This window comes from Rhipicephalus microplus, chromosome 6 (assembly GCF_043290135.1).
Source record: "Rhipicephalus microplus isolate Deutch F79 chromosome 6, USDA_Rmic, whole genome shotgun sequence".
NCBI classification, from domain to species: domain Eukaryota; kingdom Metazoa; phylum Arthropoda; class Arachnida; order Ixodida; family Ixodidae; genus Rhipicephalus; species Rhipicephalus microplus.
The window spans coordinates 127731476-127803564 of record NC_134705.1 but is presented as its reverse complement, the minus strand read 5'-3'; positions in this window follow the sequence as shown (position 1 = coordinate 127803564).

The window sequence follows — 72089 nt, the reverse complement described above, 5'->3', positions numbered from 1 at the left end:
TGCTGCCATCGGTGAGTTCACCTTGCAGAACTAAATTTCACCGGTACTTTAATTCACGCAGTTCTATAACGTGTGCAAGCTTTTAAGCCCATCAGATGTAATGTTTCTCTATGGTAAGTTGAAGCATGAAAAATATACTACTACCGTTATATACATACATATATTATGGAGCAAATACATAAAAAGCTTTTTGTGATTTGATACAAGTGAGCTCTTGTTTGATTATAAGGTTGGGCCTGTCGATTGACCACGTTTGATAGTTGGAAAGTTAATGTGAATTTATTTTTCAGGAGCCAGGTTGCACTTGAAAAATTTATGTTATTTTGGAAAATTAGTTCTATAGTTGATTACCACTGTTGTAGTACTATACTTCAGTAGGACATATATATTGCGGTACGTAAATTTTACATGGGGCTTCAGTTTATTTCAAAGTGATTATAGCAAATTTTGGTCACTTTAACGAAGTGATAGCTTCCTCAAATAAGCATTAGAAGTGAGTGCTTTTAATGATTGTTTTAAATATCTCGTTTTTGCCTCTTCACAGATCGCAGAGATTGGTTTGTTAAGGTCCTGTGATGCATTGGTTGCACATTCTGGCACATCAATCCTCATCATTACTTGGAGCACCTGTACAAAAATAGGAAGGACACGTTCTCCCTATCTGTGCAAGCCTATGTCACTGCTGGGACTGTTATCATTCAGTGGATGTGGCGTGGAAGCATGCATGGCAGCCTCATCTGGAAGGACTGCAATCTGCTTGGGAGCTTCGAGGGCACAAAACTGCCTAACGGCTGGTTGCAAGGTTAGTTTTTCTTTAATACATACGATTACGCGAACACCACTTACTGTGCACAAATTGAAAACCCAAGCATGGTTGCTTTCAGTGGATCCCTGTAATATTCTTACACGTAATTCTTATTCAACATTTATAGAACTAAATTGCAAAATAATTGAGAATGTTGAAAGCTGAAAGCCTGCAGCTTATGAATGAAACTCCAATAATCTAAGACTCAAAAGCTTGTGCTTTGAAACGAGCACAAATACTTTGATTTCTTATTGAGCTCTCGAGCTTGTGACTCCCTCTGTGGATCAAGTGCTCTGGAAGGAAATAGCAAGTGGGTGAAAATTGCCTGGCTGTTCACAACTTGCAAGGAGAAAGACCTATTGAAGAAGCCTCAGATGACATAGGGCCAGTAACTGCATCTCTTACCTAATGTAGCTTTTTCTCTCTCAGTGCTGTTGCTTGTGTTTCAGCCGAACATGTTCACCACGATTGCATAGTGATATATATTTTTCTACGAAGTGTACCTGACCTGAGTATGCATTGTTGATCTCTAAAGGTGACGTTCAGTGTGTTTCAAAGCCATGGCTTCTCATTTCTCTGTCTGTGGCTAGCCTATTTCAGCAGCAGAGCGATGCAGCTAGCACACATGCAATCCAAGTCATGGAGCGCTCCTTTGGTGTTCTGTGCAGGACACAGCATATCCATCCGGCAAGACACTGGTATCAACAATAATGGTGAGTGTTGATGGCACCTGTGGGAGCCTGTTGTGTTTGTTGCGTATGATTATTTCCCCTGATGAAGTGCATTTTTGAAAGGTTTTCTTCATTTAGAATAATAGATGTCAGTAACAAGCACACTCATAATCCACAAGTTCTTTGTGTCTTCTAGACTGCCCATTAGCTCCTATATGCGGTATGGTGAGCTGGCTATGTTAGACAGCCTTAAAGTTATCAACATTGGCTATTGTGTTGTAATGCAGTCTAACTTGTGTTTCTTAGTGAACTTATTTGTGGTCTACTTCTCGCACCTAGTGTAAAGTCGAAATAAAAGAAACTCTATTGGCTTTTTATGCCTGTCAGAAGTTTCATACATTCATCTATAACATTGTTGTATCATATTAAATATATTTTCAGCCTTCACTGTTTGTGTGTGTGTGTGTTGAGGCTTGTCATTGGCTTCTGAAAATACAATATCTGTAAATATGAGCACATATTTGACAACTATTCACTCTTGCATGTAGCATGGTTGTAACAATGATCTGTACTTTTCTAAGTTCCAGCATTAACAAGGGGTTCAGTGCTCCACGGTCATGTACAGTGTATCAAGAACAGAGCACAGAAGACCAACAAGTATAAAGGGAGTGCCAGTGACTCCTGCTCAAAGTTTACAACAGCAGAAAAAGCACATTGTGATGTCAGGAGCAGCTGCTGCTTAACTTCTTAGCAGTGCATTATTTAGCAGTTCCTTTGCTTGCATTCGAAATTATTTAAATTTTACATAGAAGATACCAACTATGACACTAATTTAAAGGCTGCTGTAGTGTTAGTGGGCAAATATTTTTGAGCTGAAGTTTTTAACTTGTGTGTTAAATGCCTGCGTGCCTCTACATTTGCATGCCAGAAATCACAGCATCCATGGTCGCCAATGGTAACTGTGTTTGCATTCTTTGTAGTACAAGAAGTAAAGCCATGGATGCAGTAATTATGTACTTAGTCGATGTATTCCTTCAGTGCACACTCATTTGTATAGCACCAATGATGCCATGAGTGTATAAGCTCTGGGAAGTGAATCTATGTGGATTATTTTATTTGGAAAGAAGAGGATCATCACTACTCCTAGTATATTTTAACAGTAGATTTTAGTGCTTGGGTATTATCCCAGTGCCTGTCCGTTCTTCAACAGTCTACTTATCTACTGTGTAACTTTTTAAATGTATACTTTGCTCGGATAGGTTTGTTCATAATGTAATGCAAGCGACTTATCATCTATGCAGCTCTACTCAGACAAGAAATAAAAGTGTTTATTTTTGTATGTAGCTATAGCATGCATTCACTTGTGTTTTTCTAGGTGCCTGTACAATTGTTTAGCCCTACAAAAGTGCTGGTAAACTCTAATATTAAATCTGGCATCTTAAAATAGTTTGTTAGTGGAAGTAAGAATGTGTACAACCAATATTACCATCCTCAGGAGAACTGTGAAAACTCTGTAGAAATTTATTTACAGTTTTTGAACGTTGTGAAGGCAATTGTTGTTATGTTCTTTTATTGTGGTTCCTGTTTCATGCAAATGACACATAATTACTTTGCAGTGGCATAGTATTAGTTGTTATTTTACACATATGTGCTGAGCAACATCGCAGTTGAGGCCAGCAGCAAGACATACATGCAGTGCACTGGAGCATAACCTCACATAGTGTACAGTCTTTGCCCACCAGTAAACTCAATATTTTTCAAGCAGACTAATAGACAGCTGTATGGGAACTGTGTTGGTGTGCAAACTTTGAAGTCTTCTTGAGGAGTGTTTTTCATAATTTTTGTCCAAGTGAAGTAGCTACCCAAGGCCACAACTGGTGGGAATGTAGTGGTTTTCTCTCTTCAAAAGCACTCCTACCAGCTACCTCGATGTTAGCATGGGGTGAATTCATGAACTGGAAAAATATTTGGTCTTTGTTTTCTTGGCCGAAAGAGTCACTTCCACCGTTGAGCCACCACGACGCGCCAGAATAGAAACATTTAGCTAAATAAAGTTAATTCTACTTTTGAGAAGTGTTTTGGTGAAACGAAATGGCACCTATAGCTGTCAATATAAACACTGTTTGCACCAAGGAGCTTAGTAGCTTATAATTGTATTATTCATGTATTGTCTATAATTCACTCGCGCTGTGCCAACTTTCAGCCCAAGTGTCCTAACATGCTTTGATAGTGGGTTGTGAATGAGCCAAGCTATGTAAATAAACAGAGTGATATTGCAGACATGTACAAAATATTGATGCACAGCCCTTTTCTTTAGCAAGACATTGTCAAGGGCTTTATTCTTGTGTTTTTTATAAAAACTGCTTGTCACTGGGCAGCAGCGGAAAACTATGCATCAAGCTTTTGCGAGATGGTTCGAGAAACACCGTGTTCAGACATAACAGTGCCGGTGGATTTCTCTCGTAAGTTGCTTTCTGTAGTATATTCAAAATGAGGGTATTACAATTGTTGTTTTATAGCCATTCATTTTATTATTTACACATGAGTGTATGTATTTATGTATGAGTGTACATATGTATATGTGTGTGTGCGTATATGTATGTATGTATGTATGTATGTATTTATTTATCTTTTAAATGAGAATCCATTTATCATTGGTGAGTAAGTTTGGTAATGATTTGGCTGAATTTGTTTCTAGGTATTTCTCTTTTGAGCCATTATACATTTCAATGTGTTTTGTACTGCATAAAAATAAATGTGACCTTACACAGAATATGTGTGTTCAAAAAGTTGTTTGATTTACCAACCTACAGTCATGGGCAAGAAATTGGGTAAAATGGAACGAACCTGCCAAGATTAGTTTACAGCATAGCTACTCTACATGGAATATCTCGTACACGTTGCGTTGGTTGAATATGTCGATTTCAACCTTTCAATTTTAATCAGAATAAGCAAGCTATCACCTGTGGTTGTATATGTGTGTGATACTTATGCATACTGTGATACCGGTTCGCAATGACAATTAAGGTCAAAAACCTAGTCAAGCTGAATACACCGGTTTTGTCCACGCACCTTTCATCTGCACTGGAACTGTTGTTATTAAAAAATAAACTTCAGCATTTAGAAATTTATTCTAGTAACCAAAAGCAGGTTATCTCTTTATCACACAAATCAAATTGCCATTGTTCTGTTCTATTCTGGACAATAGGGGACCCTCTCAGCAGAACTCGATTAACTGCTATAGTTCATTTTAACCATTGACAGTGACATTATACACTGAAGCGTGCAGCATGACAAATAGCGGGAGAGAAGACACAAACTAATCACTCTGTTTGCATCAGCTCTAAGTGTCCGTGCTCTTTGGTCTTGCTGCATGTCATGATTCCCACCAAATTAGCACGAAAGCGTGTCCCTACAAAGGCAGTCAACTTGGCTGCAAGCAGTTAGCTCACTGCATGTGGAGATTTTCTTCAAAACACCGTGAAGACTGATTGCTGGTCGAATATCCAAACACGTGAAAAGTGATATACCAGGTATGTTATTGGTATTTCAGTACTGGACACTTTTGCGATAAGAGAGGATGGAGGAGAAAATTATGAACCCTGAATTGTTTAGTTTTTGAAGAAGCACAGTACAGCGCTTTTGGAACAAAAGGGGAGTGAAAGAAGCAAGTGCGAAAGCCTACTTCTCAAAAAATTAGTACCCGCCACCACGCATAAAGTCAGGCCGGGCAACCTCTTGAAAAAAAAGTACTCAGTGATTCTGCGAATCGAACCAAGCACCTCCTAGATTGTAGTTGAGCGCTGTAACCGCTCGTCCACTGCAGCAGTGCTTGTATTCACCCTATTGCTGATATATCGTCATTCCTTCGAATGAAGCCAAATGCAAAAACGTTCGATTAAACTTTGTCAAAAATAGAAAAAATAGTTAGAATGCGTTTGCTTAAGGTTACTAGAAGATAGAAACCGCCACGTATGAATGTATAACCGTGCGCTATTTATTCTTGTACATTACTATCATGACGTTGGGATAGCCGGCGCTAACGTAGGCTATCTTCTCATAGTTTGCCAAATATAAATAAGAAAATAAAAATATATATCGGCCTGTGACAACGCTAATCAACTATAATGAGTTCACTGTCACTAGTGTCACTTTCACTAGATGAATGCTCAGTTTGGTTCTATTATCGTTATTTAGGAAAGTTTTGGCTCATTAACTCAACTCTCCTAATTAGCAATGATTCTCACATCTAAGGACAGTCACACTTCATCTCGCTTTCTGAGTGGCTGTCACTCCCATATAACGCGTACTCCACTTTTTTATGCTCTCCGAGCATCTGACGCTGCTTTGCGGAGACTTTCCCTGACGTCTGCTGGGCCGGAAAATTGTCTTTATTATCTATCAATTTCAAGCTTTCGCGAAGCCGAAACGAGAGTCTCTCTCTCTCTCTCTCTTTTCATCCTTTTCGCACGTGTGATAACGTCTCTTTACCTCAAGACTCGTATACACGTCCCTTGCTTTGTTTGCGCACTCAAACAACGCTGGACGAAATATTTGCACCGTGTTTTGTGAGAAGCATTAGCACTGAGACACCTCCCGACGAGTCTCCCTCATTTTACGTAGACATATACCTAAGCGTAAGCGTATGCACGTTCTCGTATTCCGACTTTATAAACATGCTGCGGTGCATGGAACCAGGGAAATCGCGCTCACAATTTCATTTGATTACTGCTGCTATCTATTTCCGCACAATTCGTCTGCAGGCACCAAAGTCACTCACGTGTCTTGTAATAAGAATATTGTAACAAAGGCTACCTTTGACTATAGGTACAAAACACCCTTACGTTCACCATTATACCGTGCTAGATTGCACCGAATTAGTTAAGTAGCAGCGCAGCTTCATTGAAATGTAAGGTAACTGGTCGCGTTAAATAGGGGAAGGCATTCGAGGCACATTTTAAAACATTGCATGCATCAATTTATGTGTGGTTTCATTTATGTGATGCACCTGGAGTGTTGTTTACTTGTACTTGGCGAGATAGTGCATGGATTGCTCGGTGGCTTAAGGCCATCGAGCAATTATTTTTTTTCAGCTACAGTCGTTGATTAAAGGTGAGTGCTAGGCTTTGCACAGCCCACCAAAACGTCTATTACAACGTACGCGGCATCCCGTAAGCGCTGTAGCAGACGCTCGCGGAACTGAAACTTAGATTCAGCAAATCATTGGCTATCATCGTATACTCTCGATGCTAGACGCTTTGCGTGCTACCTCGATATTATCGGCACACACTTCTTTCTTTCCTTGTCGTTTCATCGGCTATCGTGTGTCCTCCTTGCCCTCTTAAGTGCCGAATAAGTTAAATTCATACCCGCGCTATAGTAATCCCTCCAGATAAGAGATTTTTTGGCTAAGAAAATGCGTAGCCAAAGAGAAAGCTTTGTGAATTCGGCCCCTGTTCTTTTTGCACCAACACAAAAACACGTAAATCGTAATTTATTCATATCCTATAGATCAGAACGAATTGAAGTCACGGCTGACGCGAAAACGCTAGGCGTAATCTTTGATCGGTTCTTACTTTAGGACAAACACATCAAACGCGTTGCAACACGTACGGTGAAAGCATGCGGGGCACTGTGCCAGCTTCGGGATGTTCTTCCATCAAAATACAGCGATTGTTTTATAATACATTATTTATCTATCATGTTAATTATTGTAATTTAGTATGGGGAACGGCGTCAAAGAAAAATTGCGAGACAACACTTGTACTACAAGAAAAGCAGTGCGGTATGTTGCGTGTGTTCCTTATTGACAGCCATACATGTCTATTATTTCCTCAGTTTATTCTTCTCCCACTTCGTTACCATTATGAGCTAAACCTTCCCATAAAGTATAAAAAAGCGTGAAACAAGGCCACACTGAGTTTATTCATCTTTGTAATTCAAGCAAACAACATCAACTCAATTATGACATTCGAGAGCGTGATACTTGGGCTGTCCCTTTTTCGCGCACCAATCATAGAAAAGACCGGGTACCGTACCTCATATAATTAGTGCTTAACGATCTTGAGGAAAAAACAATTATCTAAACATTTCTTCACTTGCAATGCTAAAGCAATATTTTCTTAGCCTTGTGGCTACATGTGAGCTATTTCGTTCTACTTATGTGCTTGCTTTTTCTTGCTTGTTTCTTAGGTATGGTACATTTCTTTTTGGTTGTGTGTGTGACAGTCATCTTACAATCTCCCATGCACCTCGAAATCTGTATGGTTTCAACATGCTACATATTTTGTATGAGTGTGTTCGGAGAAGTTGTGAAATGTTTGATAAAAACATGTTTTCTGTGTAAAAAAAAAGAAAGTTTAGTTGTGCTGTAAATTTGCAACACACATGCCCGTGTTCTGCTTCTTTGTTTTTCTTTTTCTTGATAGGTAATGTTTACACCGATGCATTGCAGGTTTCTTGTGTGCGTGTGTTCTCTGCTGCCAAATTCTGTAGGGGCAGAAGCTTTTATCCAGCCACTATAATAACGGCTTTTTGCCTTTTGCCCCTGTCCTAAACTTTGTTTCAAATGAATGCTGAAATAAAGAATCTGAATTTGAATGTTATGCGAAGCATACGGAGTGAAGGTGACTGCATTGTAACTCATTTATTGAGCCAAAGGTTATGAGATCACGTGGAGTATATGTACAAATGTTGTACGCACAGACATAAGCTGAATAGTCGCATATGGTTTTTATAACCACTTGTTTACAGTTGCGTAAAGATGGCAACAGCAAGATGGGTATTAGCATCACCAGAAGCGGTGCGCTGATGGGTGTGTTCCAATACTCACCGTAGACGGCTAAATAGACAGATAAATGAACGGCGGCCATCTTAAGTTTCATTCCAATTCTCACGTAGCCGGCAAAATAGACGGCTCTGAGAAGACCACATCGTAGACAAATACTATGCAGGCTACTTTGCTGTCCAAACAAAATGGTGGCTCAGTGAATCACTCAGATAAATCAAATCTCGCCGGAATGATTGTCTGCACACAAACAGACGCTTTCCCAGACGCTCAATATGAGTAACGTTTATTTGTTTTTGATTTCAACACGACATAAGCCAGAAAATACAAATGTTACGTTTGTTTATTTTGGCTTTCTCTTCTCGACAAGAGGGGGCACCTCGTAGCGTAAAAGCCGTCCAAACGTGTTCCGATTCACGGACAGCATGGGCTCGGTGCTGTCTGCTAAGCAGTCTGCGTAGACTGTCTACGAGCTGTTTAAGAATTGGAACACAGCCGATGTGTGGTGTGTGTGCTCATAACAATGATAGCCCTGGACACTGCTGCTTAAATCAGCTTCAGTGGATAGTGCTTAACTTTTATTGGTGCTAACCCGAAATAACGACTTGTAAGAGTACATATGTCATGTTCTTAGGAAAGGACAGCCAGCACCGAAGCCACAAGTATTGTTTCAAGAGCATTAGGGTCTACATGAAAATTAGTTGAGAGACCTGGCATGATCATGCGGCAGAATACTTGATTGTCATGCCATATTCATGGGATCGATTCCTACTAATACTCTGGTATTTATTCTTTGTAATTTTCGGGTCAACGCTGCCTGTGCGTACTTTTTTATAAACACTCTTATGTTAAAATTTACAATGTTTATTTTCGCTGTTCCTGGGTGGGTATAAACTCCAAGTCGCCGTTGGCACATACCCACTGGTGTTACACTAATAAGGCCGCATTGGGGGATAGTTGGTACGTCTCATGCCAACGATACGCTGCAGGGTAAAGAAAAAAACAAAAACCAGAGGCGACAGAGAGTGACGTGGGACATACCATTGTTATACGGGTATGTGACACACATGTTTGGGGGCAAAGGCATGACGACGTACCCAATGGGATGGTGACATTTTTTATGTAATGAACAGTGAGCAATATTTATCAAATCATCTGACCCACTTATACTAATTTTGGTCTACAACTAGTTCCGGGGGTGATTCCAAGAACACCCAGGTGTAGGTGGCTAGATAGCTATGTGTAGACTATAGTGAACTAGAATATAGTACAGACACTAAGAGCACAACCTGCAGTATACATAGATGAATGCTTACCCTTTAAAAACAAAAGTCCACAACTTATCAAGCCAAGATATTTACAGAATTACGAGTCCCACCGTATAACGCTTATATATTGTTTATAGTTTGTACAACCGAGTATATAGTTTATATTTTGTTATTCTTTGTCCTGACCATAAATCTGGATAGACAGGCATAATGTAACAGCTGCGCTGTACACGTATTCCATGAAGCCGCCACTTTTCTCGGCCCCGAAGTGCTTACCAACTTGAAGCGCAGATTTACTTCTAACTCGTCGGTCGTGTTTGCACTGTTTAGCGGCCGACAATGGCCGATCCGGCATGCATTATAAAGAGCTGCCGCAGGGAGGAAAGATGAAAATGACAGGTGTTTGTCGATGCGTGAAGTGGCCGCCAATATTCTTCTGGCATGTCCAAACCTTACTCCAAGTTGTCAGACGAAGCGCGTTCAGTTTTAAACCTTTCCTGCTTCGTTTCACGTTTACGTTTTTCGCCTTGAAGGACGCCAATGAAACAAGCCATGCTGCTCTGTTGTTACCCATTTCAACACTATGTGCGCACCGCTGTCGGGCCTGGATTTTGTGAGCTTTTGCTTATGGGGAAAGAAAAGAGTGCTTGAATGCGAGCTTGGAATATGTCGATGAAAGGAACAGGAAGCATAGTAAACACCTTCGGGCGACACTCATTCTGCCTTCTGCGAACGGTTTCACGTGAATACAGTGACGCGAACACAAAACACCTGTGCTCGAAGGGTATTGTGTAAAGCGCTGAAAGCGGTTCTACATAAGGAGATCAGATGCTGGGTTTTCCCACTTTTATTTTAAAATGCGGCAGGTTGTTGGGCGAAAGCTCCAGATGCCCCATCAACGCCAAATTTCACCGTGGGTGTCATGCGTAGACCGGGGTCAGAAATACGTGATGCAAGAAGTCATTATCACGAGATGACGTCATTACAAAAGGTCACGATTACGTTACAAATCGCCAAATTTTGGGACGTCACTCTGAAGTCACAGTGGCATGGAGTAATAAGATGATGTTATCGCGCGGCATCAAGGCTTCCTAAAAGGTGGTTGGTTCGATCACGGAGTCAGTGTAAAACCAGCTTGGAAGCCTTTGATCTTGGAGGCACTGCAAGACCAGATTAGCTGCAGAAGGCTTTCGAAGCGCAGCGCGGCAGCATCAATACGTCGGCTTGATAAAAAAAGAGGATGGCTTTCGACTTATAGTCGTCCTAGTTGAATTCACAAGGAACCCTATGGGTTCTTGTTCTTTGAACTATACCAAGCAGACTAATGAACAGCCTGACAACAGGAAGACACGCATACACACAAAGCCCAAATTGGTCACAGAAAATCAACATCAGAGAATTAAAAATTCAATACGACAATAACAACAACATCAATGATACTTAACAAACAAGAACAAGAATCACCTAATATAATCTAAGAAAAACCAGCTCTACATCAAAACCATTCCTTTATTATGAATTTCAGAATCTTTACCCAGCTAACCATAAGCCTCGAGACCTAGAAAACTTGATAATGAATACCGTACACTGATCAACAACATGCCTCCTACACACGGAAAAGCAAGAAGGAAGGCAACGAGAATAATAAGAATTTAAATATAAAAGGTTTATTATACTTTATTCCAGTTTTTTTATGCCAGCTGTGCTGCTGGCTCAATCTGCTCCCTGCGGTGGTGTCTGGTGGTACTCTCAGACCAATAGTTTCTCACATAGTCGCTGTCTTTTATTTGCTTTTAGCACCTTTTTCACAGTCTTTCCATTTTCCACCTTCCTTGAAACCTGCGACACATTAGTGGTGCAGGTTGGCACCCTATTCATTTTCACATCCTGTACTGTCCTTCAATATTGCCTTTCTGTTGTCACTTGGGCATTTGTCAATAAATATAAGTGCTCCTTTTCTCCTTTTCGCCATACGTGGGGATGAGCGCTAATTGAACAACAATTTCAAGTGTCGCTTCAATAGTGGGCCCCGTCCTCGGCTGTAGACCTAAGGATCGCTGGTTCGGTTCTTACCGAAGAAGTCACAACTCTATGGAGACCAGAAACTTGGAGCACTTCCATGTTATCTGGGATGCCAGTACGCGTTTGAGGGCAGAATACGGCCAAAATTTTCGGAGCTCCCTGCTGTGGCGTGTCTCACAGATGTATATTTTCACATAGAACTATTCCCTCTAAATGCGTATTCTCGGTCAAAATCATGAGTTCCTGGCTTGCCTTATTTCCGTGATATGTTTTGTGGACGAAGGAACTTTCTTTGAAATTGGAACCTTCACCAAGAAGACAAGAGGTGTTGGCAAAAAAAGCCCACTTCTTCCAATTGTTCGTATCTCCTAGACCCCTGAGTTCGCGTCTAAATTTTGTTCGATACATGTGGTATAATGCTCGAAAGACCGCTTTACAGACCTTCAAATGTTAATCACAATTGGAACAGTGGCATTTTGCGCAACTGACACTCCGTGTGCAGCTAAGGCGCTTTGATCTGCCTCCATCCAGGCGCATTTAGACCGCTTAAATATGAACATCCCTGGCGCACCCTTGACTAGGACCGGAGCTTGGAGTCACAAGCCTTCTTCCTTCAAAACTCCTAAATGTTATGCGTATATACAGGGGCACACATCCAAACGCATACATACACGTAACTAAAGTGCACTTATGCCTCCCTCCCTCGTCTCTACACCATAAAAACGTTTCTGGCTGCGTTAGGGTGTGCCTATGGCACACACATTGTTATCTGCAATCTCTACTCGTACTAAAGTGAAGAAGCAATATCAAGCCGCAGACCTAATTTGCAAAACTTTCATCAATTCTAAACCAGTGTTTGAAAAACTACGACTCAGTTTTCCTGACTTGCTTTGGAGAACTAATTATTTGGATAACCAAGAAACCATCACGCAAGAGGAAGTTCTATCGCCTTATCAAAACTGCCGGCAATCCGAACGAGAGCGCACAGCCAATATTTTTTTCCGATTTCTTGCTCTTTTCTGCTTTTTAGGATTTTTAAGATTTTTAGGATTAACAAAACTGAAAGTTTCACGATGAAAAAAAAAACAAGCTGCAATGTCTGCAGTGTTTAGGTGTACCTCTACATACCTCTACGCTGATATACTGTAATGTTTTGTCCAAGTGAAGTTCCTGTGGCCGTTTTTTGCTGAGGGAATCGACTATAATTGTTGTGTACGAACTTTCGGGTTACTTTCGGGTACGAACTTTCGGGGTGGAGGCCCGAGCTTCCATTCATCTGCTCGCGCATCTGCAATGCAACCAACTAGCCATTACAAACAGTGGAACAATTATGGAGATAGTACAGAACACTGTACGATGTCAGTTATTCCGGCATATGCCACAATCATTTCTGTATTGCGGATACTGTCACTGGCGGAGTAAGATTTCATTAGTGTTAACGTTAGCTCAGTAGAAGAGTCTGGCATTGGGCCTGTTGATACATATATCTTGAAACATCGGTGTCTCCAGCCTTTAAAGACACGTGCACAAAAAGAGAAGGTTTACAACCACACACGCTGGGAACTAACAGTATATTGACTCACTGTTGACTGATTTCAGCCTCCGTATAATAATACATAGTGGCTAAAAAATTAATACTGCCGGCAAGATTTTTGAAAGTTTAGGCTCGTATATCGTTTGGTGTTGCCGTAAGCATGACTTGCGTTGCAGTTATTGTTGGTTAAAGCGTGCCTATAGTTTTCAGTTATTTTGGGCAATGCCTACCAGCGTAACTATCAGTTCGTGATATCACAACTGCTGCAAAGTTCATCCGACATGAAAACTATTTGCGCACCTCACTTGTTCTTGAGAATAGGCTTCGTGACTGCGCTGAGCAGTTTTAGATCGAAATAGGACCAGGCTACACTAACCACCAGTTTCGGTTTCAAGCAACACGCGTGATCATGGTGGTTACCGGTTACCCCAAGATCTGGTTGAACGATGTGAAGTGGATGTGGATGGTCACATTTATTGCCTTTTGCGAGCTTTTACATATAAACTTGACTGAACTGTAAAGAAGTCATCTTTTACTTATTTGTGTATTTCAAGTTTTGCTCGCTTGAAATCAGGCGAAGCGCATAACTGGTTGTACTTGTTCGTAGCGCTTGCCTCCGCTCACCCATGTCATTCGCTCAGCAATATCACAAGTTGGACCACGCTCAGTCATCGCACTCAGTTGGGGAGCCAAGAACAAGGCAATGAAAATAAGTGCTTCGCAAATACTCCGTCACCTTGCAATTTCCGCGCCATTCCTTCTGTGCGGTAAAACTTCACTGCGTATTCGCATCGGCGCAGTTTCGGAAGGCTGCCGAGAGAATCTGACTTCTTGGTGTTCCCGAAGAGCCTGTTATTAACAAAAAGAGCTCTACATACTAAATCAAGGGGTACTACACCAGTGATGAGGTCGGCAAGCTGTTGAGAACAGGTAGCGCTAAGGTGAGAACACGCGGCTTACACGTCGCCCTGCTGCTTTCAAAGCAAAATTCTAAAGAAGCTTAAGGCGCCTAAGTAATTAGTCTACCACCACCGACACGTGACGCGGCCAGCAGTCCGGTGACTTACATATTTTCCAGGAGTAAGCTGGAGGACGCACCAGTGCCTCCTGGATCTAGATTAATTAAGGAGGCGATGCACGCGAGGTACATGATGGACGAAGGGAATTACGCTTAAAATGCACCTTCTGCAGGTAAGTTCGAAATATAGAAAAAGAGAAAAAGTATCGCTCAGTTCTTGGGAAGACGATGAACATGGAATGCATAACAGTGTCGAGACCTAAGCCGAAAATGGCCGGTAATTCGCCATGACGCCAAGCACAATTTTAGGTTGCCTTGGGCCTCCCAATTCACTAATTATGAGAAAAGTAGCTATCGGGGGCTAGCCTTGGTGGATGCTTGAAGAACTTAGTGTTACGCAATTGACACGGTGTAACGCCTGACGTAATTCTGTACGCGCCTGAATAGTTAGGAGAACAGCACAAATACCGAAGATTGAGAAGAGCACACAATGGAATAAGCATCCTACAGGAACTTTAATATTAGACGTCCTTTTAGGCCTGTTTTCTTTTCGTGAGTACAAAATTTCTACTAGCTTTCTTGTCACCTGACGGGTTCAAAACTTGGGAAAAAATATCGCGAGGAGTGCGATAACACAAATATAGCTCAAAGAATGTTATCCTTTAGAAATTTCGATTGATTCACCAAGAATAAAAATGAGTCGCCCATACACCTCTGCTAAGCCTTCGTGCTCGTGGCTTCGTTGTCTGGAACGACGCTAAATTTGTTGGTTTTCATTGGAAACGAGTTACAGAAACCAGCGCAAGCTACAAGTCCTTGAAATTTGGTTTCTCCGAAAAAAACCTGGATGACACATTAAAAAAAAGAAACTCTACTGGTTGAAAATATTACCGCAAAAATAAGCGTGGAAGTATATTTGTCAGTAAACAATTACGAACATGGTACTTACATGTTAACACTGACAAAGCGATAGTGCTGAACGAGCGCACTCAAGTCGCATCATCTTGGGGTTGACAGCGTGACAAAAAAAATAACAACACCGACAAAACAGACAATAAAGGCACTGATGATGATATGTGGGGTTTAACTTCCCAAAACCACCACATTATTATGAGAGACGCCGTAGCGGAGGGCTCTGGAAATTTTTACCACCTGGGGTACTATAAAGTGCGCCCAAATCTGAGCACACAGGCCTAAATGATTTTCGCCTCCACCAGAAATGCAGCTGCCGCTGCCGGGATTCGAACGCGCGACCTGCGCATCAGCAGCCGAGTACCTTAGCTACTAGACCACCACGGCGTGGAAACAAAGGCGCTGACTTTCGACTGAAATTTCAGTGACAACAAAACTATTATAAGTAGCCAAGCGAACGGTTAAAAAAATGGCAGCATATCCACGAAGTGAATGATGGAGAGTGGGGCGAAGCATCCGTCCGTCCATGCGTCCGTCTGTGTGACCGTCCGTGCGTCCTTTCGCCCATCCGTGCGTGCGTCTATTCGTGCGTCCGCACGTCCATCTGTGCGTCGACCGTCCCTGCGTTCGTCCATGCATCCGCCCCGGCGGCCGTCCATGCGTCAATCCGTCGGTGCAGCCATCCGTGAGTCCGTCTATGCATCTGTCTGTGTGCCCATTCGTTCATTCATTCAACACTCTCAGTACCACCATCTCGAATCTGTTCATCATATATTCCGCATATGCACCACCATCCAGCGTACATTTCAAGAACTAAACGAGAGGTGGCACACGCACACTTTCTTACGGCTTCCGCTTCGTGTCTACTTTCCACCTTTAACCACCTCCAGTTCATGGTATATAATAGTTCACTGTATTCATGGCACTGCGGCCCAACGCTCACTAAACCTTTTTAAAACCAAGAAGGTTATGCCCAGCGAGTATAACCTAGCAACCCTTTCTTGTCACATAGTGTTCAATGTACATGCCAATGGCTGCTAAGGGGTAATGAGAGACAGGAGAATTCGGCTTTTGGTTAATGCGCACGCTGCGAATTTTTTATTGTTCAACAATGCACAGAAAAAATCTCTCACCGGCACCACATTAAAGGTCAAAATGTAAGACTGGTTACACACTACGACATCTACTATGACTACGAGAGACAAATGGGTGCCACTATAAGGAGCTTCGCCCCTAAAAATGTACTAGGGATGGCACAGCTGGCCACAGTGATAATGTTTTGCAGCGAAAGCTGGTATGAGATCAGAACACGGGGCACGCCCAGCACCGTAGTGGTCTACCTCAGCCGCCACCGGTGTCCGTAACCAGTATCGCAAGAAATAAGAACAATAGTTAGTTATCTACTTATTTCTGCGATACTGGTTACACACTTATGAAAGTCTCTCAGGGCACAGTGGCATTTAAACCGGGGTCCACTGCTTGTCAGCCCAGAATTTTAACACTGAGCCACGCCTGTGCTTGGAAATATTCCCTAAACTGGCCTTAGGCAGGCTTGATTTGAGAAAATGAATTACGTTAATACGACTATTAAAGCGTTTTCAAACATCAAAGGACCAACAACACGTCACACAATTCGAATGCCGTAACGAGTGGGTCGTCCAATGCTCCAAAGCATTATAAAACTTGTTCTTGATTACCTATTAACTGGGGCGCATACGCACTTGAGGGAGGCATAATTTGTGATCGTCGTCAGTCACTGCAAGAACAATTGGCACAATATTCCTAGAAAATGTGTAACGGATACCACACTTCTCCGAAGAATGACGAAGGATAGCATGTGAATGCTGGCCTACTGCACAAAAATTTTGATTATGCGGTAGTGGTACCCAGAAAATGTGCTTCTAACAGTGACCCAAAGAGTGTTTAGAAAAGGCTTTAGGAAACCGCTCTTCTAGAATTCATTGTGACTGTGCTTCGTGTTCCACGCAGCCAGTCGAGTGATTGCGTATCTTTGCTTCAATTTTCGATCTTTTTTTATTCACTGTTTCGTTTCTAACTGTTCACTCAGCTAATTATAAGAGCCTTCTTGTTAATAAGATTTCAGTTTCAAGTCAGCACTTGTGCCTTCTGTTTCCTGTCCGCAGCCGTGTTTTTCTTTTATTTCTGGGAGGCTGGTAAACTGGTTTACATTCAACTAGCCTAGTCAGTACTTCATTACACATCACAGAAGAATGTAAAGCTACGTACGCTGCCAAGAAAGGCAACATGTAAAAAGAAAATAATCTGACACAATAAACCTACAAAAATAAAATGAATCGTATCCCACCAAAGGACCAAAGATCGTTGGGGCAGAGCTATCGAAATGTTAGGTGTAGAGACGGACGTTCCATTTCTTTTTCCTTCGCCTTTTCTTTTCACTACCATTTGGTTATTTCTCGGAGCAAAGCACACAACAGCACGAGGAATGAAAATGAAGAGTGACGGCTGCTGGGCCACACTCACTCTAACGACCACTCACGGCTTTCACAGTAACGATAAAGAATAGAGAAATTGACACGAGAAATTCACGGTGCAGTGCAGGAAAGCGGGTGCCTTTGCCAGGGTTTTTTCTGACTAGGAGTCAGCATCACAGAGCACGGGGCACTTTGTATTAAGCCACTGCTTCGGGCACTTGAAATACCCTCTCAAAGAACATCAATGCTTACCTCAGTTTAGAAGATTTGGAACAAATGGTTGGATATAGTGAATCCTGAAACCTTAGTTTGAAGTTTCATTCATTAATTGACACGTGGGGTTTAACGTCCCAAAACCACCACATGACTATGACAGACGCCGTAGCGAAGGGCTCCAGAAATTTTGATTACTTGGGTTTTTTTAACGTGCACCCGAATCTGAGTACACGGGCTTACAGCATTTCCGCCAACATCGGAATTGCAGCCGCCACAGCCGGGATTAGATCGCGCGACCTGCGGGTCAGCAGCCGAGTACCTTAGCCACTAGACCACCGTGGCGGGGCTTAGTTTGAAGTTTCAGCCGAGCGTTTAGAACAGAGCAAACCTAACAATTGAAGTTGGAAGGGCACAAATTGTTACGGAATGCGGTAATCTCGCTCTGTGTGGGAAAGTACCAATACTATAATTTATCATACAAATAATTATTGATTTTTTCACTCTTTAGGGTCTTGCTGGCCATGCAGTAACAAACTCTAAATTTCAAGCGTTGGGCGAAAGTTGAAGCATGCGAAATAAGGTGTTTGGGCGTACAGCGATCCATGAGACCTAGCGACCGAGTTGTGAACGTTTCGTAAAGCAATCTGATTCATCATTGTAGTGTGTTATACGTGAATTTTGCGGTACTGCTCAACTGCGATCCTGTAGCACTTAACTGCGTACCGTTTTATTGTGTAAAAGCTTAACTTCTCTTGATTAGGCCTCTGCATATAGATTGAAAACAACGTAAGTAATCAAATCTTTAATACAGGCCTTGTCTTAACTAGAGTTACTTTTATCTTATCAACCTGTGTAACGAATGCGGGGATCGAGGAATGCTTCAATATAGCTCCACGAGTCATAGGGATACAAGTGTAATATTTATCAGACTGATGTAAAAGTGGAGTCAACACTAGAACTGTAACTGTCGTTAGCACAACATGACGCCTGTATCACCATAGCGTATATGCAATGTTTATGGCATTGTTAAAAATTAGACAGACATCTCCGCAACCCAAAATGACGTTTCACCAACATTGCGTCGCCAAAGGGCCTGTTTCCAAAGCAGTTTCAAGACTTGACGTGGTTTTGTGGAAGAAAAGCCGTCTGCCAAGCAGAATGCAGGAGTTTTATTCCAGCCATGATCATAGTTTCTATTATTTGCATTCGTCACGTCAGCGCTACCGATGCCGTTTCTTTCCTAACACTATGGCATTTGTATTGTCGTTGTCTGTTCTCGCCGTTCCTGTTTATAGGTGGAAACCACGACACCTGTGACGGATACGCTCATGCAGCGGTTCGTGTTGAACGGGTGAGTGCTACACGTGTGTTGAGAAAACGATTGGATGACTTAGGTGAGAAGATTTCCCGCATAATTCATGCCATTACAGGGCAGTTCTATTCGTCAAAACCTCTGTACCTGCTATTACACTTTTGCTCTAACCAGGCTAAGCAGGCGATCATGAGGGCACCCGGATGTAAGTGGCTGGACATGCCAATAGGTAGACAGAGCAAAAGAAAGTAATTGCGCGAAAGGAACAACGGTGACCAAGAACACTGGACAAGCGCTGTTAGTAAATTAATGAGTAGATAGAAACGCGCAAAGTTTCTTTGGTTCGCAAAAAATGACTCATATTTGAAAATGGTGCGTACCTGCTTTACGCTCAAGAGCTTGATAAGCTTGGAATCCATGTGGAATTCGCAATCTGCTTTCGCAAGCACACAACCACCAACGAGTTGCAGGAGATAATTCAGCCGTTCCTGAAAAACACGATTTAATCACGCGCGCGCGCACGCACGCACGCACTCGCGCACCCACTCGCGCACTCGCGCGCGCGCACACGCACTCGCGCACACACACACACACACACACACACACACACACACACACACACACACACACACACACACACACACACACACACACACACACACACAGAGTAGCAGAACTTTTTGGTGACACCAGAAGAAATCGCAACACTACGCAGGGCGGAGCCGTCTATATCGGTGCCTCCATCGGCCAACTGGGCGTTTCTGCTTCAGACAATAAAATGCGATGTCGCAGTTTCTGGTTCTTGACGTCGCGGTAACGACCAACTGTCAGGCACATGAATCATTGTCAAGGTGAATCGTAGTGGTGCGATGAGGGATGCAATGTTCGGGCCAATTCATAGATGCCACAGTGCGCCATGCTATTTTCGCATCCTATTTATCAGCAGCGCAGAATCTTTTGAATGGCTGACAAGCGTGCATACGCCGTCAACTGATTCACTAGAAACTGTTATTCTCTGTTCGAACAAATTAATTCAAACTTAGCTGTGGATCATAACAAAAAGACGCCGAGGTTTGTTGAATTGGGCAAAAGCTACAACGTTGCTCGGGCAGCTAGCTGCCTTCCTGACCACCTGACTACCAGTTGTAGTAAACCACTGAAAAGAAGAGCAGCACAAACTCTCACCGACGTCACCACCGTCAATAAAGAACATCGGTAACGCACATTAGCTGGCCTTGAATATGAACCGACGGGTCCCTGCGACGTTCATGTTACCACGCACTGTCCATCGAAAACACCGGCATATATTATGAAAGCGATGGCTGGGCAGACACATTGAGATATTCTCGTCCAGAACTTCATACAGTGCCCGAAACGCGAATAAAACACCCGAGAATGTCTTGACGTCCCTCGCTTACGACCCACCCAAAACAAACAAAACAATGTGTTTCCTTGGCCTCAGACTCGCTATTTCCGGGAAATGTCACGGTTGAATAAGCAATGAACTCCGAAAAAAACGCAGTGCCAGCCGAAGATGCTGTAGCAGCAAGGCTAAAACAGCTACCGAAATAAGAGGGAGGAACTGTCTCTAGTGCACTGTGGGTGTGAGATCACGAGAGCAGACCTTCTCCGCAAGGCAGACAGCAGCGAAATGCTTTACGCGAAGCTCCGGCATGCTTTTTAAGCAGCGGTGAAGCGGGATGCCCGGTGGTTCCAATGACGTGGCCTTTTGCGGGAGCATTACAGAGGAAACGCTCGTGCTTCGCCTGTTTTGGCCATCTCCACTTCCTCGTGGTCCGGCAGTTTTTACCTCCTTACGCTGTTAATATTATCTGGTTTAGCTCGATCATCTCAAACCACGAGAATCCGAACAGTCTTCTTGGTGTTGACGCTTGGTGGCTCTATGGCGGAGGCATTCATTTAGCGCCGCGGTGCCATCTATAGAATAAAAAAAAGCTAAAGTTCCTAAATATTTGAGCACATCCCGCGTACCGAAGAGACCGGATCATAAAAAGTGACTGGGCACAATTTTTTTCAGCAATTTTGTCACTGTCTTCACAACTTTTTTCACTGTCAAATTTGTCACTGTTTCTCTTTAGGAACTCAAGAATTTTAAAAAAGGAATCAATTAAAATTAAAACTTGAGTAATTGCAGTGCTCCTCATGGAAAAAAAGCTGTTCCTTTATTCGCGTGCCTGAGAGGAAATAAATATTCTCTTTATACCGCTATCAATATGGAGCCTTAGGAAAGGTAGTATTTCAAACACGACTGCAAAACAATCGATTTAGGATTAAAGGAAATGCTTTCTCGCTATTTGTATTTAGCATTCCACGCACTCTGGGTAGCATCAGGAAGTTGCTATGCACGCGAAAAAACAGGAAATGAATTTTCTAAGAAAACAGATACTGTGTTTCATACACGGCACTGCGTAATCCTTGCAGCAGGCCCAAAGCAGCTAAACCCACGTCGTCCCCTTCCACACGTGTGCATGCAAATCGCCATTAGCTATAAGATTATGCAATGCTTTCTGAAGCGCTGTTTCCCAGTGCCTTGAATCTTTATACTTAAAAGGCATACGGTGAAGTTAAAAAGATATTTTTTCACTCTCCTTACCGTCCTTTTAATTTACCAAAGTGCCGACAGGCTTCTGATAATGCAAGGATGGTTTCAAGTTCCTATAGGCACAATTTCCCGGGAATGAGCCCTGGTGTCATTAACTCTGATGTAAGAACTATCAACCACATTTACTGTAACAGGATGTTTAAAAACGGTTCGTATTCAGGAGTCATTGTATTTTAATTTATTTTTTCTTAGCGATAAGTCAGTGTGCTTAACTTATTACCTCTATTATTAGGCCTATATTTTTGGGGTTCTCTGTCATTGTAGGAAGGTGAAACTAACTGGTTCTGTGATTATTACTTGCTTCAGTTTAATTGGCTTTTTGCTTCTTTTGTATTTTGTCGATTCAGGCAAAGACTTCAACCAACAATTGCATATGAATCTAATTTAGTACATATAGAGTAAGATCCAGTGCGAGTTTTGATGGGAGCTCCAACGTGTGAGCCAGCGTGCGAATGATAGGTAGTACATAAATTTCCCAAAGTTCTGTTAATTGTCATGACGATAGTTATAGCGCGAGAACAAAACGACGACACGGAGACAAGAAGGATACGAAATACACGTGTTTTTTTTTTTGTCTCCGTGTCCTTCTTGTCTCTGTGTCGTCGTTTTGTTCTCGCGCTATAACTATCGTCATGCCATACCAACTAGCCCAAGCTGCCACGCTCCGTTAATTGAACTACGTGTAACTCCGCATGAATCCGCATCACCTGTAACAGCTTTGTTCCAAGATGAAGGTCAGAAACAGTTCAGCAGTCCCATTTCACCTCTTTAATCACACCAGGATGATTAAATGAAATCAGCTCAGGAGATTCAGAACCAGCCGTTTCCTCATGTGAAGCGAGAGCCTGAACACAAAATCAGTAAAAACAACAACTACAGATGGAGCAGCAAGCATGGATACTGGAACCATGTACCACCGCATCGATGCCATGGTGTGTGAGCCATCACCACTCCGGAGTAGCTATTTGTAAATTACAGAAAACTGTGTGAGATTAGGCTCATTGATAGGACACAGGGGGAGGATAAAAAAAAACAGTAAGTCTAGGCAGCATAGTTTTCCGTAAGCACACTCGGCCGCGTTGCATTCGAGTTGGAGATTGTGATGGTGGAACCTCCTGTACATGGCATGCATGTGCATTGTCTTGCGTGAAAACGTTTCATCCTACCTTCCATACCCTCTTTTAAATTCTTGTTTAAAAGTCGCAACGTTGCATGGCCGTTTAAGGCACCCTTATCAAATTATGGCCGTGGTCCACAAACTCACTTTGATCCGTCATGGATTAGCCAAAAACGACTCGAAGCCGAAACTATCGTCATCTGGTTCTCAGTCAATAAATTGATTCTCCCGCTCCCCATCCCGAATATTTTTCTGCACTAAACGCTGTTTTTCACTGTCTCCCGAATTGGAGGCATTGTTAACCTTCATTATACTATCTGGTGTAGGTCGGCCTCCACTATTGGCTCAATGCATATCTGCGTGGTGCCAGTTACTGCTGTAACTGACACCACGTAGTTATGTTGTACTAAAGTCATTCATAATGTGAAGTTCGTGACGTGAGGCCATTTGAGCAAGTTTGCGGTCCCTGGAATTAATTTTGGTGCTACCCTAAATCACCAGTGGTTTGTCACTAGGTGTTCCTACAAGGTCGCAACAACTGTCATTGCTACAGACAGCCCGATTACGACATAAATAACTGTCGACACACTACGGGCGCATTTTGCCGTATATCCAAACCCTGACCATCACCTCACTAGCCTGCCCCTAGAAAGACCCATGGCAAAGTTCTGCAGAGTTGTCGCCGCTAACCAGCATTCCAACCCCTGTAGGTTCTCATCCGCAACCATACCGCTATGCCCGGAGTGGTACCTGCAAAGACCCTGTCTGCATTTTGAAGTGCCGAGAATATACAAAAAGGCTAGCCTGTCATCTACAGCTCTCAAACAGATCTCATTTGACATTTTACATATAGCGTATGCAAAACGAATTCCTGATAATTCATATTTATACGGACGGTTCAGTATCGAGAAGTTCGGCGGATGCCTTTGTAGTCTAATGTGGGTTATTCACTGTCAACTACGAAACTTAACACGTCACGACCCCTAAAGACGCCGCCCTTTTAAGCAACGAGGTTTTTGATGCGAGAATTCCTTAGCAAGTTGGCTATATTCTGCCTTTTATAGGTGGCAATGTGGTGATGTTTGAACTATCATCAGATGGAGTCTCAGATCAATGAAATCAGTCATCGCGCCACTAACAAAGGACATGACATAATCTTTCAATAGCTACCGGGTCACTGTGGGACCCCTGGTGGCCACCTCATACCATACCCGCAACGCATCCAGACTTGCTCACGACGGAGCGCCTAGACTGCTCATACTACTGTCAAGGGTTGACGCTGTATTAGAACTTCATCACATCACGCATAATGTCACACTCATGCATCGGAATCTTCCACTGTACATCACTCAACGCCCACACAACCTCGGTTCATTATTCCAAGTACAGCTGCCATCAAAGACTTCACAACGTGACGCTACAATGCTGTGTCGGCGTAGCGTTTGCAAGCTCATTTAGTTATCGTATTGGTATGGCTCACTGCCATACCAATACTCTGGTAACTGCGATCGTGTAGAAACGGTTGCCCATTGCCTCTGTCATTGTCCCGGCTTTGAACAAGATCGCTGGGTTTCCCAGTGTGCCTTGTGGAACACTGCTAGTTGGGCTATGTCATATTTTCTGTCTTGAAGAAATTGTGGCATGAAAAAAACTTTATCTAGGTCCATCGGCGCCTGAGCTAGCATGTAGCGGGCCGCTCCCACGTCGAGACAGATAAGCCTAACCTTTCTGGCACATCGTGAGTCCGTTGGACTGCCTATAGCTGCATATCTAAATTCGTAGTGCGTAGCACAGGTTCCCACTATAACGATGTAACGTTTGCAGCCCGTATAATGCATGGCACCGCCAGAGCATATGATTTCTCGGTGAATTTTGTGCAAGAGTGTGGGACTGGAATGTGCGCCGACCTGCAGTAGTCTGAGTGTCAATCCCTGAGGCCTGTTCAGTTTACAGTGTGGTGGCGGATACTTTCGCCTCCTCAGATAAAAGTTCTTGCACAGTTCATTGTACGTCGTTGGGGGATCTTTGTCGTCCAGAACTTCGTCGCCATGCCGTGCTGTATCGACGTGGTCGACGACTCCTCGCGCAGCTCTGTGGGCTGTCTCGTTGAGGTTGGACGAAGCGCCCTCGATCTGTCCCATGTGAGCTGGAAACCAGACAATTGTGTGTTGCTGTACTTCTTTGTTTTGTACGATCCGCAAGGCTGGTTTCGAGATGGCGCCCCTGCTGAATTCTCGAGCTGCTGATCTAAAGTCACCGTATAATGTTGTTCTCCGTCGTCTAGCAGGACTAAGGCTATTGTTACCAGTTCGGCAACAACAAGCGTTGTGGTCCATACTGAGGAGGCGTTCTTAAAAATGCCATCTTTGTCAACAATGACTGCAACGAATGCTTTTCCGTTTGGGTACCGCACAGCGTCAACGAACCAGACACTCCAGACATGTGCATGGGCACTCTTTAGGGGGGCTTTAGCCCTAGCCTGTCTTTTGCTCACATTTTATTCATGGTAGAAGTGCGTGTTCCGACTCATAGTGGATTGTGTGGGCCAGCGTTAGGACATATACAAGAACGAGAAAAGACACGAGTGTGGCACTTACAACAAAAATTCCATTGGAAAAAAACGTCACTTATATACCCAGCAGCGTCCAAATAATTGTCATCAAAGGTGCATCATGAACAACGTCAGGGTGATATCAGCTCGAAAACAGTTCATCCTGGTATCATCCTGAGATTTGTTACAGGTTTAGTACTGTCGTTGCGATGCAGGTTATTTAGGATAGGGTCATTTACTTACGGCGGATTTGTTGGAATGAATCTTTCACATTCACGAGCAATTCGCACTGCGCCCTTCAAAGCATGAACATTAGAGGTAATTTGCTATATTTGTATTTTGTAGTCAGCATAAAATATAGTGAAAGAGCAGAAAATAAAAACAAGCATTTTTCAAATGAATGTCTCTTGCCTAAAAAATACAGCCATAAAATTTTCAAAATGCTTTTAGTTACAATGGAACAAGAGGTATTTCTTCGATCTTAAAGAAAGTATATGGAGAGATAAAAAAGCGATGACGTGTCACAAAAGACTTAGAGGCATTCTACAAAGGGGTGTGATTTGCTTCGTCGACAGTTGAACAGGAAGAGTAGTGTAATGAAAGCTTAATATGCGAAAGAGAAAAAATGTCGTTGTAAGGGCAATTCATCTGTCAGCCCTCCATTCTACACCCTTCCTTTGAGTCAAGAGCGATGATGCGCTTTCGTTAGTGAGACTAATGTGCGATAAATGTCAGAGCACGCTTTAAACGTTGGCTGTTCATGGCAATGTGGTGAAAGGGTCGAAATTGTATGGAAATGGCCAACAAAGTAACGGTTACAATCAAAGTAGTTTTTTCACAGCAGGAAAGTTTCGGCGAAGCAAATGTGTTCAAATTTTGCAATAGCGAGTGTCCTATTCTCAAGCATTCTTTTTTATGTAGGCTAATGTTTCGTACTCTGTATTGCTTTTGTCATCTTTTACTTCCTTCAAGGAGCTTTCCACTGCTTTTTTTCAATGCTCAGTTTTGAGACACTTCTTATTATACTTAGAGTGTGTTTAACTATATTACAGTTTATAAAAATATTCAATAACTCTGACCTATTAAAAATGACTAAAGTCCTTTTATCTATCCATTCATCCCTATGTATACTGGAGAACAAGATGGCGTTGACGGCTCTTCCTGAATTGACGAGTGAAAAGTAGACTGCCCCAGCGTTTTCTTCTACTCGTCAGTTCACCTGCATCCAAACGAGAGAGAGAGAGAGAGAAAGAAGCAACTTCATTGAAGTGAAAAAGAGTAAAGAGTGGCTTAATTCCGTCACGTTTACCAACAAAACGTTACCCCTTCATTTCACAAAATTCATAGAAAATGCTGCAATCACGAGAGCTGATCGGGTTAAATATCTGGGAGTTACACTTACCAGTAACCTCAGTTGGGAAACGCACGTTGAAAATGCGTGTTCGGGTGCACTGAAGAAATTATCCTTTTTGAAAAGAAAACTGCGTAACACTCCTCCCACGTTAAAGCTAAAAGCGCATAAAGCACTCGTGCGACCAAAACTGGAGTATGCCGACACTATTTGGAGCCCTTGGCAACAATATTTGATTAAGAAAATAGAAAGAGTCCAAAATTTAGCTCTGCGCTTTATATATTCCGCTTACTCCCGACAACATAGTGTAACTAATCTACGTAATAGGGCAAGCCTGCAAATACTAGAACAGCGCAGGATAATATCCAGATTGAAATTTGTCTACCAACTTATCACGGGGACTTTAAATTATCACGGGAACGATACCTTCAGCAGCCTTCTAAACTTTCAGCTAGGACAAATCACAACAAAACGTTTAGGCAGCCACCCAGCCACATTAATGCTCACAAGTTCGCTCTCTTTCCTCGCGCAATTTTTCATTGGAACGCATTACCTGCGGAAGTAGTGAATGCTGCCTCGACGGCTTCATTCACTCAACAGATAGAAAAGATTAATTTCACCATATAAGTCATGTATGCTGAAAATAGTGTCATTTGAGTGCAATTGATCCGGCTACAAATGTTGAAAATATTCTTAGTTGTGCGCAGTTCTGTTGAACAGCGAGAAAATATATTTGACTTTTCTGTACTTGATAGTTATGTATTCTTTCATTTATGCCCTGTACTCCAGTGTATTACTAGTTATTGCTTGAATGTATTGTTTGTATCCCACTCCTGCATGGGCCCGGGTAGGGCCTGCAGTATCTGTAAATAAATAAATAAATTAAAATTCAGACTCCTGAAATATCGATTCAATCCAGGTGCTCGAACCTATGGATACCGACAACCTATCTAGTACAGATCTCACCTTTGACGCCACATAACGGCGTCATTTATGCGAGGTATTTCAGAGAGAGACAGAGAGAGAAATTTTGAGAAAATGAATTATTTATTTTTGGGATTTAACGTCCTGAAACCACCATTTGATTATGAGAGACACCATTGTGGAGGGATCCGAAAATTTTGACCGCCTGAGGTTCTTTCACATGCACCCGAATCTGAGCACAAAAAATACAGCCTTTTCGCCTCCCTTGAAAATGCAGCCGCCGCAGCCGGCATTCAATCCCGTGACCTGCGTGTCAGCAGCCGAGCACCTTAGTCACTAGGCCACCGCGGCTGGGCTTGAAAAAATGAGAGATAAGATACTGATTCTCAAAATAAAAAAAAATTGGTCGATCCCACGTACAGTGGGAATCGTTGATATGGGAAGCACGAATGGGAAATGTTGATATGTCATTTTAAAATCAGCACAACGTTACGAGATGGAGGTAAATGATGCCGTACATGACTTCCGTGTGATGATTACATGTTTGGATGTGTCGTTTATCTTCGTCATCTATTCAGGTCACGTGATACAAAATTTAGTATATGTGGAGCTAGCGAAACAGCCGCGAGCATGCTATGAGCATGATACGTTGTCGTGTTCGTACATGACATGCGTGTCAGGATTATCATGTTTGCACAAGTGATATATTTTGTCGTCCATTGACGTCACGTAATACAAAATCAGGCATATGTGAAGCTAGCGTAATGGCCGCGAGCGCATCATGAGTGTGGCATGTAATCATGTTGTTACATGACACGCGTGTCGTGATTGTCATGTTTGCCCCGCCGCAGTGGTCTAGTGGCTAAGGTACTCGGCTGCTGATCCGCAGGTAGCGGGATTTAATGCCGGCTGCGAAGGCTGCATTTCCGATGGAGGCGGAAATGCTGTAGGCCCGCGTGCTCAGATTTGGGCGCACGTTAAAGAACCCCAGATGGTCTAAATTTCCGGAGCCCTCCACTACGGCATCTCTCATAGACACCTGGTTGTTTCAGGACGTTAAACCCTACAAATCATGTGATTGCCATGTTTGCATGTGTCATTTACCTATGTCGTCTGTTCGCGTCGTGTAATACCTAGTTTGGCACTTGTGAAGCTAGCGAAATGGCCGCGAGCACATCACGAGCGTAGCTTGTAGTCACGTTGTTACATGACACGCATTTCGTGTTTATCATGTTTGCACCAGTATCATACCTTTGTCATCCATTCACGTACCGCAATACCAAATTTGGTATAAGTGAAGCTTGCAAAACGGCCGCCAGCGCATCATGAGCGTGGCATTTAGTCATGTTGTTACATGACACGCATGTCATGATTTGTATGTTAGCGTCTGTCGCTTGTGTTTGCCATTCAATGGCGCCATACCATACGAGTTTTGCATCATGCCATATGAACGAAACCACCGCAAGAGCAGCAAGACCTTGAAATGTAAATCATGACATTCATGACATACATATCATGAGTTTCTTGTTATGACTAGTTAATAATGCTCATAAAGTAGTTATGTTAAGTCCTACAAGGTTTAGTATCAATGCCATTATCCAAACGACCAGGAGAGCTAAAAGTCGTAGGCGGCTTTTATAGATAGATAGATAGATAGATAGATAGATAGATAGATAGATAGATAGATAGATAGATAGATAGATAGATAGATAGATAGATAGATAGATAGATAGATAGATAGATAGATAGATAGATAGATAGATAGATAGATAGATAGATAGATAGATAGATAGATAGATAGATAGATAGATACGCTCAAAGTCACCGAAGTTTGGTTTGGTTTGGTTTGCTTTATTCAAGGCAAAATTGAACAAGATTGCCTTGGGGGACACGACTAAAGGCTAAGTAAATGCCTGAATTGGTCATTTCTTAGTCATTCGCTAAGAAATGCTTCACATTTATTAAATTTGAGCTCGAGGAGCTTTGTCTCTGCAAAAATAGGCTGCGTATTTGCGTGCATCGCGGGAAATTTTGTCGATAGACAATAATCTTCTGCCCGATATGTACACGAGTTATAGTCTCATTAGTTTGAGATATAGTGCTGCGTGACATATGGACAGCAATCGACAGTGCCACCAGAAAACATTATCTTGTGCAGAATCAAAAATAACAAAAAAAAGATGTTTCGTGCATTCATAAAAAAACTACTCTAATAGTAATTTTATTTTTATTTATTGTACTTGGATTTACTTGCCTTCTTCAAAATCTTAGTGTCTGTTTGAAAAATCGTCTCCTGCTGCAAGCCTTGAAAATGGTTTAGAATCCTACCGGTATAAAGTTGACCTGCCTGTATTTGTATAAGGCACAATGGTGGGGAAGGTGACTGGTGGGGAAGGTGACAGCAGCACCAGCACAATGCTTAATCGCTGTCTGTTCCTTGTGCAGTTTTGCGCTGGCCTGGCAGCTCCCTTGGTAGCCGCATCTTCGGCGGTTTTTGATGTTTCACCGGTTGCTGATCGAGACGCGCAAGTTTTGGCTTGCGTGCGCGCCGACTGCCCTGTCCTTCTCTCGGAGCAAAGCCATCGTTCGTTCGTCAGCATGCCGGCAACCTTCTTCGATGACATCATCCATGACAGCGTACTTCTCAAAACGCCCACCGATGTGACGTCGGTGGTCAAGGATATAAAAGCGCCGCCGCAACTGCATAGCTTCAGTAGGGAAGGTGACAGCAGCACCAGCACAATGCTTAATCGCTGTCTGTTCCTTGTGCAGGTACGTCACCTAAGCAATGCCTATTGCCTTCGTTCTGACGATCGATTTCTTGCTGCTGGTACCTTGCCCACACATTTGCTCATTCATGCTTACTTCATCATATGCTGATATTGTACATGGCCTGTGTAGTCTCTTACTAAGCGGTGATGTGGAGTTAAGCCCGGGACCTCCGCAAAGGCTAACTCGGGCTAATTTGGCTAACTCAGGCCTTACATCCCGCACAGGTTCTCCTACTCAAACGGATTCTAATAATCCATCAAGTTCTGATGCCGACAATGAACGGTCTGTTTCAGAAATGTTTTCTCAAATTCTATCTGGCCAGAAGAAAATAGAACAAGATGTCGCGGAAGTGCGTAACTCTGTCAACTCTCGGTTTGAGGCTATCGAAATGCGCTTAACTGTTTTAGAGAAGACTCCACCTTCTCACAATGCTGCATTCTACGACGAACTGCATTGCCAAATTGAAAAGCTGTCTTCTACAGTCAACAAGCTTTCTTCTCGAAATGATGATTTAGAAAATCGTTCGCGCAGAAACAACATTATCATATACGGTCTGGAGGAATCGGAAGATGAAAATAGCGATTCTTTAAAGGCCAGTCTGTCGAAGTTTTTTTCAGATATACTTAAAGTTGAATTTCCGCAGATCGAACGATTCCACAGGATCGGTAGATACTTTGGTAGTAAACCTCGCCCGGTCATTCTTAAACTTCTTGACTACCGCGAAAAGATTAAGGTGCTGAAGAATGGCTTTAAGCTGAAGGGTTCTAACATGCGTATAACGGAGGACTTCTCTGAACACATACGGATTATTCGCCAAAAACTATGGGACGCCACTGCATCGTTTAGGAAGGACGGTTTCACTGTGCAATTAAGGTACGATCATGTATATATGGATAATGCGCGGTATGACTGGGATTGTATTTCCAACTCATTAGTAAAATCCACCAAACAGTCTGCTAAACGCCCCAGTCTTACGAAATGACCGAATCATGATAAGGTGTGTATTCTCAATATAAATGCCAGAAGTCTCACTAATAAATTTCCCGATTTTGTACACTTGCTTGCTACCTATTGTCCTTACATTATCGGCGTCACGGAAACCTGGCTTCATGGCGACATATATGATGCTGAAATTACTCCACCAGGGTTCAATGTTGTTCGTACTGATCGATTGCATGGCCGAGGTGGCGGCGTTGCCATCTTCTTGAGGTCTGATTTAAGTTTTCCTGTATTAAAGTCACCTGCAGATATTGAAACCGTCTGGTGCAAGGTTCATATCGCGAACTCTCCTATAATTGTCGGTGTCTTTTATCGTCCCCCAGGTTCATCACCAGATCAGTTCACAGTACTCGGTAGTTTTATACAACAAAAAGGCTTTTCTTCAGGTAACCTAATTTGCTTGGGAGACTTTAATGTGCCTGGCATTTCATGGCCATCGCTCTCCACTTTGGGCACCGATTCATCAATTTGTAGAAAGGTGATTAATTTTTCACTAAACGTAGGTCTTAAACAAGTTGTCACTGATGCCACAAGGGACGATGCAATACTGGACAGCGTTTTTCTCAGTGCTTTACTGTATACAAGGGTGTTTACAGCTCAGGTCATTAATGGTATTTCTGATTATAAAGGTGTACTAATCTCTCTTATTTGCACAGTTCCGAAACGCCGCTATGAATATACAACTTTTCGCGATTATAGCCTGGCTGACGATGTGTCTATAATTGTCACCTTAAGCAGCGAGTTTGACATTTTTAAAGAACTTAGTTATACTGGTGATGTCAACATTTTGGTGTCTTATTTTGAAAACCTTGTTATAGAATGTATTGAAACACATGTACCACTAAAAACTAAAAAAAATACTGAACCTCTATGGATCACGAGAGAAATACTGCATTTAAAGCGTCGACTATCAAGACTATGGCATGCAAGTCGTAATGGCAATGCCCTGCGTAGAGCTGAATTCAATACAGTGAAGGAGGAACTTCGTAGAAAAATAAATGCTGCTAAAGACTTCTTTTTCTCGTTTACCTTGCCAAATATGGTTAAGAATAATCCCCAAAATTTTTGGAACTGAATCTCGCCAAAGGAATGCTCTACTAGTACATTCGTCCTTAATGAAACTCCTACTAGCCAGCCGCAGGTCATTGCCAGTCCATTTAACGAATACGTCACGTCTGTCTTTGCTCAGGATAATCACGAAATTTCTTCTTGCACCCCACTTCATGCCTCGCTTGTTTGTATTGATGATGTCTTTGTGTCTACAGAAGGTGTTTTAAATTTGATTTTAAATGTTGATTCAAAAAAATCGTCTAGCCCAGACAATGTTAATAATATTTTTCTTCATCACTGTTCTCTGTGGACAAGCCAATACCTGTCAGTAATTTTCAACAAATCATTATCAACATCAACTGTTCCATCATCGTGGAAAATTGCACAAGTCTTTCCACTCCACAAATCAGGTAGTGGGCAATCTGTATTAAATTACAGGCCTATATCATTAACCTCTCACTCATGCTAACTACTGGAACATATTGTCTTCAAACACATCATCAATTTTCTCGAAACTAACAATATTCTGTCCAATGCACAACATAGTTTCCGGCATGAATTTAGTACCATAACTCAGCTGACAGAATTCACTCATGACATATCTATAGCTCTTGACTTAAGTCTTCAGGTGGACGCATTATTCATAGACTTTTCTAAAGCCTTCGATACTGTCATCCATTCAAAACTTCTATATAAACTCAATCTCTTACTAAAAAACCAATCGCTTGTTCAGTGGATTAGAAGTTTCCTTTCAAGTCGTAGCCAATACGTATCTTTTAACACCTTCCATTCATCTAAAGCACGTGTATCTTCCGGAGTGCCCCAGGGATCCGTGCTAGGGCCATTACTTTTTCTGTTATATATAAATGACCTACCCGACACAGTTTCCACTAAAATTCGTCTTTAGGCTGACGACTGCGTTTTATATCACGTAATAAATTCACCTGATGATCATCATACACTCCATACATCGTTCCTAAACTTTTGCAGGTGGTGCCAAAATTGGCAGATGAGCATTAACTTTCAAAAGACAGCTGCTATGGGTTTCAGTAGACAGAAAACCCCATCTGTGTTTGATTATTCTTTTAATAACTATGTAGTGCAGCGAGTCTCACAATATAAGTACCTTGGTCTCCTTTTCACTACTAAGTTATCTTGGTCTAGTCACATCGATACAACATGCAACAAGTCTGAAGAAACTTGTATACCTTAACCGCTCACTACGTTTAGCCCCAACGGAAACAAAACTGCTTACATACAAAACCCTCGTATGACCGATCCTTGAGTATGGAGCCACTGTATGGTACCCTTATAAAATCACTGACATAAAACGCGTTGAATTCATCCAGAAAAAAGCTATTCGATTCATTTACAGACGCTATGATTGTAATTTTTCACCATCATGCCATCTAGCGCAGCTTGGTCTATCATAACTTTCTAAAAGACGAGACATCGACTCTCTGAAACTTTTTCACTCTTTATTTAATTCACCGCAATATTCACCACACAACAACTACATAACACCTGCCAAACCATCATCCACCAGAAACAGCCACGCACCTAATGTATCTGTGTTTCATCCTCGTACTGATTTCTTCGAATACACCTTTTTTCCTCGATGTATTGAAATATGGAGCCTCATACCAGGTCACATTCGGTCTTTGCAGAAAGATGAATTTTCGAAGGCATTAAAAGACGGTGTGCTGTAAACCTTTCATTGTTTGTATAACTGTGTTTGTATTTTTTTTATTTCTATGATCTGCCAATGTACTTGTGTATTCAGCTGTTTTGTTTTGTACCTTTTTATTATTTCTTGCTGTGTACCCACTCCTGCGATAGCCCCATTACAGGGCTGCAGTATTTGAAAGTAAATAAATAATAAAAGTGACTGATCAATCGGTTGATTTGTTCTTCACAGACTACCTCGTTCGCTCCAGATTTGAGTAACGCACCTGAAGACATGAAAAGGTCCAGTGGGGCCGAATTACGCCTTATGGAGTGACGCAGATGAGACTTCCACAAACATTCTACGTCTAATTCATACAAGTTTTATCTTGGTACGAGCATTGCAACAGGGAACTAATAGACATTCTGTGGCATTTCTAGCATATTTTTCAATCAACCGTTGCAAGGCAGAGAATGATAAATGCCAGTAGCCACCCTTTACTTTGGAAAAGGTTAAGTTTGCATCATGAAAGGCGTAGGCTTACAGAGTCCGCGTGCCCTTTTGGCACAAGAATGGCATGGTGACATAAAAGCTTTGTCACAGTGCAGAACAGCCATGTAAAGAAACCAACAGTAACGTACCCCAGTGGCCTTGTAGGCATTGTAAATAACTCGTTTCAAAAAGTAAGGTTTGCCGCACTACTGTGCTGCTCCATGGTGAAACCTAAGTGCAGTATTGCGGCAAAGTAAAGTAAAGTATTGCGGCAAAGTAAAGAAACCAACAGTAACGTACCCCAGTGGCCTTGTAGACGTTGTAAATAACTCGTTTCAAAAAGTAAGCTTTGCCGCACTCCTGTGCTGCTCCGTGGTGAAACCTAAGTGCAGTATTGCGGCAAAGCAGTATTGCGGCAAAGCAACATATTAGGAGTTCAATGTTGGTACATCCGTCTGAAATAACATTTGTAGCCCAATTTCATCACACTCACGTGCTCTATGCCTCTAGAGTACCTGTAACTAGACACCTGGTAACTGTACCGACCACCTCTCGCTATTTCGTTACTTGGCTGTACTGACGCACCTCTCAATTTCGGCGCATTTATGAATGCCGAGAATGCGTTCACGAAAGAGTAAAGCCCACCAGAATGATACCTTCATTTGGTTGCAATATAACATACGTAAGTTCCTGTCAACCAGTGAATTATTGAAATGGTACAGCAGCGAGCTCATGCGCAAATTTGAAGCAAAAGCTTTTTCTCGAAGACCCTGCTTTCAATGTTCAACCCCATACACATCATGATTCCGACCATCGTTTTCATGTTCCGCGTAGGTATTGCACCAGTTCACACTGTGGCTTAAATCAAACGCATTCCAGATGGTCTTGTCGACGTTGAATACAGTACACTATACTGCGGTGGCCTCCCGTGAAAAATATTGTCGCTCGCAAACATCGCACCGTATCGTAAATTTGAAAAGATACCATAAACAATGATGCATCCTTCTGTTTAAAGCAGTCAACGAGCGAGTAAACAAGAGAAAAAAAAGGCGGTACTTCGTTGCATAGCGCTTGGCGTGACCTTTCCAAATATTCATTCTGCATTTCCTCAGGAGTGCACTTACGAATGCGAGGACGCTTTCAGTTAGAGTGGTCGTTCCTGGAATCGATGCCGCTCCAGAAACCCATGGTACAACGCAAAATGTTCCACGAGGCGCACGAGTTTAAAGATGGGGGGTTTTCATCTCGCCGGAGCGTTGTTTTCAATTCAAGGCCTTGTTTTTTTTTTTCAGCGAGAAGCGCCCATGTTTTCTGCCAGCCTGCAGCTTCGAACTAATAATTTGATTCTCGAACTTTTTGTCTAGTGCCCTCAACGGCCACCCACAAAGAAGAATGTGTGTGCTTATTTGTAATATCTGAATATATATAAGCGTAGCTTGATAGATGGTCGACTAGACAATCGCAGAGTAATTAAGCTCATCCTTTATCGCTTTTCTGTGAGTGCACTGTTAGTTCACAAGAACGACGGCTCGGCTCGGTGATCAAACTTACCCAGTTCAAGGCGTGACTATCAGTTACCCCTGAATTATCTTGACGAGGTGACGTTCATCAAGTTAACGGTCCGATATATTGAAGTACGCAGATCTTCGTGCGCTGCGGTACAAATAAAGTGCAGATTCGAGGCCGTAAATCCAAAGTGCGCACACGTGCTGAGTGGTGCTTCGACGCCGTCTCTTAACTACATTGGTAGCGCATTAGTCATTTCGAAAGAACGGCTAAGGCCCTGCTGTGGTAGTTAGGCGGCTAACGTTTGCTAAATTGAGCAAACACGTTTTCTGCGCAGATTTTTGTTTCGTTCCCTTTTATTGCTATGCATTTCACGCTGCGCAGAAGCGAGAGTTCAGAAAAGAAGAAAGGACAAAAAAAAAAGCCGAGAGATGAGTCTAGCTACACTGCCGTTGCTACCCTACACGAAATAATGAGGAAGAGGAAGTATACAATGGCGAAGTTTGCCCTAACTAGCGGAAGGCTTGAAACAGCGAAGCTGAACGATTCTGAGGGCCCACACATCTGGCTGTTTGTATGGCTGTTGCCAGGCTTTAGCTGGGTGATGATAAGTTGGTTAAAAGTTGCTTCAGATGGTTCGTTTGGTTTTAGCTAGGTTATGGTTGGTGATCTCGGGGTTACTTCTTACTTCTTAGCAGTGTTGCTAGGTGGCTTCTCGGTTATGCTATAGCGTTTTAGTGCAGTAAAGTTTGGTTGCCTCTAGGTAGCTTCTAGGCTCTTACTTATATTGTTTACCGGGTTGCTTCTAGTTGTTTGGCGAGCTTTAACTAGTTGTGGTTAGGTTTGTCTTCAGCCCATTGGCTGCTTGGTTAGACTTCTGAATCATCCAGCTTCACTGTTCAAAGCCTCGTGTGACTCAGTACAAACTCCTCCACTTTTTTCATTAATCTTTCAATCAATACATTTTCTCTTGCATATTTTTTGCTGCGCTTCACCGCGCTGGGCTTTCGTTTAACGCTTGCACCCTCTGTACTCGGTAGTTCGGATTGGTCGATTCCTGTCACGGTCGCATAGTTTTCCGAGGAGTAATGCGCGACGGAGCACGGTTTACCGATATCTTAAACGGCTTTACTGTAAAGAATGTAGTGAGCGCGTGCCACAGGATGGTGGTGTTAGTTTTTTGTACACGCTTGAGCATATGGGAAATTTTACCGCTGGCTTGAACAGCTTTGCTGTTAAAAATATAGAAACACATAAAGGAATGGAAAGACAAATAGGGCGCTCTCGTGCATTGTAGCGTTCACCGTTGATAACCAGAATGCCGCAAGCTAAGGGCTGACTGAAGTAAGGGTTGACTGAAAATGTTTTGACTGTGGTCAATATTGTTAAACTTGGCTTACTAGTGCTGTCTTCAAGGAATACAGAAGTTGCAGTGCGCTTCCAACTGATGGAGCGGTCCTTCCGTTGAGAAGTGTATGAATTGGGCCTACGGATGATCGGAGTTGACGGAAATCGAATGAACGCAAAGTCAGAAAACGCCACCAGCTAGCTCACTGACTCCGATTACGAGTCACTGAGCTAGTGAGCACAACATCATGGTGCGCGCTTCATGCAATATACACATACCTAGAAAATGAATGAAACACTTGACCTTTTCCAGCCAGAAAACGAGCACCGAAGTTCCAAACAAGAACGCGTATTGAATTAAATTTCGAGGATAGCTGACTTCAGTTGGATAGTGAAGTTCAAACATGTAGGAACACTTAGGTAACATATATTGCTCCACTGATTATGAAACGTGACTATTCTAGATCATCTAACCTCGAATCTCAAGAGCCCCTACCAGAGAGACACTCGTGTAGTAGAGAAACGAAAGGCGAGGAAATGAGAGAAGGCAAAACCATGGTATCATTGTGATGCAATAGGGCGTATCTCTTTAATGAAAGAAGTCAGCAATAGGCAGTTTTTTTTCCACGTTTGCATTTCAAACACCTCCCAGAAGCATGATGACGCGCTTCTAAAATCATTTTTTATAACAGAGACTCATGCCAAAAAACAAGTTTGGTTAGCACAGACAAGGGCTGATTGAAATAGGTTTGACGTTCCTTCTGCCAAATAAATCTCTTCCACTTTCTGCATTAGGTCGTCTAAAGGCTGAAAAATATGTGTGACGCCTCTTGCTCGTTCTAGCCACGTACGTTAAAAACACATGTGATGATGTTGATGGTTCATTAGATTGTTTTGTATGTTTCGCATATTTTACCTTCCCTGATGGTTTAACACCTCAAAGACGCCCCGCCACAGTGGTCTAGTGGCAAAAGTACTCGGCTGCTCAGCCGCAGGTCACGGGATCAAACCCCGGCTACGGCGGCTGCATTTCCGATGAAGGCGGCAATGTTGTAGGCCTGTGTACTCAGATTTGGGCACACGTTAAAGAACCCCAGGTGTTCGAAATTTTCGGAGCCCTCCACTACGGCGTCTCTCATAATCAAATGGTGGTTTTGGGATGTTAAACCCCGCAAATCAATCAAAATCATCAATAACACCTCAAAAACTCTAACTCAGTATTGAGGCACTGAGTAATACCAGTGTTTATACAGCGAAAGTTGCATATGTCTAGGAGAAACAAACTTCCGTTGGGCAACAGCGTCATGAGCAATCTCCATTGGCTGCTCTATCAGTTAAGTCGATCTCAGCGTCGTTCCCAAGCTCGCACGCCATTGCAGCTGCATTGTGAGTGACGTCATCGCAGCCATGAAACCGAGCACGCGCGTAACATTTTCTCCTGAAACCCTCGCTGAGTTGGCTTGAGATGTGAGACACTTGCAAGAATATGGCGCTACGGCGTCAATGTGATGGTTGTGAGAGCACGTTCGCTGGGGATGGCATACATAGCTCCAACTGATCATTTCCCTGCCCGACACCATTTCAAATCAAAGATTCGCCCCTATCCCCCCCCCCGCCCCCCGAAAAAAAGTCACTGCATATTCACGGAATTAATGATGATGAGTGGGGCGAAGTGTTCGTCAGGCCTTCCGCGCTTCCGTCCGTCCGTTCGTTCTTGCTTCCGTGCGTTCTTTCATGCATGCGTCTGTGCGTCCGTTCATGCCTCCCTTCGTGCGCCCGTTCAACCGTGCGTGCATCCATGTGTCCGTCCACCTGTGCATCTGTCTGTTCATCAATCCGTCCGTATATGTGCGCGTCCGTCGATTTATAGCCTGCTTGTGTCTCTGCCCATCCATCCGTACATCTGTCCATCTAGTGAATACTCCAAGTACTGTGATGTCGCATCTTTCCATCATATATTCATCATATAGAAGTATCGCAATCAAGCGGACAGTCTAAAGACTAAATGAGAGGTGGCTACCTATTACAATGACGACGATGACTACTACTACTACATGCATTGCGTACGCACGACCCGCGGAATAAGGAGTTTCGTCCCTAAAAACTAATTTGCTGGTGACGCCGTTTTCTCGATTGCTAAGCTACTTTTGTTTGTTCGCAAAGTGTTGTATCGGTCTTGGAAATACGTCGCTTGCAATAATGATCGTAAGAATTATTTGAACACGTACTGCATTCTGAGTGATGAACTTCCATTGAAATCTGCAATCATTCTTTCTTTTTGTGCTGCATGACAACTTTGATGCGTAGCTGTAAATATAGCATTTTCACAAGTGCTGAACCTTAGGAACGATGTACACTGTGGAAACTCTGCTAGTCTACCATTGAACTCATAGTTTTACAATGAGTTTCAACAAACTCCGACTACAAAATGTAACAAAGAACGCTTCCCTTCTTCAGTCGTGCGAGTGAAAAGCACTGCATATTCATCAACACACAAAAACAATCTTTAAGCATAAAGTAGCTTGGGGTCTCGGTTTTTCAGCGCGTCATGTCGCCATCGTGGTCCACCGTAAACGGGTATGCAGCGCGAGAATACGGTAGGTCCAATCCCTCGCCATCGGGAAACTAAAAATTAAGGTGACAATTGGCCCAATAATTAAGCCACAACGTATCTGTATTTATTGCTTTACAGAGCAAATCATTGTTGAATTGCGTCTCTAAGTGGCTTTCAAGTGTTGTTTCTTTCTGTGAAACATACTCAGTAGCCTTTTGCGGTAATTAGCACGATGACAGTTTACTACCAAATCACTGCTAATGGTCAGTGAGAGACAGAACGGAAAGAGGAGGAAGAAGCACCACTTTAGGCTATAGAGAGAGAAAGAGAGACAGAGAAGAAATGCGGTGCAATCAAGCAAGCTTGGCTTGGTTGGATACCCTACACTTGGGGTGTCGGAATGGGGGAATATCAGAGATAGAGAGAAAAGAAGAAGTGTAAGAAAGAGATGCATAAACAATCAGCTACAGACTACGCAGCACAATGTCACGCTGTTCTTTCACAAGTGCTCGTGAAGTCCGGTAACCCTTAAAAAGCGCAAGAGAGCTTTCGTGGCTTCGCGCGTATGCCAGACCTTCGCCAACGGTCACAGAATCTCCTTTTCTGTAAGTGATCATGAATCTAGGTGAAGGAGCGTGGCTTCCATAGCACGTCGTTCAGATTGTTATGACGGGTAGTGCCATAAAATGTGCTCAAGCGTCTGCTCGGAGGCGCAAGTGTTGCAAGCCATCCCGCTGCCCATTCCAAAGGGACACGATTACGCATTCATGAATGCCGCGCTGCACCACATACTACACAGCAAAGTTTCATCGCGTGGTGAGGCCCGCATGGCAAACGAAGTTGAAAGTTCGGGTCGATCGATTACAGTCGCACGTTAGAGAAACCCTGCGTATTTCTATTGTAGAAGTGTGATACGGTGATCAATTGACTGTAGTCACCGCGAAGCGCCTGTTCTCAAGAGCGTCATGGACATCCGCAGGTCTTGATCAAGAGACCACCTTAGGCTGGCCTTCCAACGACGTGAATGGAGCTGTAACAGTCATCTCTACATGCCCGGTCTCAGACTTGGCAGCGCTATAGTGCCTTGTCAAAGAAATCTCTCTGAAAACAATGTGGTGAGTAACCCCGGTTAGGCCCTTCTTATCATGCTGTATCTCATTGCACATTCCTTGCCCAAGTAGTGGAGCTGAAACACGCTTGTCCATGCTTTGCCCCTCCGCAAATATTTTATAACATAAAAGCATGCTACATTGTGGATGCCTGGGCTGACAAAGAGGACCGTTATACAAACATTTGGGAACGCAGGCGGGCAGCGTAAATCATCTTTTCAACTGAACATCATTGCTACCGTGGCCACACTGTCACTGAAAGACAGGAGCGGCACGTTAAAATTGTTATACCTGAACAACTTTGTCATCCCACTCACCTCCTCTTTTATCTCGGCAATGGACAGCAGCTTGGTCATGTTCAGCTAGCTATATATAGTCTCCTTACCATGGCAGCACATAATCGAACACTATTCCATAGAATTTATGTGGCCTCAGTAGAAAGCGCGCACGTTGAAGTTCCGTGCAAGCTGTTCTACTGATGTCGATTCCGGTCAGAAAGAATGTCCGGAGCACTTTGCCTTCATGGTTGGCGCTACGGATACGAAGGTGTGATTTGCATTCCACCCTTTTGCGGTGTTTACACCATATTGCAACTATTAAATGAATGCTTCGTTTCGTACATTTCCACAAAAGGTACAGGGCAGGATTCCCAGTCACTGTGCCTTATAGATATTTTTCGGTGGAATGTGGCGTCATTTGGTGCGGATATAACCTAGAAATGTTACAACATGCTTCATTCAGATGACAGATAAAGACCAGTTATGTGTCATTGGCTTGACGACAGGGCGGTGAGAACAAACAAAAAAAAATAATAACAAAGTTGTTACGGGGGGAATGGGAAGGCATGTAGCTGTACACAACAATTCTTGCCAAAAACTTTACAGTCATTGAAAAATTTACAAGCCAAAGCTCTTACAGTCATCTAAGAAAATGATTAAGCTCGATGTGCAGAAAGCGTACACCAACTGCACCAGTTCAAATTTTGAATAATAAACCGAACCGTAGGTTCAGTATAAAAACATATGGGGACCATAAACAAAGAAAAAAAGAAAGAATGTGTGAACCAATAATTCTGACGAAACTACGGAATGCACCGATTATGGAGCTTCATTGAAAAATTATTCCTTCTTGAGAGGTCCGCAAGAGCGCGCGCTGTATCGTGGGTGATCTTTTCGAGGTTGGTTCTTCTTCTTGTTTATGTTCACCTATTGTCCCTGGCGCATGTTCACTGTGGGGGATTGGCCAAGAATTGAGTGGTTTTATAAAATGTTGTGCTGTTTTGGAATAATGAAGATTATATACTAGAAAGATTACCGGTGACCTAGAAAACTGTGGTGCTTGATTTAACGGAAATAGTTTAAATAAGAAAAATTAACTCTTAAATTTGAGCAATACTCCAATTTTTATACGTTTATAATGTTGTAGACATGTTAGGACAGTACGGCTGCGCATACTGTCACATTGAAGAACTCAGAAATGAAAGCTACAAAATACAAAAAGACAAGCACAGATAAATCCATACCAATAGAACGTAAAGGTATTTACAAAAGGGTTTATCGTAAAGTGTTAATTCACCTGCAGGTAAAAAAAAATGGCAGCATTTTCATGGAGTGAATGATGGATAGTGGGGCGAAGCATCCATCTGTCCATTTGTTCTTGCTTCCGTACATCCATGCGTGCGTCTGTGTGGCCGCCCATGCGTCCATCCGCTCGTCCGTGCGTGCGTCTGTTCGTGCGTCCGCACGTTCATTGCTGCGTCCATCCCTGCTTTCGTCCATGCATCCTCTCCTGCGTCTTTTCATGCGTCCATCCGTCCGTGCAGCCATCCGTGCGTCCGTCCATTCATCTGTCTGTGTGTCCGTTCGTTCACCTATTCAACACTAAGTATCATGATCTCGCATATTTTCATCATATATTCTCCATATAGAAGCACCGACATCCAGCGGAAATTCCAAGGACGGAACTTGAGGAGGCACACGCACACTTTCTTACCGCTTGCGCTTCGTGTCTACTTCCCACCTTTAACCACCTCGATTTCGTGGTACATACTAGTTCACGGTATTCATGGCACTGTGGCCCAACGCCCGCTAAACCTTTCTAAAACCTAGGAGGTTACGCCCAGCGAGTATAACGTAGTAACCCTTTCTTGTCTTCTGTGCGTTTTTGAACGAAAAAATTTGAAGCGGGCGCGTTAACTAAATGTCGAATTTTCTTGTCTGTCTTTCTCCCTTAGCATCCATTGGCATGTACATTGAGCACTATCTTTTATTGTTCAACAACGCACAGAAAAAATTTCTCACCGGCACCACCTTGGAGGTCGAAACCTTATACTTGTTACACACTACTACAACGGCTACGAGGGATGGACAGGTGCCGCTATAAGGAACTTCGCCCCTAAAATGATCTATTGTTTCCAGTTTCGATGGGCTCCCTCGTGCTCCTCGTGCGGGAACACGGTGGCACTCGCACTCATAGTTCAGGGAGTGTAGAAACGCTCATCACAAATCTACCTCAAACAATCTTGAGAGGTCCCTAAAAAGTTCCCTTTTCGCCGACCAGCAATGAATCGTCTAGCAGGCCAACGAAGCGACCGCCAGATACTCCCTCTCCGTCGCTACGTGGAATACGCCCACTCCGCACTAAGCGTGGCCTGCAGGACTAAAATAAAGCTTTAAATACGAAGCATTTCTTAGCGAACTTCGACGACTTTGAGCGTATCTATCTATCTATCTATCTATCTATCTATCTATCTATCTATCTATCTATCTATCTATCTATCTATCTATCTATCTATCTATCTATCTATCTATCTATCTATCTATCTATCTATCTAGCCGCTAACGTTTGGGTGCTCTCGTGGTCACCTCCTTAACTTGGCGGGAACCAAAATTAGCATGGGAGGTAAGATGGTTTGACGGTGCTGTTCCAGACATGAATATAGTCACAATCTCGTCACACGCCGTCAAACACTTACCGCCAAACAGTGGCATATACCCATAGCAGGGTATGTGCCACTTCTATGCTGGTATGTGCCATTGGTGTGACACTTAGGAACGACGAGAACACACATGAGCATTTTTAACGCGCGGGCTTTGAGAAATACCCGACATAAGTAGCGTCGATCCGATCGGTGCATTCCGTGCTGCCAAAGCTGGACCTGACGCCTCGAGATAATTGGTTGAGGTATTTTTCTCGAGAAGACAGGTGGTGAAACGTTTGCAGGTTGCAGCGATCGCTCTACACACATGCTTTACACTCGTATCGCCAGACAAGACCAGACAATCTTACACCGCATCAACCTAAAACATCGCCTATACGAAGCGCTTCAAAAACAAGACGAGACTGATTTGGCGCTATTCATTTATTGCGACGTCCCGGAAGACCTAGACGAGGTTTGGCGGAACACGCCGAAGACGACAGTCTCTGTCAGCAGCACTACACCTTCAACGAAATTTTAGCTTAGAAATGCATAATAATCTTCGGCCATAGCAACGTACCTGCTGTGCATTACACGCCCCAAAGTTGACGCTGACCTTCTTGCTGACCACGAGCCCTAAAGTGGCCCTGAAACACTTTCTTCAATTAAAAATGGGATGAATTCACTCGAAAAGCTTATGGTTTTACGAGTTCAACGTCACAAAAATTTAAAAATCCTTTCAGTGCAAGTGGAGTTACAGAGATTTGTCGCATGCTGTCATTGCATTCTCTATTCTCTCGTCCAGACGAAAGCGCTGGAAGCTAAACAGTGAGAGATGGCAGGTCCACAGGAAAACGTAACGCACGCCCAATGACTGATTACTTCTAGGCCGCGTGCTGCGCTATATTATTTGGCTCATGCGTTGTTGGGAGCCTTTACTATCGATCGGCAGCGTTTCGTCACCATGCTCATAAAGTCTTGCAAGGCGCCTGTAACAAAACTTTGTAGATAGCGTAATCTGCGTGATTGTGTGTGGCTCTGTGTGACGTAAGTGTGTATCAGTCAATATAGCAATATATTCAACCAGCTGACAAAAAAATAGTACTAAATGAGTTTAGACATAAGAACAGGACACACAGCAAAGTCACTATTTTGAGAGACCCTATGCTGTATGTCCTCTTCCTACGTTCCCGTTTATTCCGCGCTATCTTTCTTGTCTTCACTATGTTACAAGCCCTCACTTCCACTGTGATCACCGAACTTCCAGAGTACCATGTGAGGCGAATAGCCAAACGAACGTCTCCGAGAATCGATTAACAGAATTGTCTCATGGATTATGCTATGGGTACGGATAATAACTACAGCGACCGGATACCTGCAGCTTATCTGCTGAGCGTGTTCAACGAGATGTTTCTCCAGTAATTTTCGTAAGGCTGACAAAAAGTAGCTGTTTTTTGCCTTCGTTCTCAAGTGTGAATGCACTACTGTCAGAGCTCGTCTTTTGTTCACGATGAGAGAGAGACCAAAAATAATGAACAAAGCTTACGAAATACCACGCAGAAAGCGTGGAATGTATGTCGGATCTCATTATGAGCGCAAGTGTACCACGAGCATGTTCATTCCAATGCAGCAATATACACGCCTACTCTGTCGGGTGGCATGCAGATTGCAGCTACTGAATGCATAGCATGAACGTTAGTTCTCCAACAATGCTCGTCGACAGTTCCTTTCTCTCATCTGACATATGAAAATGCCTTTGGGGCGGCCTAAATTGATTACGTACACAAACTTCTGTTGATTTGAACAGTGAAGTATTCAGAAAAACCGCTGCTATAGTAGCTAAGTCGGTTTATCTACAATGGTCATTGTTGTAGAGACACGCAAAGCCTAGTTCTACTATCTATTGTGCCGCTGACAGCAGTGTCGTTTTGTAGGCGTTACATAACACGCAGCGCATAAGAAACGAACATTATACAAACTGTGAAACCTGCGAGAAATTGTCGATGGTACTAGGCACGCAGCACCCTAGGACACATACCCTCCTGATGTACCACAGTGATATTTGCTTACGTGAGGGGTGCGCTTGACTGAAGGTGAAGTGCTCGTGAAATTTAATTGATCGAACTTGCGCGGCTGTCACGCAAAGCGCGACTGTATAGCCAGTGTTCTCAATTATTGACAGCATGCTGAGGCAGACACCTCCCTATGCGGAAATGTAAGTAATCAATGACGTGCCGTTTCATATTGCACCGCACGCAGGATACCTGTTTCATGCCTTCAGTATCTCTGTACCTCCAAAGCGGATGGACCCAATATCTTCGCGGCGCATTTCGAGAGCGGCGACGCTGAAGCAACAGCAGACACGCCATCACGGTAACGTTGAGCGTTGCGCGGAGATCGTCGTCACCTGTCATTGTTCGCACGATGGCACCGTAAAGTCGGAGAGCTCAGAACCAACAGTTCCTAGTACAGGAGGCGTTGTCAGAACAGACGACAAAAAAGCGTGCGAAATCTCGCGAGCTGCGAGACCGCTCGAGACTGTTGTCACGTGACTCCCGCAGATGTGGCCAGCGTGCCGCTTTTCACCGCTCGGCGGCGAAGACGCGCGTCATGCCACGGCGGCACGCTTCCCGCTAGTGTGCTCGTACCCTAACGCAGCGGTGCCTGGAATCTTGTGGGCGTCGAAGGACACCCGTAAGTAGTGAGAGTACAAAAAAATCACAGCATATTCTCTTGGTGAATGATGAGGGGGGCGAACCATCCGTCCGTCCGACCTTCTGTCTGTCTGTCTGTCTGTCTGTCTGTCTGTCTGTCTGTCTGTCTGTCTGTCTGTCTGTCTGTCTGTCTGTCCATGCGTCTATCCGTCCATTCGTACGCCTCTCTGTCTGTCCACCTGTTCGCAGCTGCTGAGTGAGTCATCGAACTAGGCAGTCACGAAGTATGACAAGCCAGGAGGAACAAACCTACTGCTCAAGGAGCTTCGCCCCTAAAAAGACCCTTTTAACACTTTGCGCAGATGGGCATTTTTCAAAATGTGTGCACTTTAATGCTGTACTGTGTGCCTTAATGCAAACAAATTTGCTATTAACCTCGTTACCAGACGAACAACGTGCTTCTGCATTGAAGCTCGGTCTTGCATTGACGAAGCAATTTAACAAGAGCATCTAGGATTCGCGGAGCCTGACTTTAGTGTTTTCAAGTCCGCCGCGTGCTTTGTTAAGTCGAAGCTCGAGCTAAGTAACATCTCTACATTCTGGGTGAATTAAGCATCACACGCACCAGCTGTCTGCCAACCCAACCATAATAAGCTTTCCACACGCTGCTAACGTATGCAGTGAAGCTATCTCCTGGTAGTGTGGCTCAGCATAACCGTTCGATGATCCCAGCATGAGCAGACGAGGACGCTCCCTTTTCGTGCATGTTGTTTTCCCGTTTTCGCGTAGTCTCTACGGCAGGCAATCTGCGTTGCTGCTTCTTTATGTCTCCATGCGTATACTTTCCCTTGGACGTGAGCCACTTCACTAAACAGATCATTTCCGCTTCCGTTGTCACCACGATCGGCTTCTGTGCAGCGTTGTGCTGAGACGAAGACCAATACTCGGAAGAAAAAAGGCTGTTACACGGGTAGAAGGAAGTCTGTGGTAACGGCTGGCTTCCATTAATGCTCAGGTGACCAGTGTTTAGACGGTCGACAAGGGATGCATATGCATGCAAGCACACATTAAAAGACAGTGCATAAAAAAGCTACAGTAAAATTATACAAATAAATGAAGCAATCATAATGATGTGAAACGTATGGAGCAGCAGCCAAATTCGATTAGTGGTCGGAGTTAATCAGTCGAAGCACCGGAACGTCCTCCCGGCAGGGATGTTGAAGCCAAGATGTACGTAGAGGTTGGTTGCGTAGAAAGCATCCTCTTTTCAATGGCATGGAACGAGAGTGCAAAAAAGTTTTGGGGATAAGTGTGGTTCCGCCAGAAGTTTATAGCTGGAAGGTTATAGTTAGAGATAGAGGGAGAAGGAGTATAGATACCTTTAAAAAGCATGACATCGCTAACATGACTAAGTTCACTTTGCTATCCTGCACGTGGCTAGAGGGGAATAAGGAAATAAAATTGATGGATGGATCGATGGACGGATAGATGGACGGGCGAATGGACAGACGGACGGATGAATGGATGGATGAATGTTATTTGGTCCTTCAGAACGCACTTTAGCACGTTGCGAGCCACTTTCACGTCGAAATAGTAAAACTAGGGTTATGTTTAAAAAAATATGGTGGTTAGAAAAAAGTGGTTAAGGCTTTAGAGCACTTGCTACTCTATACTGTGGGAGAGCATAACGCCATCCCGACAAGGGAGATAAAACAACCACCACCCCGATTATAACATAAGACCGTTAGAGGTGATACGGCTAAGAGCGGTGAAAAGAAAACATATTAGGAAAACATTCCCATGAAAATGAAGGCAAGCTAGACCTCACGAATATGACCCAGTTTTTCTGTTTCTTTCATTCATTTCGCTTTCTTCCCCCCTAACTTGCCTTCCTCTCTACTTTGTTACTTTCTTTATATTCCTTCGCTGTCATCTTTTTTTACGTTTCTTTATTTCTTTTGCATCGCGTGATGCTCCCTTCATAATTTTTCCATGCCAGAATTTGGACTTTCAGCTGCGAACTTAGCAGCAGAGCACTTCAGTTGCATTAACTAACAACGATGCTGATGCACTCGTATCTAGGGAACAGTGAAATGTCTGCAAATTTACGTATTAAAATTGACTGCGAAAAAGTATCATATTTTCAAGGTGGGAGCGGCTACTAGCCGACAAACTCACAGTTATTGGAAAACTGTGCATACAAATACGCATATCATGAGTATTCCATCAAAGGTCACATTGCTGTTCACTCGCTGGCGCAGGATTTTTCTTAGCAAAACGTCACCACTGCCTCAACGAACTAAATTTGTAACTGATGACAGACTTGGTTTGAAAAAGCTGACCTCAAATTTTGCGGTTAAACTACGAGACTTCGGGGAAACTGAAAAATCGGTGATTCTTGGAAGCGCCGCCTGTAAACGCTCCCTGTACGATTAGATGGTAAAAAAGAAGCAGACGGAGAAACTATAAATACCAATATGGTGCGATGAAAATTCTGAGTTCATATACGTCTACATAGCCGGAAATCGTTGTAGACGTCTATGTAGTCTGTGCAGGTGCAATAAAGAGAAATTATTTTCGCATGAGCAAAAGAGTGACAAACTCGAAATGAAAACGAAGGTATAGAGTAAAATAATTAGCACCGTCAACACGGACAACCCTGCAGATACTCTACAACCTGTATAAAATCAACAAAGCTGATCTCGAGCCGAAGCTTTTCGCCCTATGCTTGAGTACATGCTTCTTTGTATCATTCCTGCATCAGCAAGGTCTTTACAGTACCGTATAGTCATTTGTACTCTTGTCATACGTGGGGCACCTTGTCATCATAGGCGGGTTTTAAAGCGGAAGCTTTAGACGCCTCCCCAATTGTTCAAATTGACCGTTCGCGCCAGCATCCATTTGGGAAGCGTCAACGACTACAGAAGTGATGCAAGAAATGATCGCGTGGTGATGTAACTGTATAATTTCAGCACAACGCACCGGATTGCCGAGATTTGTGACGTAAATATAACGTCTTCCCATGATATTGTCGCTTGTTCAAAGAGGAGCTGCTCACGAAATCTGTGAAAAAGCGGGTTAGGTGCCTCAATTCGTAGAGACAATGCAAAGCGCCGTGAGGTGCAGGAAACTTGTGGAAGGTGGCAGGCCAAGATCAGTACATCGAATAAGAAGGACAAAAAAGGTGGCGTTCGCCTTTGGATTGTCTTAGGGGAATACATATGGGACCCTGCGAGTTTGTGATATTGTAATGCTTGCACCTAAAATCAAGAGCCACGTGCACTCTTTTAACGTCAAAGTGTACTTCACACTCACCGCCCCGCCGCGGTGGTCTAGTGACTAAGGTACTCGGCTGCTGACCCGCAGGTGGCGGGCTCGAATCCAGGCTGCGGCGGCTGCATTTCCAATGGAGGCAGAAATGTTTTAGGCTCGTGTGCTCAGAATTGGGTGCTCGTTAAAGAACCCCAGGTGGTCGAAATTTCCGGAGCCCTCCACTATGGCGTATCTCATAATCTTGTGGTGGTTTTGGGACATCAAACCCCACATATCAATCAATCAAAACACTCACCGCCGTGACTATGGCACTGGCTGGTGCTCTCACGCATAGTTTCCTATCAATGCACTAGAGGGAACTCTGGCGCTAGTGTCTATGGGAGCTGCAATACACGGCGCTTTAGCAAGCATGGAAATGATGCGTAGTATATACATGAATCCACCTAATTTTTGTTTTGGCAGCTCGATTGGGCTTTCTGTGGCTTGGAGCTGCTTTGTCACAAAACGACTATCGGCAACTGTTCAGCAATTGTAATTCACTACATTAACCTTTTCATGCGGATTGATTCAAATTGGGTCACGAAGTTCGAAACGGTTTGTTATTTTATTCGAAGCAAAACAAAAACACCGCAATAAACAGATCCACAGGTTCACTGGAGGCCTGCAACCACGACGACTAGACAAATATATGTGCTACCCGTCGTTCGTACTGGGTGGCAGAACGATCGCAGCACCAGAGTCTATCTACGTAATTTTATGAAAATGTATGCCCCCCCCCCGCGTTAAACACGCCGACATGACCAGCAATATAGACGATGGGGGGCACAATATCTAGGCTCAGCTGGCAGGGCTTCAGGTGATAAATAAATATTTGTGCGCTCGGGAACCACCGACGGAAGGAGACTATAGCCTGGAATTTCATGATTTCATGCCTTTCTGTCTGTTAGTGGTAGGGGGAGTCTACTGTTTTGTATGCAGGTGCGTATACGTGCATTTTTCATTCGTATACGTGCGTGTGCATACGTATGCCAGTGCAAAGTTTTAAAAAAAAATTTGAGGTGCTTGAACTTCTTTTAGCCCTCCCTACCATGGTGCTCGACAGAAAAGAGGGTTTCCTCACCCATTTTAACTCAGTGCATGTCCCGATTGCCTGGAACATGGTTTGCCAACTGAATTTTAAAGATTTGATTGATATGTGGGGTTTAACGTCCCAAAACCACCATTTGATTATGAGAGACGCCGTAGTGGAGGGCTCCGGAAGTTTTGACCACCTGGGGTTCTTTAACATGCACCCAAATCTGAGTACACGGGTCTACAACATTTCCGCCTTCATCGGAAATGCAGCCGCCACAGCCGGAAATCGAACCCGCGACCTGCGGGTCAGCAGCCGAGTACCTTAGCCACTAGACCACCGCGGCGGGGCGAATTTTAAAGATGCGCTCAATGCAGAAATATTGTTGTACACTGTGTAAAACTTTTGATACCAATAGTTTATTGTTTTTACACTGTACAACGAAGTCACTACTTTTTGTATTTGGTTGCTGTCTATTAATTGCGTAAGAAAATTGCCATGTGATTTTGAATGTTACTTCTTTTTCTTCTATATCATGTACATGGTCACCTCTGTAATGACTCCAAAACATGAATTGAGAACATTGAAAATAAATAAATGAATAAATAATAAATAAATAAATAAATGTAGTTACAATATATGTCGTTACAACTAGACTACAGTGCGAAATAATAATAATGCCCGCTATACTCTTCTTCGCCTAATTATAAATTAACTTGTTAGGTTATGTCGAACACAGCGACAACGCCACGCACAACAATAATAATAATAATAATAATAATAATAATAATAATAATAATAATAATAATAATAATAATAATAATAATAATTGTTTATTTTCGGCATGTTACATCTCCAAGTGTTACCTGTCAAGAGATGATACTGGCAGATCGCTCCTTGCGTTTTTATAATGACATGTGTGCTCCACTACACTCACTAACCTTCCTTTGTGACTTTTGTCTCCCAATCCGTTTAGCTCGTTCCCTCATTTATTAGGGGCGAAGCTCCTTAAGACCTCACGATGTCCGCCGTCTCCCGTCTGTCCATAACACTATATAACCTTCAACTTTAAGCAACAGATGGCGTTCGTGGTAACCGTTCTGCATGTAACCTTTAACTCATAAGCAACAGAAGGCACTGTGGTTAATTGTAGATGTGATGGCACTGCTGTCAACGCTATATAAATATATAACCACGTTCCATACCACACGTTCTCTTCTCTCATATGGACGAAGACGAACGCAGGAAAGCGCGACGTGCTGAGTATCAGCGTCGCCGTCGACGGGAAGTTACCGCGGAGACAAAAAAGAAGGAAGCGGATGCAAAGCGGCGACGGCGACAACAAAGTTCTACACCACAGACTAGGGCTAAGGAAGCAAAGGCTAAGCGGGAAAAACGCCAAGCTGACGCGCAGTTGAGAAAGCTTGAAGCGGATGCAAGGCGACAATATTGACAAAAAAATTCTACACCAAAGACGATAGCTAATGAAGCTGTGATGATGAAGTCAAAACGTAACCCGGAACTCGGAAGCTCATATCAGCTATAAAGAAGAATCACCGCTATATCACTATTGGTCTCAGCGCTATCTCTTTGAATAAAAAAATATATAAGTATCACAACCACAATCAGTCTCAGTACTATCTCAACCTTAATCACAATAATCACCTCCGAAAGCTTCGCCCCATAATTATCTTCTAGCAGCTTGAAATGCAGTGATTTTTTTTTCAAACCTAAAAGTGCGGTTGCTACAACGCGCGAGGATACCTTGTCCGGAATGAAGTCGCTCCGGCGCGCTGCTTACTGTGCACTGCAGCAACTGTTCGAACACTAAAGCACAAGTGCCGTACACGGCGACATTGATACGGGGCGAATAAAACGTACAGTGTGGTCGAAAGGTGCTGCGAATGCATTTCTTTCATCGATGGTTAAGTTATGTGGAACGTAGCTGAGTGCGAACAAGCGAGCACCACTTTTGTAAGGGAACCCATTTCGAAGATAACCGATGCGATAATCGATTACGAGTATTGTCTGGGGAGTTCACGATGTAAGCACAGAAAAAAAAGGTGATATACTTTTTTGTCATGTCCACGCAAGCAAGATGAGCGTCCAAATAGATAGATATATAAAGTGTAGGAAACAGATTTCACTTGGCACTATTTACGTGGTAGATGTGAAGGAACTCAAAAATTAAATACATCGACGAATCACCAAGTGGAAGCGCTCTGCGATCTTACCATATCGTAATGTCATCGCGATAAGATGGGAGGGCAGAAAGATCGTGAAAAGAACTAATTTTTTGAGCAAGATAAAAAACATAACAAAAAAGCGTTTCACAATTACGTGGTCCGCATGAAGGTGAGTGCATTGACCTCGGGTACGGTATAAGTGATGATGGTGGAGGGTGCGGTTCGCAGATGACGGACAGAGCAGGCAGACGACAATGATAGGTCTCACGGGACAAGAACCACCTAGGTATACAGAGAAAAAAAATATGGCATAGCGACGATGTGTTCTTTTACCTTGCGCATAGCACGGCGTTCTTTTTTTGCGCAAACAGTCACATCGAGAAACATTTTTTTTTCGATCACTGTAATTTCTGTTTACGCTTTGAAGGACAGATGAAAAGGGAGCAGCATGAGACGCCCCGTTTATATCGTAGGCGTCATTGCTGTTGGATAACGCTATATAGGTACGTCTAAAATATATGAAAGATGGAAAAATATATAGCAAATTCACCATGGGGATATTTCCCCAATAGGAGAATAAACACACAGTCTATCTCGCTTTACAGTTCCCTCCAGACATATTAATCGCTTCCTCCGAACACTCTGACCAATATAGCTGATTTGGCAAAAGCGAAAAGAACGTGCTGCAGAAAATAAAACAAAAATCCTAGGCGTCAAAAATCAGAATCAGCGTAAAAAGCACGCATGCACTGATTTGAACAGGATGCCGCCATTACACAATATGTTTTGGAAATCGCGCAGGTGAAAAAAATGCTCAGTTTTTATAATAGAAGACAAACGCAGACTGACACACAGCTAAGGCAACACAAGCAGTTTTCTCCCTTACTGCGACACACATAGATTTCGACGCATGTTACAAAGCGAGAAAAAAAATTATAATATACTTTCGTCAAAAAGGCACCTCAGTTACCACATCCTTTCCGGAAAGAATGGGGTACTAGAGGCTGATGCATGCGCCGTGTATTGAAAAGTTGGAACGGTGGGTAGAGGAGAGAAAAAAAATGAAACGAATTGACAGAGAGGTTAACTCAGTAGACGTCCCGCTTTGTTACCCTGCATAGAGGTGGGGAAATAAGGGCCAAAAAAGGACAGAAAAAAAGAATAAATAAAATAATAGTGTACATGCATCCACATGCAGGGAGTTCTGATCAGAGTCTTTTGGAGAGACTGGTTGAACGCAAAAAGCACCGGTGCGCCTACACATCTTTCTTCTGTGACGTTAAGTTCTAGTGATGGCGCGCAACAAGCAAACATATAAGTAGATCAGTAGACTGAAGTGAACGAAATGAATGAAGACAACCAACATTTAAGAGCCACCTATATTACCACTAAAAGTCTAAACAAGTTAGCTGAATAAGTCATAATTAGGCAGCATAAGCGAGTAACGAGTGAGAGTCGACACACCCACTGACCTTGGCCGCCGAACTTAATCTGACGCTGGTGACAGTGTCAGGTGACCTGTCAGCTAAAATACTGAAACCTTTATAAAACTGTTGTGCCATAATTGGGACGCATGCGAATTGATTTTGAGGATGCACATTTCGCGCGAATGCATTACCGTAAACGCACATGTGTGCATTGCCCCCTACTTCTTTTCCGTCAAGCCCCGGCAACTGAACGCGGCCCCCATGCTTAGGGTTTTAATTATTCGAGGAAACAGCCACCTCCTCTCATGTTCTCTGTAACTGCGAGAAAGAGTATCATCTGCCTCATGTCCTGGTTGCTCCCACACCCGTTGCAAAAGGAAAAAAAAAATACAGTCGTTCAACAACGTAATGGGGCGGTGGAGGGAAGAGCTCTAGGCTACAACATAGTCTGGGAGGTGGCTTCGTTCTGCTATAGTGACATGGCCATCTGTTTACGGCTGTGTTCTTGCGACATTTTGATTGATGATGACTGATATATGGCGTTTAACATCCCAAAACCACCATATGATTATGAGAGACGCTGTAGTGGAGAGCCCCGGAAATTTCGCCCACCCGGGGTTCTTTAACCTGCACCCATATCTGAGCACACGGGCCTAAGGCACTTTCGCCTCCATCGATTGTTGCGACGTTTTGTGCCGTTTGATGTCAACACTTTTTGTATGTATGTATGTATGTATGTATGTATGTATGTATGTATGTATGTATGTATGTATGTATGTATGTATGTATGTATGTATGTATGTATGTATGTATGTATGTATTGTTATGCCAGCGAGTCCTCGTCAAACGTCCGTGCCTCTGAAACAGGCAATCTGGGTCAAGGCCAGCCCGCAGTCCGCCGGGCGCGAACAACTCCACGGCGTGAACACGCGCGGCGCATCTCTGGCCCACGTGCATTGAGTCAGTTGCGCACGTGACAGCGAGCCGGCGTCCTCATGTCTGGTGGTCTGACGCATCGCGCGGCGAACCCCATTGGAGGAGTCTGCTCTGACGACCAGCGGCGCTTCTGATTGGACGTTTTGGTTGGACCCGGTGCAAATAAAAGAAGCCCTGCGGCGTGTCGCGATCAGCGGTCTTAGGCGAAAGGCTGAACTATGTGTTAGAGAGAAGAGCTCGGCTCTTCGAGTCTCTGTCGGCCCCAGTGCCGAAATTGTAACGCCTCTGTATATATGCTGTACATAAACCTTGTTTGACTCACCGTCGTCTCGTCCGCTCGTCTGATCAGCTCTGCGCAGAAGCAGTCGCGAGCTGAGAAACATACGCTACCAAACGGCTGGTGACCTTCCCGGCGGAGTCGGAAGCAGTGGCGCCTTCGGCACCGTGTTGGCGTCGCCGTCTTTCGCAACAGTGGTGGCTTCGGCGGGATCGGTCCGTCTTTCGCAACAGTGGAGGTCAGCGGCGGGATTTCGGAGGCTCCTATCGCAACAGTGGTTGGCAGCTGCGGGATCGGCCGGCGTCAGCGACATCGATGCGGTGAGTGCCTGATGTTTTCCCCTCAGTTCACCAGACTACTCTAGCTCAGGTTGTAGTAGTTTAGAGAAAGGGCTGTGTGAAGCATTGAAGTGAGCTTTGATCGTTTCAAGCCAAGTTGAAGTGCTTTGAAACCAAAGTTAATGCGGAGGTGGTAAACACGGGAGAGTGAAAAATTGCTTGCGCGTCTTGCTAGTTGACTTATAGTGGGTACGGCAAGTAAATTGTTAACAGGGGCAAACAGCAAGAGGCTAGTGTGAACGATGGAGAACCTTAAAGTGAAGGAACTCATCGAAATTTGTGAGGAACTCGGCATTACTTTGGGCCGCGCGAAACGAAAGCAAGCGATCCTTGAGATCATGAAGGATGAGGGAGTGTCGGCTGAGGAAGTCGATGAGGCCTGGGTGGATATTAAAGCACGCCGCGAAGAGGCTGAAAGGCGCGAAGCTCGCGAAGAAGCTGAAAGGCGCGAAGCTCGCGAAGAAGCTGAAAGGCGCGAAGCTCGCGAAGAAGCTGAAAGGCGCGAAGCTCGCGAACGTGAAGAAGCTGAAAGGCGCGAAGCTCGCGAACGTGAAGAAGCTGAAAGGCGCGAACGTCGCGAGGAGGCCGAGAGACAAGAGCGCCTAGAGTTGAAACGACTAGAATTGGCAATCCTACAGTGTTCGCAGGCGCCTAGCGTAGCTTCTCCGGCGATTCAGGTCAGCGGTTTTAGAATTCGGGACCAACTGCCACCGTTCGTAGTAGGCGAGGACATGGCGAAGTATCTCATCAAGTTTGAACACGTCTGTGAGCGAAACGCTTTGGAGCGGTCTCTTTGGGCGCAGAACCTGTTAGCTCTTCTTCCCGGCGAAGTGTCCGACGCATTAACTTGCTTGTCGAGGGAAGCGTTTGAGAGCTATGACGAGGTTAAGGAAGTGCTCTTGAGACGTTATAAGTTGTCACCCGAGGCTTTCAGGCAAAGGTTCCGGTATGCTGAAAAGGGGAATGAGTCACACGTTGACTTCGCGTTTCGTCTTAAAGCCGATTTAATTGAATGGCTCAAGGGCGAAGGTGTTTATGACGACCGCGATAAAGTGGTGGAATGCGTTGCATTGGAGCAATTCTACCGCTGCATCGAGGATAATGTCAGACTTTGGCTGCAGGACAGACTTGGGGAAGTACAGCTAAACAAGGCAGCAGAGTTAGCTGAGGAGTATTATACTCGCCGAAAGTTGCACAGCAGGGCAGCGCGCATTGAAAAGTATGAGAGAAAAGAAGGCTTTTCAAAGAAACCTGATCAACGGAAACCCGTTCCGCACCGTATTTTCAAAAAGGACCCGTCTCTTACGAAGGACAGTGTAGGGGAAGGGCAAACAGAAGCGGAGAAATCGAGTGAGGTTTCTACCACACAGGCATTTGAATCGGAAAACAAACGGAAGCCGCTAATCTGCTACAACTGTAAAAAGGAAGGGCACATCGCTAGAAACTGTCAGGAAAAGTTTGCCTTCGCAACGATCCGAGAATCAGAAAAAAACATTCGGTTGTTGGAGCCGTATCTCCAAGAAATTAGGGTCAATGAGAAAACGTGCCGAGCACTTAGAGACTCAGCGGCAACCATGGACGTTGTCCATCCTTCATTGGTGTCTCCGGATGAATTCACAGGAGAATGCGCGTGGATCAGGCAAGTCGCCGAGGAGCAGAGTGTTCGCTTACCAATCGCCACGGTTGTCATTGAAGGCCCGTTCGGTAAGCTTCGCACCGAAGCGGCTGTGTCTGCCGCGCTGAACGATCGTTTTCCTTATCTTTTCTCCAACAACTCGGAGCAGCTTCTCAAAGAGCAGGGCAAATCGTTCTTCCCCAACTTAGCGTGCATGGCTCTCACGCGATCGCAAGCGCGAAAGCTTTCGCGGAAGCTTGACCTGGTTCTATGCGGTGAACTCTCAAGTGACCTTGTCGGCGGGTCGACGGAACCCCAGAAAGGAAAGTTTCCGCATGAGTCATGTGAGCAGTCACGCGAGCGGCCCGTCGCCGAACCTAGCTGCGCGGTTTCCGGAGAAAGGGGAGACGACATTGCGCCATTGAGTCAGAGCGAGAGGGTTGCAACGCTCTCGCCTGTAGCGGAAAGTTGGAGCGAGCTGCCGAGAGTTGATCGAGAGACGCTCATTCGAGAGCAGCGTGAGGATTTCTCGATTGAAGCGCTAGTGGAAAGCCAAATTGAAGCTCGAGTGGAAAGCCAGAAAAACGCGGCAAAAGTGCTGTCGAAGGAGCACTACGAGGAATCGGTGAAGAAGCGTGCTTTTGAAGTAGGGAGTCAGGTAATGCTGCTGCAGCCGTTCAAAAGGAACAAGCTTGAGGTTGATTGGGAAGGGCCCACCACAGTATTATCGAAGCCTTGCGATTCAAATTATGAAGTGAAATTAGGAAGGCGGCCGGACAAAATTTACAACTTGATGAAACCATACGTTCAACGTCAAGCGGTCGTAAATCTGTTGTTGAATGCTTCAAAGGAAGAGGAAGCAGAAATTTTGAGTTCTAGTGAGGTAATTGAAGGGAGATCGAAAGTAATCCGGGAGCAGATAAACCTAGAGCCTAGCTTAAGTGAAGGAGAACCTGAGAAAGAGGACCTGAGAAAGATTGTTTACGAGTTTGGGTATGTGTTGTCGGACCGTCCCGGAGACACGACGGGGATCGAACACGATATCGAGCTAAGCGGTGAGGAGTCAATCAGTAGCAAGTCGTATCGTTGTTCCCCTGTGCAACGTCGCAAGTGTGAGCCGCTCTTGGTGCCGCATAGGTATCGTCGCCTAAAAGTGGCCAGTTACTGAGGTGGAGCATGTTGCTCCACAGCGCAACTTTGACGTTCGCTAAAGAAAAAAAAAGGGAAAGGTAAACGTTAATGCAGGTGCATTGAGCAGTGCGTTTAGTTAGTACCTTCTCAACCTTTCGGTTTTCTGGCTGGCGATTCGGGGCAAAATTTTGACCTCATCACGACCTGGGCTGAGCGCTCTCGTTTAGAGTGATCTCAAGGGGCCAACTTTGTGGTATTCTAATTCGTTACGTTGTTGTACGTGGAAAAAAATTGGAGTTGTCATTTTAAGAGTCTTGTGTCCCACATGTGCCTCTTGATGTAGAGGGAACAAAATTCCGATAGACACGTAGATAGGTATATGTTGTACTATACTTTGTCTGGTGTTCTGTTGGGTGACCGAGGGCACTTGCTTGTGTCGTGTGTTGTCTGTTGTCGATCCGTTCTTGGCAAGTTGCAGAACCATCGACAAGTGCTGAAACCGAAGATGGTCAGAAGAGACGAGTGAAGCTGGTCAGCAAGTTGTGGCGACAAGCCAGTGGAGCTGGGATCCGTCGTCAAAAATGGGATGTGTTCCCGGAACAGTCTGGAGCTGTATTCTCCCCATGGCCTTGGAGGCGAACCTGGAGGGACCTGGCGAACGAGCGCACCTGACATCCGAGCCCCGTGGAAGCAGCTCGTCTTTCCGGTGCATTGTCTGGCGGCGGGGGTGCTGTTATGCCAGCGAGTCCTCGTCAAACGTCCGTGCCTCTGAAACAGGCAATCTGGGTCAAGGCCAGCCCGCAGTCCGCCGGGCGCGAACAACTCCACGGCGTGAACACGCGCGGCGCATCTCTGGCCCACGTGCATTGAGTCAGTTGCGCACGTGACAGCGAGCCGGCGTCCTCATGTCTGGTGGTCTGACGCATCGCGCGGCGAACCCCATTGGAGGAGTCTGCTCTGACGACCAGCGGCGCTTCTGATTGGACGTTTTGGTTGGACCCGGTGCAAATAAAAGAAGCCCTGCGGCGTGTCGCGATCAGCGGTCTTAGGCGAAAGGCTGAACTATGTGTTAGAGAGAAGAGCTCGGCTCTTCGAGTCTCTGTCGGCCCCAGTGCCGAAATTGTAACGCCTCTGTATATATGCTGTACATAAACCTTGTTTGACTCACCGTCGTCTCGTCCGCTCGTCTGATCAGCTCTGCGCAGAAGCAGTCGCGAGCTGAGAAACATACGCTACCAAACGGCTGGTGACCTTCCCGGCGGAGTCGGAAGCAGTGGCGCCTTCGGCACCGTGTTGGCGTCGCCGTCTTTCGCAACAGTGGTGGCTTCGGCGGGATCGGTCCGTCTTTCGCAACAGTGGAGGTCAGCGGCGGGATTTCGGAGGCTCCTATCGCAACAGTATGTATGTATGTATGTATGTATGTATGTATGTATGTATGTATGTATGTATGTATGTATGTATGTATGTATGTATGTATGTATGTATGTATGTATGTATGTATGTATGTGTTTGTTTGTGTGTTTCAAGCACGCTCAACGGTACCAGCTGGACATTCCTTTGTCGAATTCCAAGCGTTTCCGAATTCCGACCGTACGTTTCATCTAAATGGACCTCTAGAAAAACATTTTGTGGTGTCTATAGTGCGTAGGCTTTTCCTTCTTCGTTTCTCGAATTTGTCTAGTCCTGACACCCGCAATTTATTCGCGAACGTGGGCCAAATGTGTTGAATGCTGTGTGTGAAGATTCAGATTGAAGTTGGAACAATTTGGCCGGCAGCTTCGTTTCTTTTTTCTTTCCTGACAAACAAACAATGCCTTTGAAAACAAATATGTGGCCGTTTGGCTGAGTGAGAGGTGTTTTTCGAAAAGTTATGCAAGTTTGCATGCACCATCAAATGGCCCCACATCATTTAATACCTTAATCCAGTGGAACTGCATGAATAACTTCTTGGGGAAAGAGGCGACGTGACTTGGGTGGAAGGGATCATGAATGCAGTTTTGCAAGTTTCGCACAATACATTCGAGTGAGTCGCTGCAGCACGTCTCTTAAACTTTGAATGTGGACATGAAGAGGAGAATTGGGAAAACATAGTGTTTGATTAAGACAATGACGTGACAGCAACGTGGGACGCGTGAAATATTCGTTTCCGCGAAATCTGGTGAAAAGGATTTCGTGTTGAAGCGAGGAACGCGCATAACATTGCGCATTCAACTGATGGAAAAGAGGCTCTTGTTTAGGCTGCTTCACTCGTTTCTCGAATGAAGTGTTTTGAAAGAATGCGTTAACAGAAGTGAATACTGTAAGCTGCGAAGTTGGGAAACTGCTTGAGAGGAGCAACATGCGCACTTAAACTGCCGGGTTTCTAAGCGAGTTAATTCAGACAGGGACATTGCAAGCGCTGTTCTGGGGCAGGAATCTGAATAGTGAATGTCTTTATAAATTGACGAGTCAAGCTTTTGAAATGACCGGAAGACGGCCGCTTTGAGTGACAGGTGCATGCAGCTTCATCAAATAGTTAACGGCTGACAAGCCGTGGACCAAGTGCGGAAATTTTCCACACACACTTGCGGCTGGTGCTAACCAAAATCAGGTGCCAGTTTCGAAGTGCTAAGATGAAGATTTTGCGCGTACTTACCTATCGCTGTAGGTGGTATTGTTGTAAATATAAATGCTCCGGTCTCTCCGAGAGTGCATACGTGTGCCAATCGAACTGCGACGGGAATTAATAGTTTATATCGCATGAACTTGTAATCGTTACTGAAGGACGCGTATGCGCGTTACTGAAGGACTTTAGGCCTTGTATATCATACAAGGCCTAAAGTCAGTTCTAACTTTGCTGTGAATGTTGCTCATGGCATATATTAACAAATACCGTTCTGCTCAGTTACTACATTACATAAGTATCGTCACGTATGTGACGGTGAGCGGGCTGGCACCGAGAAAGACAAAGCAGAGACCACGCAGCATCGCTTTTCCGTCTTTTTGTGGACGTGCGTCGCACCATACACCTTATTGCAAGTGAGTCGATGTCACAAGGTCGTACTTAGAGCACTTCTAACTATTCATTAGTTGTATACACTTCGTGCCGACGCATAAAACTGACTAGTATAAAAGCACCCACTCTCAAGGTATATGCTATTCCGACGACGTTGTGTGACGAGCGGGGAAAAATAGAGCGAACGGCTTTCTTCTTCGTAAGAACGGGCAACGCGGCTCGTGAAACGGAGGCAAACTCGCCGAGCGTGGGACCAACGACGGCGTGGCTATGCCGAGTGACCAGCGAAGGAAGCCGAGGCTAAGAGACAGCGTAGACCTCGGGACATCAGCAGTGGATACTGTACAGAGTGCTTCCTGCTGGCGCGTCGTGACCATTGAGCGACCCAACGTAAGGTAGTAAGCCGAACGTCGGACACCATTATGTCGGAACTGCATACAATACAGCTTGTAAAAGATGGCAAAGAGCAAGAGAACGCAAGAGTGGTCCCCAAAAATCGCGCAGTGCATACTCACGCAGACGCTATATATATAGCAACGAGAATTGTTTAACGAAGCTGCGGGCTGCCATTGCGCACAAGGCATCTCACTGACGCTCACAAAATCAGGAGAATTTGGGGATGATGTGCTTCGATGGCGCAGTACTCTGAGACGGTAAAGCAAACGTGCACGACGGCGCTGCTTGGAAAAGCGGAAACATTCGGAAGATGCCACTGAAGCTAAATGTGCATTTTGTTTTCGTCTGCACATATTTCTTCGATTTGACTTCCACTCAGCGTCGTATGAAAAGTTTATTTTGCTTCACCCTATGACAAAACGTTAATGAAAAAAAACCTTAGCATTATATATATATATATATATATATATATATATATAATGTATATATATATATATATATATATATATAATATATATATATATATATAATGTAATATATATATATATATAATATTATATATATATATATATATATAATATATATATATATATAATGTAATATATATATATATATATATATATATATATATATATATATATATATATATATATATATATATATATATATATAAGGGTAAGAAGTATGTATTAAAGGGCTCGTTTTTCTGTGTTTTTGACACAATATTAATGAGATGTAACAGACAGTAATGCCAAGGAATGTATAGGGGAAGTTATTAGAACAAATGGAATGTAAATAAGAAGAAAGAAAAGTGAAGAAATAACTAGCCGTGAGCAGGAAACGAACCTACGATCTTCTATTACAGCGGCCTTCCCTTCATCCACTTTTTTGGGGTGGTTTGTATGTGAATTTGGAAGTAGGAGTGTCAGTCAGCGCCATCTGGCGTCACGTAGCACGTGAACTTATTACGAATGGGCAGCTGACCAATAGTCCCTCGTATACAACCTAATGACACCAAGTCCGCCGGTACGAGACTCTCGTTAATGAATAAGGGAAAGAAGTGTATACCAAAGGGCTCGTTTTTCCGTGTTTTTGACACAATAATAACGAGATGTAACAGACAGTGAAGCGAAGGAATGTATAGGGGAAGTTATTAGAACAAATGGGATGTGAATAAGAAGAAAGAAAAGTGGGTGAAGAAATAACCATATATATATATATATATATATATGTACTTCGAGAAGAATGCAGGCATGCAGCAATAAAGAAAACGTTGTTCTTCCCAAAAACAAGGGTACTATTAACGTGCGTGAGAACTGCTCGATACGATTTTTTCACTAAAGCTCACGTTACTATGGATTTCGTGTTTTAAAATATAAATGCTCAGCAAGATGACATGATGTCATTTCTAACCAGGTAAGGGCTAGGTTACTGTCAGAAGTGTATGAAATATTGAGTCATATAATATCACGAGTAGAATGAGCAATAAAGCCTACAATTCAATTGCGTTACATGAAACTTCCTTTCTTTAGCTAATCGTTGCAGCAGAATAATGATGGTACGTGTAACTATTTCCGTGGTCAGTGCAGATTCCTGAAAGTCAACTTCATGTGAAGGGCCAGTATGTTAAATGGTAAAAAACAGTCATGCTCTCATATTATACTAGCTTGCTACTCGCACCATACAAGCGCAATATGTTCTTAAAGTGTCTCCATTAGTGCACTGTAATGCTAACAAATCACAGCAGCTGATGTATTAATTCCATACAGTCAATCGAATTCGAATATTATTACGCCTGGAACTTGTATATAGTATATAGCATTCAACTAAAAACGCCAACTGTCAACAGTGCGTATTCTTTAAGCAAGAACTATTCGATATGGGAGTTTGGGCGGCTCATGGCATCTAAAAACTCTCACGTTTTTAAAATTACTACCTCGTGTTAAAGCAAAATACGGTACCATGATACAGTTTTACCACGACATCTGGGGCACTTAGTTAAAATAATGTCAAAATCTAGCCCTACTTTGTGGAGAGTTTTCTATCACATGACCTTCAACCACCCTTTCACAGTTTATAACCACATGACTGCAGGCTGCAGGTGCTACGGCGGCTCTTTCCACTCTCCCCCTCCGATTGACGTTCTCAGTATCGCGAATCATGGAGGTATGCGAGCCCCACAGACATTAATTTCTTTTCCAAGGTTGGTATGGCATTGTGGCGCCTCGTTTTTTACATCATGTCAACGGACATTCACGGGAACTGGGAGCTGCATAAGCATAACGAGCGAAGAAGGGAATCTAGAAACGAAAAAAAAAGGGTCTGCTCCAAGAAAAAAAAAAAGCCTGCTGGAGAGTTGCCTTGAAGATTTTTGCAAATTTTTGGCTGTGTTGTCCGGTGGCCTGGAAGACAGGCGTAAGAAGCTCGCGACGATATCACTGTATACGTCTAGTGGAGCTCCTGAATCCCACATGTTATTTCTGCCATCGAGTGGCCGAGCGTTTCTGAGCGCGAGCCTCCGAACATGAATGTCGCAGATACCTCGCTTCCACGCCGAATCGCGAAGAGTAAGGCCGTGAAAAAATCAAGCTGCTGTCATCGTTCGCGGTTGCTTCCTGGAGATGTGACCAGTTACAACTTTTAAAGCCTCTTGCGTCATGCAAGCTGCTTCGTTACGTCATCGGCACCGAGCCTGCTAGTGGCCAGTGTGAGTGCATCACCGGGGCAGGTGAAAAAAAGCGTCGCATAGACTATTCTCGTGATTCCTCGTTTGAGTAGGGCACCAGTTGCGCAAAATTGCTGTGGTTTCTGGGCAAGTAACTAAAATTAATATGTAGTACTTCAGAAAGGTGAAATTGATGGGACATACATGCTAAAAATAGTACCAGAGGATTAAGGCAGTTGTCAATTTTTCCAGACCAATCCTGATAGCTTCGTTATGCAGCCCAATAGCGGATATGTTTGTGCAGGAAGCTCAGTTTGAGTCGATTACCATCTTCATTTTCTGAACCCAGTGCCATAATTCTATTATTAGAGAACTGCACTGATATAATACCGTTAGCTGGTATGCGAATGCACAGCATGGTATGCAAACAAAGTAGAAGTAGGCATCAATTTCCAGTTCTGTAAGAGTCAATCCTTGTCGTTACATAGCGTTTGCAAAAAAGAAAAAAAAGCCGTCCCCTTTTCATACTGGGGAACGACAGTAAATGCGTCGCATTGTTGGGAGTTATCGCGTGATTGTTGCGTGATTGGGTATGTTTTGGAAATGGTTATTTGTTATTCCGTATTTTTTCCTATTTATTGAATGGAGGACAAGCGTTGCCTTCAACGAGTGGTGGGAAGCCAATGTTGGGTTGTGCTCCACTACTGATTCAAGGTACATTTGCTTCCATCGCATCTAGTCTAGTCAAGCAAAACGCCAAGTCCTGCGAAAGCCAACTAAAGATGCCGTGGACTGATTTCAAACGCGTGCTCCGCGTTCGAGAGGGAGGAGTACAGGCTAGAGTTCTGCACCCAAACTGCGCAAGCTCGGCTTGCTGAACGCCCCGTGGTGTCTCATTTTTTATTGAATCCTAGAACGACAGTTTCGCGGGTGTCGTCCTGGGCCGGCACAAGACGCGAGCATGCGCAGCGGAGGTGTGGACGGTGCTGCCGACGTCGAAGCATGACATCGTGCGACAAAGAAATGCTCCGCATTAAAAAAAATAATGAGCAAGAGCTCACGTTAGTGGAGGGCACCTTGAAGATTTCATACCGAAAAAACTGTACCTAAAAATCAATACTGTCTCAGAATCTCATTGTCAATCTTCCACAAGTAGCCTAGCAAAATAAGAGCGTCGTCTTAAGAAGAACTTCTAAATACCCAGACTAATTTGCATATACATTGAGACTCTTGGGATGAAGTGGAATAAGAAGACATTGTCATTATTCCAATCAACAACGTCAGTCGCATAGTTGTCGATTTCACCGTGTGGTAGGCATGAACGGGTCATCCTTGGATGAAGAGAGATGGTGAGGTGTACGTACACTTTATAATACAAAACCAAAAAAGTATTGGTTTATCTTTTTGGGGAGTCCCTACTAATGCCCGTACGTAGGGTCATACGTACATACGTGTTGTGTTTGCTGGGGCACACTTTTCCGCTGTTGAGTCCAATCACAACCGAATGACTATAATGATCGCAGAAAAGAACTCACGCGTATATCGTTGAAGAGATATATATAAACGTGGCCAGCCAGCACTAACAAAAGAAGTGAACGATTTTTTATTCTCAGCATTTTGTTCAGGCATGTTTCCCAGTAATGCCCCACGAATACCAATAACTTTAAGACTCGCTTCTTTTTTCTTATTATGCGGGAATGGCTCTAATTTCATTGCCGTTTTTTCCATTGGCCACATAATGTGCCTTAGTTCTTCCTCAATAGCTCACAATCAGCTTGAAGTTTTGCGAGACACTTGAGAATTCTCCATTTCGGTAATATGTGATCGGGGAGAAACCATGCACGCATGAAATAATTTATTAGTGCAGTGATCTAACGGTGAAGATGTGTTTTGGTTTCGGCGTAAACAAGCACTACCAGTCAGCGTATTTGCGTACGCCGTCTTGTGCAATTACGCATTACCATTATCAAGTGCCGACTCCGTGCCACTGATTACTCCTAATGTGCCACCGTCATTAAGCGTCCCGCGACAATCGACTAGAGCTAATCCTCTCGCCCATTCTCGGCTGCAGTTCACGCCCAGAAGTATACGCCCTTGATAGGTCGTGCCAATTTATGCTTCTCGATTGGTTGCCTACAATAAGCTGACACGAAATCTGTTGTAGAGCTTGGAATCACTCATCAGTAATTGGTCGATGATTATGGTGGGGTGTCTTTATTCTGCGTTGCATACCAATGGGTCGTAATTTACTTAAATTGAATACCTGAATAATAGAAGTGTAAATGACTTTTTTCGTTATTGATTACACGTCCAATGCGTTTTAGGAAGCATTTGGTAATATATTAACAAGGCGCCTTTTTGATCTGCATTTTTACCTGTTACTTTACGAACGATACAGGGGTGGAATGAAAAAAATAATTTTTTGTAATACCAATGATATGGACACTCGTAGCATAATATTGACGTAACCGTCACCGTTGAGTTGCATAGCTTCGTTTGTGCTACATTTTAACTATACACAACAGCGAAGTGATCTACAGCATGAAAGTTGTCCGCTCTCTGGAGCGGCCAAGTTTGCTCGCGCCAGTGTTTTGTGGAGTTTCGCCGAATAGGATCTAGTTCTTTGTATAGCTTCGTATAACAGTTCAGTTTGTTGCTATAGCATTGAATGCTCGGCGTTTCCTGTGGCTTTTGTGTTCTCACCTTGTGGCGTTTCATCTCTGAGAACAGTATTTGTCATTAAAACGGAACTTCAACTGCATAAGTCTTGGATAAACATAAGGAATACCTAAATGTGTGATCGCATTAGGACGGCCGTCATCACGAAGGATGAAAACTGCCAGTATTTATATGAGAGTTCATGACAGGAATTACGTGACATTCCTTCACGAAAGAACAATCACGGAGTTCGTGCTATAAAGACACATAGATTGTCAGGATAAAGAAAATTCTATAGTAGGGAGGCAAGAAAGGTACCTGACATGTCCAGCATGCACGCAAGCACGGCGCCAAAATGAGATTCCACTGAAGCGGCTTATATATGTCCTTTTGGGGTGAGTATTTTTGGTTTTCTTTAACGCTTTTTTTATATATTGATGCCATCTATTAAATTTTATAGCGGAAAAACGACGTAAGCAAATGCAAGCGACTGGAAAACACTACTCATGCCCAAGGGTAACTGCCTCTCAAAGAGAAAAATAAAAAAAATGCTGAGCGTAAATACTTCTGGATTATACCATGATCACCTCTACATGTTTCAGACACACCAGCATGCGAAACTTCTACTTAGGTAAGCAACCAATACATTGCACTTGCCGCCGTTTTTTTTTTTTTGGCCTGGCCATGTATTTTGTCAGGGACGCTGAGCAATTTCTTCGAGTGGACCCTTTGACTTATAATTTGGCTTTGCTATTGCTGAATTCCAATGGCAGATGCTGAGCGCTGGGCCGTATTGCGTATGGAGCGCGCAGATCCCAGCGGAATTGCTATCGCCAAATCTTCGATTGGAACGCGCGCGTCCGGACGGGAGCTCTTGGTGAGCGGAAGTATAGTGAGGGAGCACGAAAGAGTCCGAGAGAATGCAAAGCGTTTTCCGAACATCCATCGGTGATTGGATCAAAGACTGGCGCAAAAAATACGTTACTTCAACTTCCAGTCACATCCACTGATTACGGCGGAGCAACAGCTTTTGCTCCACGTAGAATTCGTGATCTGCGGTTGCTCTCAACCTGACATTGGAACACACAGCTCATGCTCCAAATCCACCACTGGATTGCAATTGCTCCGCTCAGAGCAGATAAACTTGATCTCTGGATCTGCCATTGAAATTAACCGTAACAGTCGGATGAGAAATTGTAGCTCATGGAAAAGGACTTTGCCGCCGCTGACGGAGGCATCATTTGCGGTAAACAGAAGTTGGGCTCTACAGTTTGCAGGGCTTACTGTGTCTTCTCTTTGTTTGTAGAATAGCCAAGTTTGCGGTGTCAGAATGTTTCATCTCGCCTAGCTTAATAATCGCTCGTGTGTTGATGTGCACAAAAACAGAACGGAATTGGTGCTTGATTGCAACTGCCCAGTTCTCTAGTTTATAAACACGAAAAATTACGCGACCCTTAATCGCAGCAAGTGCACATACAAAGATATAATGCTTTTTGATGATATCTTCACAAAAGCGTCTTTCTCTTAAACATCGCTATAATTGCAATGTTCAAAAATCATTATTCATGTGAAAGAAATTTTAGTACACCGTAGTAAGAAAGGCCTTGCCCAATGGGGACATGGTTCCCATGAACGCCATTCTCTGAACGTTGTAGTTGAGAATGTTTGTCCCGATTATCTACGAAAGTATGCCAGAGGATTGTACGCTTGTGTCGCATTATGATAAATCAAAGTAAGTGCATTAGTTTAGTTGCTAACACTAAGCTAATGAATTGTCGATCTCTTAACACACAATTCCGCGTTGTCTTCCCATTCAACAAGCTGCCATCTGATTAACACTACAGCTTTTTAATAAGTCAGAGGCGTAGTGAATTGTGACATATTCTTGAGAATAGGCATACACCACATGTAGAGTGGTCGTGGCTTTGAGGTTTATTCCAAATTAAAAAAAAAACATGAGGTGGTAGCCGTGATTCAGCGCATGATTATGGTTGATTCCATAAATATATGGGGTTTAACGTCCCAAAACCACCATTTATGAGAAACGCCGTAGTGGAAGGCTCCGGAAATTTTGATTATCTGGGTTTCTTCAACGTGCACCCACATATGAGCAAACGGGCCAAAAGCATTTTCGCCTCCATCGAAAATGCAGCCGCCGCCGCCGGGATTCGATCCTGCGAACTCCGAGCGCATGGTTTTCGGCTCACCATCATATAAACACCTGAAATAGTTTTTTTTGTTTTTACTACTTCTTGACTTCCTTACGTTTTTTGATTGATTGGTTGATTGATTTTTATGTGGGGTTTAACGTGCCAAAACCAATATATGATTATGAGAGACGCCGTAGTGGAGGGCTCCAGAAATTTAGTTCACCTGGGGTTCTTCAACGTGCACCCAAATCTGAGCAAACGGGCCTACAACAATTCCGCCTCCATACACAGTAAAAATGTTTACACCCAGAAGGGTGTAAATGAGCTTGTCCCGTGGACGACACCCTAAGGGTGTTAATTCAGCACCTTCCAAAAAGGGTGCTTTACCATGCACCCTTAGAATAGGGTGTACATGTAAAAAACTGTAGGGTGTTACAAAAACACCCTTAAGAAAGGGTGCCTTCGATGTCCATCACTTTTTAGCACCCTCTGAGGAGGGTGCGAGAAGGGTGCACAAGGGTGTTGAGTGCCCATGGCAGGGGTGGCAGTATTCTTTTAGACTGCACTTATAGATATCAGCATGCACTGATTACACACTACTTGAAGAATGTGGTACTGATTATCGATGGTGCACCACCTGTCGAGCTCCATTCATTACGTGTGGGCAAAAACATAAACGCGTACAATCGTGTATGAAGTTGTGCTGGATCTATATATATTTCACAGTATATGCATAATGAGCGTTACAGAAAATAAAGCCTTGCTACCCTTTCATATTGCGTTTATTTAATAGGCAAATAAAACAAACTTTTCTTCTGCCACACAACTTTTTCACCAGATATACTTTCACGTATACGTACACTACACATGCAACACCTCAAATGTTTATTATATTTTTTCAGTTTCACTTCATTGACAATTCTTTGCACCATACAATTACACTGGTTTCAGTTTTGTATACTGCTTCAAGTACATAGAGACTACAAATGAAATACCCACTAATATATCCCTATAGTTCTTTCAAGTATCTACAATCCCAGTGGTTTCCAGTTTAATACTCCTTTGTGTACACAATCGGTTAATAGGAATGAAATACAGGCAAATATATACTTATGATTCTTTATATATATACAATCACCATGATTTCACTATATATGCCTTCATGTACACAATCGTTCCCAAGAAGTGATGCACACAAAAATATATATGGATAGTGTTTTCAAATGTATACAACCACAGTGGTTTAAGCTTTGTATTCCTGGATGTATAACAATTGGTTATGAGGAATGATGTACATGCAAACATATAAGGGTTTTCGCACATATAACTTTAGCGAATACTTAAGAAACCAATACAATGATCAGAAACACAATAAGCTAAAAACGAACACAAACTGAGTCAGGACACACAAAAAACAAAAGAGGTAATGCAAAATAATGGCTAATGACACAGCTGGGTCACTTTATGCCAAATGTCCCAGCCATTTTGGCAACCATCTCAAATGTGTTCGAAAAACTCGTGCTGCATTGAAAATAGTGAACTTCTGGAATATTTAGGAGAGGAAAAATATTTGGTCACGTGGCTGCCATCTGAACTTCCTGGAAGGCTGTCTAGGTGTTGTATGTGAAAAATTTTATTTTAAAAGCACCGCTCCTTCTTTCCAAACGAAACTCGGTCTACGTGTTACGTAACAAGAGCTTAATTTGGGGGAGTTGGTTCATCGTGGTTGTGTGCTAGTCACAACGCGACAACTTTAGGAAGAGACAGAAAGGACAGGAAAGTGCACCGACTGTCAACTGAATTTAATGAATGTGCTACGAGCGCTTTTATACGGAGTACAAGAACCGTGTTCATGCGCGACGACACGTGTGAGCATTACAAAATAATTTTAACTGTGAAAAGAATACTCCCTCTCGGAAAGGATAAGTGAACGTGTAGTGATGCACTGATCATTGGTTTACCTGATAAAAAATACTTCTACAAACGTTAAATTGGCATTAAGTAAACCTATTCTCGTGACGAATGGGGCAAGATTGACTATTCCTGTTGCTGTTTAGTACACACACTTTTGAAAGCTTGCAAGGGGTGGAAAACAACACGCTAATATCATATCTTCTGGCTATTTTTTTAATTGTGAGACACGTGATGTGGTATAACATGCAAAAGTTTTGGTCATTGTTTTTTGTTGGTCCTGTCTTCTTTAACTTTACTTTCTGCAGGAGGGTTTTGCAAACGGCTGTGATGATTCTGTTGGGATACCCAGCATCTTTTAGTTTTTTAATCTGGTTTTTAAGCTTGACTTCACCCTTGTGCTAACATGACTTCTGAAGGGTGGCCTGA